This window comes from Heloderma suspectum, chromosome 1 (genome assembly GCF_057233095.1).
Source record: "Heloderma suspectum isolate Gila_16-S chromosome 1, 16-S_ref, whole genome shotgun sequence".
Taxonomy (NCBI): Eukaryota; Metazoa; Chordata; class Lepidosauria; order Squamata; family Helodermatidae; genus Heloderma; species Heloderma suspectum.
Genome location: NC_139458.1, coordinates 434,093,074 through 434,164,379, shown reverse-complemented (window position 1 = coordinate 434,164,379; position 71,306 = coordinate 434,093,074). Strand labels below are relative to the sequence as shown.

Below are 71,306 nucleotides of genomic sequence, written 5' to 3'. Positions count from 1 at the left end.
TCACATGGCAGTCCTGACACTCCTGCACCCCCACCCTCCGACGTGTCTATTTGCATTGGGAAAACTTTTTGGACCAGTGGACACATTTGGCATTTTGAGAGGGTGGTGTGAGTGCTATCACAAAATGGCCACCGTACGGAGGGGCTTGCCCCTTCACAAAGTGGCCGCCGTAGCAGGCATGCCCAGTCACAACACACCCATTTCCCAAAACCGAGCTGGTGAGGCTAAATGGAAAGTAATGTCCCCAAGAGCCTAAATACAAAGCAGAGCTGGGATCTGAGCTCCAAAATGCAAAAAACAATCTGAGCCCACCATTTTCTGCTCCAACACCCATTTCACAGATGGCAAATTGATGAGGCTCAGAGACAAATAACTTGTCCAAGGAAAAGAGTAAAAGGCAGAGATAGCATCTGAGCCTTGTCTCAAACCATTCCAATTTGTTTATATCCTGCTTAAAGTACAGCACTCAGAACCCGACACAGTACATGAGATCTGATAAGTGCTGAACAAAGTAGAACTAAGAACAAAGTAGAACTATTACTTCCCATGACTTGGAAACGATGGTTTTATTAATGAAGCCAAAAATTGCATCTGCCTTTTTTGCAGTTGCGTGACACTGCTGACTCGTGTTCCTCTTGTGATCGAATACAGTCCCAAGATCGTTTTCACATGTACTACTGCCAAGCCAGATATCCCACATCTTCCATCTGCCCATTTATTTATTTTCCCCTAAATGCAGAATTTTGTATTTGTCTCTGTTGAATTCCTTGTGGTTCATGTCAGCCTAGTTCTCTTTTACATCAAAATAGTTTTGAATATTATTCCTGAGGTCTTATCTAACCCTCTCAGTTCTGTATCATACACAAATTTGGTAAGGATATCCTCCACCACCTTATCTAAGGCATTGATAAAAATGTCAAGGAGTACCAGGACTGAGACAGAGCCCCACTTCAAACCTCCCTCCATTTTTCCCAAAGCCGGAGCTTAAGGAAGGGAGGGAAGCATCTTAGAATCATAGAATAGTAGGGTTGGAAGGGGCCTACAAGACCTTCAAGTCCAGCCCCCTGCTCAATGCAGGAATCCAAGTCAGAGCATCCCTGAAGGTGGCTGTCCAGCCTCATCTTGAATGCCACCAATGTGGGAGATCCCACCACCTCGCTAGGGAATGGGTTCCATTGTTGTATTGCTCTAACAGTCGGGACATTATTCCTGATGTTCAGTCGGAATCTGGCTTTCTGTAACTTGAGCTTATTCTTCTGTGTCCTGCACTCTGGGATGATTGAGAAGAGATCCAGGCCTTCCTCTCTGGGACAACCTTTCAAGGACTTGGAAGAGCGCTACCATATCTCCCCTCAGTCTTCTCAAGGCTAAACATGCCCAGTTCTTTCAGTCTGTCTTCATGGGGCTTTGTTTCCAGCCCCATGATCATCTTTGTTGCCCTCCTATGAACCCTCCCCAGTTTGTCTGCATCCTTCTTAAAGTGTGGCACCCAGAACCAGACACAGTACTCCAGATGAGGCCTAAGCAGTGCTGTGTAGAGGGGGACAGGATTTGGAAGCTCTACTTCTATTAATACAGCCCAAAATAGCATTTGCCTTTTTCGTGCAGTCACGGCTGAACTACTGGTGAGAATGCTATAGAACAGTGGGAGGAGGCCATGAACAATAGGCATTGCAAATATGGCAGGTGGAAATGCCCCTGAGCAAATCTGATGGGTCAGCATGATGGCTTGAAAGAGCAGGCAGTGAAACCCCACCAGCTTATGAGAACTTTGCTCACTCAACACCGAATTTATCTTGTTACCCCCTACACTAGACAGTCATATTGCTTCACTTGGCATGAATAGAAAGAACTTCTATAAGAGGAGAGGGCCTTCTTTCAAGACTGCCACCTTCAGGGGTGCGTTTGGTACAGACATGAGAGAAGGCCTTTTCGGTGGCCACTCCCTGGCTGTGGAACGCCCTCCCAAGGGAGGCTAGGGTTGCTCCCTCTTTGCTGTCCTTCTGCCGAAAGGCAAAGACCATTTTATTTAAGAACGCCTTGAGCCTGTAAGTGGGTCTGTTGGGATGGGCGCTGTTTTTAATATATATATTTTCTGAAACTGTTATGTTTCTATTCTATTTTCATGTATCATTTTATTGCTTTAATCCACTTTAATTGTTTCTGTAAGCCACCAAGTACCATTTTTTCATAGAAAGGCGGGGTGCAAATAAAATAAATAAATAAATAAATAAGAGTTTTGCACAGTGTTATAATCCCAGCGTGCAAATGTGTTCACGCACATTGCTAATCTTTGCAGGGGGAGATGCAAACTGAAAACTGTGACAAACTGCTGTGTGCAGCAGAAACATTGTGGTTTTTTGTTTGTTTGTTTTTAAGGAAGAAGGGCAGACTGCTTGTGCATCAGCTCAGTTCTGCAAACAAGATCAGATCATTCAGAAGCCTGAAATTCAGGGAGAAATCTGGATGGAAAGAATTTCATAGGCATCCTTTAAATCTTAAAGTTTAAGGGGTAGAGCATGCAACATGTGTGTTGCATGCTACAGGTCCCAGGTTTAATACTTGGCTCCTCCTGGCAGGAATGGGAAAAAAATTCCTGTCTAAAGCCCTGGAGAGCCACTACTAACCAGTATAGAGTCCCTGGCTTCGTATGTTGCCTGACATTCCTATGAGGTCACCGCATGAAGTGACTCAGCCAGCCTACATTTCCACTGTTATCTCTGACCTGAGATTGGAGATAACAGCAGGCATTCTTACAGGGGCCAGGTCCTGGCCTCCAAGCCCCACACCTTGGAGGAACCCATGGCTCTGCAGGCCAGACTGGGGTGCTTGGTGAATTGGATTAGGCCCATAGGCTGGAACTACTGCACCCCTGGTTAGATGATGCTGAGCAAGGTGGGCCAATGCTCTCATGAGGTATAAGGCAGCTTCCTGTGTTCCTATGCCGTGATAGCACAGTGGACACATAGAAGGTGACCCAAATCACCTTACGGTTCTTCGACCCAGTATTACTTCCTACACATTCTGTGTAGGAATTCTAGCAGAATGCTGACAAATTGTAAGGGATTCAGAGGAGAGCATTTAGCCAGGAGAAAATAAGACTGAAGAGGGTGTTGTCTTCATGTTTTTCTCAAAGCAGCAGAAGGAAGAAAATACAAGGAGATCCTTTTGTTTAGTTCCGTGGCTTCCAACCTGGGTTCCAGGGTAATCTTCAGGTTCCTCGGGGGCTTATCAGGGGTTCCATCAGTAATGCTGGACCCACTGACCTGGAGAGACACCTTGTCTGTGATCCAGTGGAGGCTGGTAGCTCTGATGTCAATGGGATGTTGAATCCGCTCCGGGTTTCAGTCAGAACCAATCAGAACTCTAAAGGCGCTCTCCAAGATGCAATTCTGACTTGTTCTGACTGAAACCCGGAGCAGATTCAACGCCCCACTGATATCAGAGCTGCCAGCCTTCACTGGTGTGATCACCTGGTGATGAGACCACCTGGGCTTGGCCCATGCTCTGCATGGACTGAGTATACCCCCGACAGGGGTAGGCAACCCAGTGCCTCCAGATGTTTAGGACTACAACTCCCATCAGCCTCAGACAGCATGGCAAATGATAAGGGATTATGGGAGTTGTAGGCTGAATCATCTGGAGGGCATCAGGTTGCCTACCGCTACCTAGAACATGCCTCAGAATCCTCCGCAAGGTTTCCTTGGCAGAGAAATTCCTAGGAAAAGTTTCCTGTAAGTGGAAAGCTTGAAAACCACCTGCTTAACCTAATTATTCTCCCTAAATATAATAGAAGTGCTTCTATTATAAGTAGGAGACCACTACTTCAGTGTCTCTACGCTGGCTTATGATCATCGTCATCATTATCGTCATTTCTGTACTGCCCAATAGTCAAAACTCTCTGGGCGAATCACAAAAATTGCAGACCACAAACACAAGATAATACAACACGGTACAAAAATGTTAACATACAAAATCTATCTATCTATCTATCTATCTATCTATCTATCTATCTATCTATCTATTGCATTTATATCCCGCCTTTTTTCCTCTTGCAAGGAACCCAAGGCAGCTTACATTCTCCTCCTCCTCCTCTCCATTTTATCCTCACAACAACAACCCTGTGAGGTAGATTAGGCTGAGAGCTTGTGACTGGCCCAAAGTCACCCAGTGAGCTTCCATGGCCGAGTGGGGACTAGAACCCGGATCTCCTGGCTCCCAGTCCAACACTCTCACCACTACACCACACTGTTAAAATGTATAACAGTTAATGGCTTACGGACATTACGGGAGTAATCCTATGTGGATTGATGGTTGCCTCCGAGACCAGGGGCAACTGCCTATCCACAGTGCAGGGCGGGAGGAGTGGTGAGGAGCAGATCTCCCCCTCACTCCCCCCAACCTGCTTGCAGGGCTAGACAGCCGATTTTGGCTGTCTAGCCGCAGGACCTCAGAGTCGTGGAAAGCGGTGGCCGGACGACATATAGGATGTGTCATACTGGCACTTCTGACCTCCCTGCCCTGGTCTGCCCCCAGGAATGCCCCATTTTCACCGCTCCGCGCTACTCTTACAAATGCGGGGCCGATCCACGCTGCCTACGAGGCGGCACGGGAGGGGGTGGTGGTCAGTTCTCTGGGAAACAACCTCAGAGCGCGGGCTCCAAGGTCAGTTCCCAGGAACTGACCAATCCTATGGCTATCTAGCCGCTGACTAGCAGCCATAGGATTGCACCCTTAGTGTCTGATTAGCTTCAGGGTTCTAGTCCCTGCTGTTAAACTCTCCAACATTACTGTGTCTGCTCTCTTGTCTCCCCTTGCTTCCCTTTTCCCTCAAACATTTGTTGTCAGGAGAAGATGGTATCCCCTTTTACGCCATCCTGAGCACCTTGAAGGAAGGAACAGTGGGATTTAAGGGTGCTAAATAAATAAATAAATAAGGCATTTTAGGGTGTTCAGTCTACATTGATTTATTTACTTAAATATTGATAAGCATGCAGGAGGTCACCTGGTCACAGTCTTCCCCAGCTAGGGTGATCATTTAACTAAAAAAAGAGGACACCCATTTGCGTGTGCCAGTGGACATGTGTAGATGAACATTTAGAGATAATTACTATATAATTTAAATAGAAATACAGTTCAACTCAGTCAGTCTACAGTCTAGGTGCTGCTAACTGTGGGTGGGCAGATCCAAGGCCTCTTCCCTGCTCTCCCTTGTTCTGATTCTTTATCTTTAAACCAGACTTGGACTGGGCAGCCCTTCAAACAGAGGACGGCTTCCTCTGAGACCCCTTCAAAGAGAGGACTCTCAACTGTAAAGTAGGACACATGGCTGCCCTATTCCCCACTAGGCTGAGATGTATTGTATTTCCCTTTGAATTATACAGCAACTCTGTCTACATTTAGCACATGTAAATGGTATGGAAATCGGCATCCTCTTTTGTCCCCTTGTTCAGTGATGCAGTCCTCTTTTTCTGCAATGCATTCATGGCCACCCTATTCTTTAGTCAAGCCAGGGAAACCCCGGTGACAGGATTCGACTCCCAGAGGCACTCCAGCCTAGGGATGTACAGACTATGTAAAACCTGCTCTGTCTGTGTTTTGTAGATTTTCAGGTGCCTTTTGTTCCGTCATCCCTTCACAGACGGATGCAAATATTTTTTTCGTTGTGCACAAAAATACACAAATAATTACGTAAGAGCTTTCATAAGAATTTACATAATTTACCTTAGTATGTAACATGTAGAGTATTGTCCCCCATTCCATTCAACTTTTGGATTCAAATTTAGAATTCCATCCTACGAACAAATCAAATTTCTAGGGATGTACGAAAGTCACTTACCTTTCCGCGGATTATGTTGATGGTGGGGGGAGAGGGGTTCCGTCCCTCCCCCCGGAATCCTCGATGGGGGGGGAGGCGATCTGTTCCTCCCCCCCGGAATCCTCCACGACCAGCTGTGCTCCGCAGCAGCTCTGCGGAGCAGCCGGCCAGGCCCAGGCCAGAGCCGTCCGCAGCCAGATTTCCAGCCGCGGAGGGCTCTGGGTAAAAAAAAAAAGTATGCAAATGGCGGCGGCTATGGCCGCCGCCATTTGCGTTCCTTATTTTTGGCTGTCTTAGTCTACGTAAATATTTACATAGACTATGATGGTGAAAATAAAGGGGAACGCAAATAGCGTAGCGGGCGCTATTTGCGTCCCTTTTTGATTCGCCATTTTAGCCTACGTAAATATTTACGTAGGCTAAAACGGTGAATCAAAAAGGGATGCAAATAGCTCCCGCTACGCTATTTGCGTTCCCCTTTATTTTCACCATCATAGTCTACATAAATATTTACGTAGACTATGACTGCCAAAAATAAGGAACACAAATGGCGGCGGCCATAGCCGCCGCCATTTGTGTACGCGTTGTTTTTTTTGTTTTTTTACCCAGCCATAATAGGCTATGTAAATCTTTACATAGCCTATCACGTCTTGTAAAAAAAAAAAAATGACAAGACTGCAAATGGCGGTGGCAGCAGCCGGTCGGAAGACCAGCCGCCGGAGCCGCCGCCACCACCGCCCAGAACATCCGCCCCAGGTAAGTCTCGTCCCGGGGGGATCTGCGGGGGTGTGGGGGTGTGGCAGGCCATTCCGCCACAGATTTCGGGGGACCGAATGCACTGGCATTCGGCCTCACCGAGATCCGTGGTGGAATTCTCTGACATCCATACAAATTTCTAAATCCTACGAACGAATCAAATTTCTAAATCAAATTTAGAATTCCATCCTACGAACAAATATGCGTAAATTTCAGGAAAGTAAATAAATCATCCGTAAGTCCACGGACTCCGCGCTGCCTGAGGGGGTCGTTGCACAGCAGATTCCGCAGATCAGATTCTTAGAAATCTGAGCTCATTTTAGTCCATCTCGAATTTCTCCAGCATCCCTACTCCAGGCAGCTTGAGATGAAGAGAAGAGAGTGCCCCATTCCCACGGGAGATCCAGAGTGCCTTCAGCTGGTATATCCCCTTAGCCAGGCATTCTCCAGAAGGCAGAGATGCACATGGCCTTGTCTTGCCTCTTGGAAAGCGACCCCCTAAAGGAGAGTGTCGCTTCTTGGAGACCCCAGTCGGTCACTGCTATGCCACCCGTGCCCGGATTAACTTCTGTGGGAAAAGGAAATGAGGCCTAGGGAACTTGGGGGGGGGGGAGGAAGCCGATTTGGCAGCTGCCTTCTGCTCCAGGGGAACCGCTGGAGCGATGGAGGTTCCTGCCTTGCTTCAGTGAAGCTGAAAGCACCGTGGCTGAGTGAGAGACCGCTCACTCCGTGGAGAGGGCCACTGAGCGTTCCTATAATCCTGCCTTACAGGAGGGCAGGTCTCCTAGGGGATGGAGAGCAAGTCAATGCGGGGATCAGCTGAAAGGAAAGCGACTTCCACGTTTCAGAGGAGCCTCTGCATTTCCTTTTTTTTAAATATCCTTTACCTAAGTTATTGCTTAGGGAGGCTTACCACACTTCTTATCAGCTCATCTTCATATTTGGTTTTTACAAGCTAATCGCAGTGGAGGCTGGTGGCCCCGATGTCAGTGGGGCGGTAAGTCCACTCCGGGTTTCAGTCAGAACCAGTCAGAACTCTGAAGGAGCTCTCCAAGGTGTGGAAGCTTGCTTAAGGGTGCAATCCTAGGCATGTTTAGAGAGACAAAGGTCCTACAACTCCCAGCATTCCTCAGACAGCCACGCTGAGCATGGCTCAGCATGCTGAGGAATGCTGGGAGTTATTGGACTTTTTTCTCTCTAAACATGCCTAGGATTGCACCCTTAAAGTTCTGACTGGTTCTGACTGAACCTGGAGTGGATTCACAGCCCCACTGACACCGGAACCACCAGCCTCCACTGGCTAATGGACACTGGCCTAGTTCTCCTCAGGACAGTTCAGCTACGTCTAGACCAGAGCACTTATTTATTACACTGATTTATTACATTTATGCACAATCCCTTAGTTCCCACACAACTGAAACAACCGCAGATCGCTTCCCTGTTTACCTCCACCTCCACTTCCCACCCCTTCATTCCCCATCTCCCCTGTGTTGAGTTTTAGACTGAGTTTTCGTCCTCTCTAAAGCAGGGATGGAGAACATGCGATGAAATGTTCTTGGACGGCAACATCCATCTTCCTTCACCATTGGCTATGCTGGCCAGGGCTGATGGGAGTTGCCAGCCAACAACACCTGGTGAGCCACATAAGAACCTAAGAAGAGCCCTACTGGATCAGACCAAGGGTCCATGTAGTCCAGCATTCTGTTCACACACTGGCCAACCAGCTGTCGACCAGGAACCCACAAGCAGGGCATGAGTGCAACAGCACCACCACCCCACTGCCCATGTTCCCCAGCAACTGGTGTACATAGGCTCACTGCCTCTGGTACTGGACGGAGCACATAGCCATCAAGACCAGTAGCTACTGATAGCCTTTTCCTCCAGGAATTTGTCCAACCCACTTTTAAAGCCACCCAAACTAGTGGCCATCACTACATCCTGTGGTAGTGAGTTCCATAGTTGAACTCTGCACTGTGTGAAGAAGTCCTTCCTTTTATCTGTCCTGAATCTGCCACTGATCAGCTTCATGGGATGACCCCGTTGGGTTCTAGTATTTTGACAGAGGGAGAAAAACGTCTCCCTATCCACCTTCTCCACAACATGCATAATGTTGTAGATCTCTATCATGTCTCCCCTTCCCCCTCCCTTTTTCCAAGCTTAACAATCCCAGCTGTTGTAACCTTCTTTCGTAGGGGAGATGCTCCAGCCCCTTGATCGTTTTAGTTGCCCTTTTCTGAGGCTTTTATTGTGTGCTCGTGCTTCCTCATTCATGGTAGCTTGTGGGTCCTTTACACAACATCATCATCATACAGGGCTTCTCCCATGCTTTGCAACCATTATCACTTTTTTTTTTCCCTAAGGGAGAAAGTCTTGTGTTTTTTCTAAATGCCGTTATAGACACCTAGTGTAATTGTGCAATTCCGCTATTCTACAGCACCACCTAGTGGTTGTGTACTGGAACATATAGAACAGAAAAGAAAAAATAAATTCATAAAAAAAACCACGTGTAAAGGAGTCGATCTTAATCCCACAAAGAATCTGGAAGCAGACGCCTCAGTAAACGTGCGAATTAAAAGCCTCATATAGAAAAACCCTAAGAGTTTTAAGCTAAAATACACTGGTCTTTTGTTTTTTTAACCCCACCCTCTTTGCTTTCGACCCCGCCCACTCCTGGGATGCAACCCCTGAGAGCTTATCCAAAGTGAAATTCAGCCCACAGGCTAAAAGAAGGTCTGGAGTGCCCTAGCATGCGCATGCTGTTTTAAATGTCTTAATTCCATGTTTAATATTTTTCCCTCCCAAAATTGGGTGGCAGCGGCAGCTTAGGGCGGAATCCTATGGGTTCTGCCCTGACAAGATGGAAGCCTTCGAAAGTGGAGGCTTCTGAGTATCCAGTGCTCTACCAGGCTGAAGCCAGCAGGGCGGGAGGAGTGGCAGAGGTGATCTTTGCCTCCCTGACCTCTGATGGTTCTGTTTTTCACTAGATGGCACTTTGGAGGGGGAGGGAAGGAGGCTGGAGCAGTCCCCAGATAGCTCGTATCCCAACCTCTCCAGTCTCCTCCCCTCCCCGCCCATCAGAACACCCCCTTTCCCCCTTCTCCAAGGTCAATTTTCCGACCTTGGAGGCCAGCCAGTATGGTTCTGTCCACGACAGCTGCAAGGGGTCGGGGTCACAGGATGGATCTCTGACTCCCCTTCCAAGGTCAGAGCGCCGTCTCAGGAATCCCCACTGACCAATGGCCCCTCAGATAATGTCTAGGGGCCATTTGTAATTGGATGGCCAAATAAGGAGGGAGGGAGAAATCCTTCCAGAATCTGGCATTCAAATTGGGGGAGACTGTTTCAAACTCACGTAGAGCTGCTAAGTGGCATGGATTTGGGGGTGTGAATGGTACAAGTCTTTTCCAACTTCTCTCAGGTAACCTGTACCTGAGGCTGAAGAACCAATCAAGTTTAGGCTCTGTCAGGCCTCGCCCTGGGAACCATCAGCTAGTGACGGCAGAACCTGGGGCAGGAGGAGAGATCTTGAGCAAAGCGATGAGGGGGAGGGATTGCGTAATCCTTTCTCTGCCCGCCGCTGCTCTGCTCCAAATCACCCCTCCAAGCCAATTCTCCCTCCACCACACCCCTAGCTGTGTCCCGCATGCATGTTTGCAATGGGAAGAACCCCTCTCAAACTCCTAGGTCGTGTTCGTGCAGCCCCCACAGTGCAGCTCCCACCACCCCCTGCAATTTGCCCCTCCCCCTCAAATTTGAAAAAAAAATTGCAAACAAAAAAACGGGGGGGAGATATCCAGAGCTGCTACACAGAAGTGAAAGGTAACTTTGACCCTTACGGATGCCATTTTGTTTTTATTTTTTTACTTCCCCCACACACTTATTTTCAGCATCGGGGGGGGGGGGAATCTAAGGATGCAAAAATGGACATCCCAAAGTAGCTCATCCCTGGTCTAAAATGACATAGTTTCGCCACTGGCGAAAAGCAACACACACACCCCGGCATTTTCCATGTTCGGAAAAGCAACAGCAAAGCAACGATTGGATCTTGGAATTGTTCTTGGAACTGTTGGAATTGGATCTTGGAATTGTTGTCGATCGCAAGCTGAAGATGAGCCAACAATGTGACGTGGCTGCAAAAAAGGAAAATGCCATTTTGGGCTGCATTCATAGAAGCATAGCTTCCAAATCCCGGGAAGTACTAGTTCCCCTCTACTCAGCACTGGTTAGGCCTCATCTGGAGTACTGTGTCCAGTTCTGGGCACCACACTTTAAGAAGGATGCAGACAAACTGGAGAGCAGGAGGGCAACAAAGATGATCAGGGGACTGGAGACAAAGCCCTATGAAGAGAGACTGAAAGAACTGGACACGTTTAGCCTTGAGAAGAGAAGACTGAGGGGAGATAGGATAGCGCTCTTCAAGTCCTTGAAAGGGTGTCCCAGGGAGGAAGGCCAGGATCTCTTCTCCATCATCCCAGAGTGCAGGACACGGAAGAATGGGCTCAAGTTACAGGAAGCCAGATTCCGGCTCAACATCAGGAAAAACTTCCTGACTGTTAGAGCAATACGACAATGGAACCCATGACCTAGGGAGGTGGCGGGCTCTCCCACACTGGAGGCATTCAAGACGAGGCTGGGTAGCCATCTGTCAGGGATGCTCTGACTTGGATTCCTGCACTGAGCAGGGGGTTGGACTCGATGGCCTTGTAGGCCCCTTCCAACCCTACTATTCTATGATCCTATGATTTTATGACTGTTTTGCAGGCAGGTGTCCACTTTTCGGCAGCCCTCTGGAGCGCTCACGAAGCTTCAGGAAGGTCCAGATTCAGTTCTGGTGCTTTAGAAGGAATCTTGCTTTGCCTTGGACAGCCACAGAATCGCTCAGGATTTGGTTGAATTTGAAGCGTGACCCTGGGGAAGTACCCCCTCCATCGCTGCCGTTTCTCCCAAGAAAAAGCACATGCCAGGCTTGCATCGCATGCAAAGGTGGGCTGTTCATAGGAAGCGTCAGACCGCTGGTCCATCTAGCCCAGGATTGTCGACACTGACTGGCAGCAGCGACTCTGCAGGGTTTCAGGCAGGATTCTTTCCTAGCCCTACCTGGAGATGCTGAGGATTGAACCCAGGACCTTCTGCATGCAAATTTCATGCTCTCATATGCTGACCTATGCCGCTGCTCCGCACTCACCATCCTCCGCCCTAACTTTGCCTGCCTCACTTTGGCCGCCACTAGGGCTGGCTAGCTTGACTTTGTGCAATGCTGCAACAGGCAAAAAAGCAAATGTCCGTACCCATCTCCCTCCCAGCTGGTGAACTGGGGTGGAACGACTCTCCCAGGACAGAACAGCTAGAGCTGGGCTGATTGGTGCGTATTCCTTCATGCACACGCCCTGCACTGTGTTAGGAAACGTAATATAAGTATAAGGCCGGCTCTTCCCTTCAAACATCTTCCTACCTTAGCAGCTTCAAGGCCTCTCACACACCCCTGGCAACTCTCAGCCATGAGGCTTTCGGTAGTTCTTTTCCCTCTGTTCTTTTTGCTCTCCATCGCTTTGCCAGGTAGGGAAAACTTTGCAGGGCTGGGGAAGTTCTCTTATTGCCTTGGTCGGTAACTAGGCCAGCTGGATGGCTTTAAAGCCAGGGAGTAGACAAATACCTGGAGGAGAAGGCTGTCAATGGCTACTAGTCCTGATGGCTGGTCCAGTATCAGAGGCAGTGTGCTTCTGTACACGAGTTGTATATAAGTACAGGAAGTGTGCCTAAGTACACCAGTTCCTGGGGAACATGGGTGGGAGGGTGCTTTTGCGGTCATGCCCTGCTTGTGGGTTCCTGGTCGACAGCTGGTTGGCCACTGTGTGAACAGAATGCTGGACTAGATGGACCCTTGGTCTGATCCTGCAGGACTCTGCTTATGTTCTGATGTTCTCAGGAGGGAGGGAGGGAGGGAGGGAGGACACTGGTGAATTGCCAAAAAAGAGGGCATGTTTCACCAAAAAAGGGGACAAAAGAGGACACTGATTTGTATGAAATGTGCATACGCTATGACAAATTTGGAGACAAATTTAGAAATAACTATAATTTAAATAGAAATATAGTACATTTCACCCTAGTGTGGAAGACTGGGACCAGTTGATGTGTGTGCTTTGCTCAGTCTCCTCTCCAAGTGCTGCTAGATGGGCAACTTGAAGGCCCAGCTCTTCCTCCTGGTGGTTCTTTATCTTTAAACTGGTCTTGGACTGGACAGCCCTTCAGACAGGGACACCTTCAAAATAGAGGACACTCCTTTGGCAGCCCTTCAAACAGAGGACTGTCCTGCGTAAAAGAGAACACGTGGCCACCCTCTCTCAGGTGCTGCCAAGGCTTGAAGCAGGACCCCTGTGGAGAAGGGCCTGGCTCCGTGTCCTGCTGGGGCTGCTGATCCACAGAGGGAAAGACAAGCCAACCCATAATCCTCCTGGCCTCGGTAGGTCTGGTGACCCCAGAGGGCCAATCAGACGCCACCAACTGATACAAAGCTGGCAGATCCACTGCCCTCCCTCAGTCTGTGCAGACGTGTTGTTGGACCCAACTAGATGTGAGGCCTCGGCTAGGGTGGCCACTCAGGCACTGCCAAAAAAAAGAGAACAGGCATCACCAAAAAGAGGACAAAAGAGGACACAGATTTGCATCACATTTGCATGTGCTAATTTATGATGCAAATTGGAAATAATGACTATAATATAGATAGCAATACAAAACATCTCACCATAGTGAGGAAGAACGTGGCCAGGTGAACACTTGTGTGCGTTTGCAGTCAGCTGTTGTCCAGATGGTAACTGTTGATGGACAAGTGCAGATCCCCTCCCTGCTCTCCCTTCTTGTGGTTCTTGACCTTTAAACTTGAAAGGTTGTCACAGGGAGGAAGGCCAGGATCTCTTCTCAGTCATCCCAGAGTGCAGGACACGGAGGAATGTGCTGAAGTTACAGGAAGCCAGATTCCAGCTGAACATCAGGAAAAACTTCCTGACTGTTAGAGCAAGACGACAATGGAGCCCATGACCTAGGGAGGTGGTGGGCTCTCTCACACTGGAGGCATTCAAGACGAGGCTGGGCAGCCATCTGCCAGGGATGCTTTGACTTGGATTCCTGCAATGAGCAGGGGGTTGGACACGATGGTCTTATAGACCCTTTCCAACACTACTAGTCTGCAATTCTATGATTCTATGAAACCGGACTTGGATGGGACAGCCTTTCAAATAGAGAGCTTTGGCTATTGGGCGGTATAGAAATGAAATTAAATGAATGAATGAATGAATAAATAAATAAAGGACTGTCCTCTGTAAAGTAGGACACATAACCACCCTAGACTCAGTCAGATTCCAGGACCTAAGGAGAGCTGTCTGTTGATCTAAACAGGCCAGAAGCAGGCCAGGCCAGGCAGAGATCAAGTCCAGCGCAGCAACAAACGATAGGAAGCAAGCTATTACCTTGTGAGCTGCCATCAGTATGAAGATGATTAATTCCTCAAGGGCACAATCCTATGGAGATAGGTGGCCGCCTCCGAACTTGGAGGCGACAGCGTATCCAATGCAGAGCAGAAGAAGCACAGAGGGGATCGTCCCCTCCATGCTTCTCCTGCCCTGCATTTGTGGCTAGACAGCCGATTTCGGGAAGGTGGAGCAGGAGAGGAGGCTGCCGGACAACACATAGGATGCATCGTACCAGCATTTCCACCTTCCCCGCCCTGGAACACACCCCGGAATGCCCCGTTTTGCCCGCTCCTCACTCCTCTTCCGAGCATGGATCATGGGGCTGTTCCGCGCTGCCTGCGAGGCAGTGCAGAACGGGGGGAAGGTCGGTTCTCTGAGAAGCGATCTTGGAGTGCGGGCTCTGAGGTCGGTTCCCGGAAAACCACATATCCTATGGCCGTCTAACCACTGACTAGAGGCCATAGGATTGCTCCCTCCATGTCTCTTTTGCATTTTGCTCTTCCCATATTGCTAATAGAGCGAACGCGGTATTTTAACAGTGTCATTCCACAAACTCAGGTGGCATTAGCATAGCTCTGCGGAATCTTTCCACTGTGCAAGCGCTCGCGCATTAGTGGAGCACATGGCCCGCTCCTGAAAGTTGTGCAAGCTCTGGCATAACCCCTTACACAAGCAGCTGCACAAGCGGAACTTTTGGATTCTCTCCTTGTTCATGGTTCGGAACCTTGTTTCAGCTAGTGCAACAGTTGGATACTGCCCATATAGTTTGGTGTGTAATGTTTGCCATTTCTGAAAATAGCATATTCCAAAACTGTACCTAAAAGGGTTTTTTTCACTTAATATGTTAAAGATTTTATATTGTGTTTTCATTATGTTGTATTTTGGCTGTTCATTTTAGTGAAGTGCCCAGAGAGCATTGGCTAATGGATGGTATAGAAATGAAATAAATGAAATTTAAAAATGCAGAACTGTTAACATCAAAGTCCTGCTACAGGAAGCTGTGGCAAATAGCCATGGAAGGGAAAATGACATATCGACTTAAATTAGCTAAAGGCAAAGGTACAATATCTGATTTTTTAATACAATATGGCATGATTTTATTTCATATACAAAGCAGGGACATACAGCGATATCTATCAAAGCCTTTCCTCAGATTATGGAAAAGAGACTAATGACGCAATCCTATGCATGTTTAGACAGAAAAAAAAAAAAGCCTTATAGCTCCCAGCATTCTCCAACTAGCCCAGTTGTTTGGGAAATGCTGGGAGTTGTACGAGATTTTTCTGTCTAAACGTGGATAGGTTTGCGCCCTAAATTGTTGTTGCTGTTGTTCAGTCGTTCAGTCATGTCTGACTCTTCGTGACCCCATGGACCATAGCACGCCAGGCCTTCCTGTCCTGCGCTCTCTCCCAGAGCGTGCTCAAGTTCATTGCGCCCTAAATATAATTTGCTATTATGAAGAACCACAAAGAAAATCCCCAAGCAGCCAATGAATCCTACTCATATTTTTGCATGTGATGTAAAAGAAAATGAAAAAAAGTTAAATGCACTAGTCTGTCAATGACTAGACTTAAATTGGCGGTATCTTCTTTCCACCTTTTTGTGTTTGTAAAATTTATTGATTTATTTTAGGGATGTACGAAAGTCACTTACCTTTTAATGAAATTGATTCGCGGTGTGGGGAGGTGCTCCGTCCCTCCCCCCAAAATTCTGGCCGGGGGGGGAGACGCTCCATCCCTCCCCCCCGAATCCTGGCCGGCCGGGTCCACAAATGGCGGCGGCCATAGCCGCTGCTGTTTGCGTCCCTGCAGTCAGCTGTGATAGGCTACGTAAATGTTTACGTAGCCTATCACGGCTGATTTAAAAGACAAAAATGGGCACCGCCATTTGCGTTCCTTATTTTGACATGTCTTAGTCTACGTAAACATTTACGTAGACTAAGACGGCGAAAATAAGGAATGCAAATGGCGGGGCCCATGGGCGCCGCCATTTGCGTACGCGCATGTGTTTTTTTTTTCTTTTAAATCAGCCGTGATAGGCTACGTAAATATTTATGTAGCCTATCACGGTATTTTTTAAAAATCTAGCTGTGATAGGCTACGTAAATCTTTACGTAGCCTATCACGTTTTTTTGTTTTTTGTTTTTTTTTACTGGAAATGGTGGCAGCGGTAGCCGGTCAGAAGACCAGCCGTTGCAGCCGCCGCCGCTGAACCGCCGCTGGAGCTGCCGCCCCCAGGAAGATTCGCCCAAGGTAAGTCCCGTCCCGGGGGGGGCAGACCGTTTCGCCACCGATTTCGGGGGGCCGAATGCGCTGGCATTCAGCCTCCCCGAGACTCGTGGCGAAATTCTCTGACATCCCTAATTTATTTTAAAAGGTGAAAGCAAGAGCGTTGGTTGCTTCCTCCACAGATGACACACAGTTCAGACTGAAGTGGTCGCTCAACGGCTGGGTTTTTATAGGGCTTGCTGGGCTGGGATTGGCCCTTGGGGTCAGGTGATGGAAGGCAGGCTGGTACTGCAGCCGCAGGGGCACCCTTGAAGCACCAGGCATCCAGCGAACCCAGAATGGCACATTGTCACTTCACCACTGTGGTAAAGGCACATTGGCTTCCCCAGCAACTTCCCTCAGCACACAGCACATCTGAAGCTGATTCCAAAATGCTTTTTTTCCTGTCCAGTTCGCAGAGGGCAATTGGACACACAGACCTGCATCCTGCATGAGGGTTATTGCAAAGCCCAGTGTAATGAGACCAGGCCCCTGCTGGAACGGGACCTCGGGACCTGCACGAATGGGAAGCAGAGGTGCTGCCGACCGCAGGAGCTGGTAAGCAAAATGGTGGCACTTCCTGTTCCGAGGGAGGCCTCAGTGGGAGCATGGTGCAGGGTGCTATTGCCAACTCTTGAAGAGTCAAACGGAGGAGCAGCAGGGAAATGAAGGTGGGATGACAGGGACAAAGCCAAGACAGTGGCTCAAACGTTGCATCAACGCACGTAACATATGGACGGTCTTTTAAGTAATGGGACATTTTCCTTTTCAGTTTGGAAAAATTAGGCATGTTTTCGGGGTCATAGATGAAAAGCTAGATATCGGCTTGCTCAGAGGCTTAGCAAGGGCACAATGCCTGGCAGAATGGCACCTGTGCAGCTTCCTATTGGTTTTGTCTGCAGCCTGGCTCAGGAAAGCATATTAAGACTCTGAGGGACAAACTAGATGAGACAATGGTCATGCAATTATCAATGGCTTTTAAAAAGTAAATTGTGGGCACAGGAGCACCACTGATACAGGTCAGAGTTCTGACATGGGAGTTCGAAGGCTTTCCCCCGAGGTGGGCAGTTTCCAAGGGTGGGGGGCTACGTGCCACACCCCTGCACACACGGCTGAAATTTGGCAGTGCAGGAGCAGGGGGGGAAAGGCCCGTTTTCAAAGGAAAAATTGGCACTTCGCCTCTGAAATTTGGTGGCGAGGTGGCGTGGGGGATGGAAAGGGCTATTTTTCTTTAAAATACCCCCTCTTGTGCAGCCGGACCGTTGAATTTCAGTAGCAAACCACCAATTTTTCTTTTAAAAATGGGACATTTTTGCCACTGGCAGTGCAGCGGAGGGGGACACTGGGGGGGCACAAAAATTACTAGGGGAACAGCATGCAGCTTGTGGGCTATGTGCCAGCCCTGCTTTAACCCTTTGCCTCCTGCTGTGGTCCTGATTTGGATTGCCCCCTGCCCCCATGCTGTCTATTTGCATGGGGGTTTGGGAGCTCAGGTTTGCTCAAACATAGGGATCCAATTTGGGACCACAATGGAAGGACAATGTTTAAAGCCAAACTACCCCAACGCCAGGGTCCCAATCCCAGAACAAGGCCCTTTGCTTTTTAAACGCCATTACCGCAATTGCTAACAGTATAAATGATGTTGCTTTCAGTTTGGCCCCAAAACTGCACTCCTGGATCCACTTTCCTGGGCGTGAGCCCCATGTAACCCAACGGGAGTTGTTTCTGAGTAGACATGTATAGGTTTGCATGAGTAGACATGGATAGGTGGTGAAAAGTTCTGGCAAGTTCTGCATCACTGTAAGGTGATGCATGTTGGGGCAAAAAATCCCAACTTCAAGTATAACCTGATGGGATCTGAGCTAGCAGTGACCAACCAAGAAAGAGATCTTGACAGCTCCAAGAAAATGTCAACCCAGTGTGTGGCTGCTGTAAAAAAGGCAAACTCCATGTTAGGCAAAATTAGAAAAGGAATTGAGAATAAAACTGCCAATATCATACTGGCCCTATACAAATCTATGGTGAGACCACACTTGGAATACTGTGTCCAGTTCTGGTCACCACACCTAAAAAAAGATATTGTAGAGTGGGAAAAAGTGCAGAAAAGGGCAACTGAAATGATCAAGGGGCTGGAGCAAGTCCCCTAGGAGGGAAGGTTACAATAGCTGGGATTGTTTAGCCTGGAAAAAAGGAGGGTCAGGGGAGACACAATAGAGGTCTACAAAATGATGTCTGGTGTGGAGAAAGTGGATAGGGAGACTTTTTTCCCCCACTCTCATAATACTAGAAGCCAAAGAGATCATCCATGAAGCTGACTGGTGGGAGATTCAGGACAGATAAAAGGAAGGGCTTCTTCACACAGCGCAGAGTTCAACTGTGGAATTCGCTCCCACAGGATGTAGTGATGGCCACCAATTTGGATGGCTTTAAAAGGGGGTTGGACAAATTTATGGAGGAGAAGGCTATCAATTGGTGACCATCACTACACCTTATAGAAGTGAATCCCATAGTTTAAAATACTAATCACTGATAAACTGCATACCCTGCTTTGTGCTACATATCATAGCTGGCTGTAGGAGAACCTTTTCGCCTTCATGCTCTGACTGCAAATGTAATTTCTTAGCTACTCAGGCACCAGGAAAACCCAGACCAACACTAGCTGTGAGGATTGCTTCCCTTTCCTTTGGCATGTTCTTCCTGTGTGACATTCAGGTAAGAGGGGAAGGGCTGTAACTCAGTGGCCCTGTTCAGACGCACATTGGGGAAGGATGGTTAGGCTAACCATGGTGTGTGGGAGTTTCCGCTAACCACTGCGAGTGCTACTGCCATACATGTAGGTAACCATGTTCTGCAATGTGGTTAGACTAACCATGCTCTAACCACCCTCCCTCCTGCAGGAACCCGCAGTCCTCCGGATGGGCAGCCATGCATCCCAGCTCCCTTTGTGCTGCCGGCCATTTTGGTGCTCAGTGGCTACTCCTTCTTTGGCCGCTGTTGCCGTTGAGCTCTGTGGCAGCTGTCAATTAACCACTGAGGCTGTTCAGACATCACGCTAAGCCTTGGTACAGCCCACTAACCATCTTGCAGCAAGTGGCTAGTGAACGTGGTTAGTCCGTGGTTAATAAACCACCATGGCTGGAACGGATGCCGGTTCAGACGCCAAGCTAAGCCAGCATGGTTGGCTCAAAAGTCCTAACCATCATGGTTTAGCGTGGTGTCTGAACAGGGCCATTGGTGGAGCCCCTGCTTTGCATGCAAAAGGTCTCAAGTTCAGTTCCCGGCATCTCCAGGTAGGGCTGGGAAAGAATCCCATCTGAAACTCCGGAGAAGTGCTGTCAGTTGGTGTAGACAATACTGATTCGGAATAAGACACAGTGGAGGCTGGTGGCTCCAAAGTCAGTGGGGCAATAGCTCCACTCCGGGTTTCAGCGAGAACTCTTAAGGAGCTATCCAGAATCCAAAGGGCACTTCCACACCTTGGATAGCTCCTTTAGAGCTCTGACTGGTTCCGACCCAAACCTGGAGTGGGTTTATGGCCCCACTGCCGTTACTGCCTTAGGTGGCTCCCAAAGGAGGGGCCCAGCCTGGTGCAGTCTGGTGGAATTGGACAGGCCAGGGCTGGAGTCAGCACCTAAATGTTTTTTGTTGGGGCAGCTCCTAAACTCACTCTGGTTGAAAACTCACCCTGGTTACCTGTCAAAAGTTGTCTTGCTGGTAGCAACCTTACTGTACCAGCATGACATGGTGGCAGGCCGGTTTCAGAGGCACAGGCTGTATGTCCACCCTTCCCTTGCCCTTTCCAACTTGGGTGGCCATCTTGTTTCTCTGGCCCGCTTCTAAATCGCAGCTTGGCACGCAGACATTTTGCAGGTGCAGGGTGTGGTTTTTTCCCCCTGCGGTGGAGATGAGAAGAGATGGGAAATCGTTGTGCCTGGTTAGCTTCTGTGCTAACAGCTGGGCTGAAAAGCACCAAAGCAGGGCAGAAAGGGAAAGGCGGCAAGCCCATCTTTCCGACCTGCGCGGAGAAAGCGGTGGGCCTTCCGGCCCAGAGTTACCTGCCAGCATGCAACCTTGGGGACACATGCACTCGGATCTCCCCTCAGGCCAGCCAGGCCCGGCACCTGCTCGTGGTACCCTAGGGAAGCTAGTCAGCTGATTTGCTGACATCTGCCCCGGCCCCGCGCATAGGACAGCCTGGGCTTGTATGCCTCCATGTTCATTTCCCACGAGGCCCCAGAGTGGCACTTTGCAGGGCATTGCAGGAAATCAGAATGGCATCTCCCAACCACCCTTGGAGTTCTGCTGCCACCGCCACTGCCCTGTAAGCCCGACAGGGGGGCATCAGTGTAAGAGGAGGGCCACCAGAGAGCAGCATCCCTTCAAACCTGGAGGCGGCCCCGATACCAGCATAAAGATAATTCCATTCCCTTGCGTTGGTGCTCTCGGCTGCTGGGGAACCATCATGGTATGTCCTGTGACGTTTGAGCCGAGATCCTCTCCTTATCCTTTAGGGCAGCTCTGGAGTAAGTCTCAGCAGAGGAAGAGGCAGTGTGGTTCAGCAGTTATGGTGTAGAACTAGGACCTGGGAGACGCGGGTTCTAGTTCCTACATGGCCATGAAGCTCACTGGGTGACCGTGGGCCAATCGCCATCTCCCAGCCTAACCTACCTCACAGGGTTGTTGTGAGGACAAAGGCTCACAAAGGTTGGGAAGAACCAGCCGAATCTTCTTGGAGGAAGGATGAGACATAAGGCCTTTTCCATAGTGGCCCCACACCTCTGGAATAAGTTGCCATGGGGCCCCGCCAGGCCCCATCGTTGCAGGCTTTGAAGAAGGCCCTGAAGACTTACTATTTTACGCTTGCCTTCCCCTCATTAAGTTTTATCAGACTGGGTTGTAGCTCCCATTGTCTGTTGTAAGGTTTGTTTTACGCTCATCTTTGCTGTAGTTTTTTTTTAGGAAAAAAAAAAAAGGCTCTTCGGCTTAGAAACGGGGATGAGCACCGCACCCTAGAGTCGGACACGATTGGTTGGGGACACCTTTACCTTTACCTTTTTTTTTGCTGAGGGGCCACGGTGGCTTAGTGGTTAAGAAGACGCTGAACTGCAGACTGGAAGGTCGGCAGGTCAGCAGTTCGAGACCCGAGTGCCGCCTGACGGAGTGAGCTCCCGTCTTCAGTCCCAGCTCCTGCCAACCTAGCAGTTTGAAAGCAAGAAATTGCAAGTAGATAAATAGGTACCGCCTCAGCAGGAAAGGTAACAGCATTCCGTGCACCTCGGTGTTCAGTCATGCCGGCCACATGACCACGGAAGCGTCTTCGGACAGCGCTGGCTCTTCGGCTTAGAAACGGGGATGAGCACCGCACCCTAGAGTCGGACACGACTGGTTGGGGACACCTTTACCTTTACCTTTTTTTTTGCTGTAGTTTTTTTTTTAGAGTGTTTGCTGCTGTTGTTGTTTTAATGTGTTTTTACTACCCTGTTTTTATTATGTGTTTTATTGTTGTACACTGCCTTGGGAGGTCGCCTTCCCTGAAAGGTGGCCAAGAAATATTTTAAATAAATAAAATAAAATAATAAATTACATCAATGTAAGAAACAAATACATTTTGCAGAAGTGCAAGAGACCGGACCACAGTTACAGAAGTGGCTGTAGGGACTGCCAGAGGGATTCGGGGGTGGGGGGTAGCAGTGGGGCGAGGTGCTGCGTCCCCCTCCTTAATTGCCCCCATCATAGTCTCCTGATTTTGGAAGAGTTGCTCCTTTGTGGTTGATAGGAAGGGGGTCAGAGAGGGTTTATTTCCCTTACTAATACCCATGTTGGATTACTAACCTGATGCATACTTCTTTGCATACAGTAGCAGATTCCATGAACACAACAATGTTGTCAGGATTTCTGCACATTCCGCTGTGTAACAGCTGCTGAATTCTGGGATCAGGTGGGGATTCCAGGAGGTAGAATAAGTTTAGTGTGGAGCGGGAACCATATCCTCCAACATAAAAATATCCCCCATATCCCTCCAACATAGAAAGAAGCACTGCTTTATGTCCCTTTTTAAAAAAATAAATAAATCCATATTTCCCAGAAGGAAGGGGGGAATTCTGTACATGCATTTGCCCCTAGGTGCCAGGTTGCTGTGTTTTTAAAGTTAAAAAGTAGCAACCTAGAGTCGTTTGGTAACCCTTCCATACTAGTTCCATTGTAGAACATTTGTTAAATAAACTAATTGTATAGAGAATGTTGACATTTGGACATGTTTCCAGACAAGGTAGGTGCAAAACTGACTTGGCTCAACAACACTACAAGCGAGAAGAATCTTGAAATTGTTTATTTTTTATCATTTATTTATTTATTTATTTATTTCACTTCTATACCGCCCAATAGCCGAAGCTCTCTGGGCAGTTCACAAAAATTAAAACCAAACAGCACACAATAAAACAATTTAAAATATATAGAACATTAAAACCACAATATAACAATTGTTGTTGTTGTTCAGTCGTTCAGTCGTGTCCGACTCTTCGTACAATATAACAATACAACCACAATAAAACCTAGCAGCAGTGCAGGAGTTTAAAATACAGATTTAAAACAGCAAAGCTAAAAGTTTAGAAAGCTAAAATGCTAAAATGCCTGGGAAAATAAAAAGGTCTTCACCTGGCGCCTAAAGGAATACAATGTAGGTGCCAGGCGAACCTCACCAGGGAGCTCATTCCAGAGCCGGGGTGCCACAGCAGAAAAAGCCCTCCTCCTAGTAGCCACCTGCCTCACTTCCTTTGGCAGGGGCTCCCGGAGAAGGGCCACTGACGATGATCTTAAGGTCCGGGCAGGCACATATGGGAGGAGGCGATCCTTCAGGTAACATGGCCCCAAGCTGTTAAGGGCTTTAAATGTTAATACCAGCACTTTGAATCGGGCCCGGAAATGGACTGGCAGCCAGTGCAGCTGAAAAAAGTACTGGCGTAATATGAGCTCGCAGGCCAGTCCTTGTTAACAATCTTGCTGCCCTATTTTGGACCGGCTGAAGTTTCCGGACCGTTTTTAAAGGCAGCCCCACGTATAACACATTGCAGTAATCCAGACGAGAAGTTCTCAGAGCATGGAGAACTGTAGCTAGGCTCTCTCTGTCCAGATAAGTGTGCAGTTGGTACACCAGCCTAAGCTGATAAAAAGTGCTCCGTGCCACTGAGTTCACCTGTGCCTCAAGTGACAGTTCTGGATCCAAGAGCACCCCCAAACTACGAACGTGATCCTTTGGGGGAGTGCAACCCCCTCCAGACAGGTCAGAATTAAGATTGCCGGGAGAATACGCAGATGATACCACCCTAATGACAGAAAGCGAAGAGGATCTAAAGAGCCTCTTGTTGAGGGTGAAAGTGGAGAGTGCAAAAGCTGGTTTGAAACTCAACATTAAAAAAATGAAGATCATGGCATCTGGCCCCATCACTTCCTGGCATGTAGAAGGGGAAGAAATGGAAACAGTGACAGATTTTATTTTCTTGGGCTCCAAGATCACTGCAGACGGTGACTGCAGCCATGAAATTAAAAGATGCTTGCTCCTTGGGATGAAAGCTATGGCAAACCTAGACAGCATAGTCAGAAGCAGAGACATCACCTTGCCAACAAAGTTCCATATAATCAAAGCTATGGTTTTCCCAGTAGTAACGTATGGCTGTGAGAGGTGGACTATAAGGAAGGCTGAGCGCCGAAGAATTGATGCCTTTGAACTGTGGTGCTGGAGAAGACTCTTACGAGTCCCCTGGACTGCAAGGAGGTCAGATCAGTCCATCCTAAAGGAAATCAACCCTGAGTGCTCATTGGAAGGACAGATGCTGAAGCTCAAATATTTTGGCCACCTAATGCGAAGAGAAAACTCTCTGGAAAAGACCCTGATGCTGGGAAAGACTGAAGGCAAAAGGAGAAGGGGACGGCAGAGGATGAGATGGCTAGACAGCATCACTGATGCAATGAATATGGACTTGAGCATGTTCCGGGAGAGAGCGCAGGACAGGAAGGCCTGATGTGCTATGGTCCATGGGGTCACGAAGAGTCGGATACGACTGAACAACTGAACAACAACAACAACCCCCTCCAGAACAGGTTGAATATCCCCTAGCTGGGCAGACGAACCACCCACTAACAGTACCTCCATCTTGTCTGGATTGAGTTTCAGTTTATTGGCCCTCATCCAGTCCATTACCGTGCCCAGGCCCTGATTCAGAACAGCCACTGCCTCACCTTCGTTTGATGAGAGAGGTAGAGCTGGGTGTCATCCGCATATTGATGGCACCTCAGCCCACACCTATGGATAACCTCCTCCAGCGGTTCCATGTAGATGTTAAACAGCATGGGGGAGCCCTGTGGAACCCCATGGCACAATTGCCATGGCACAGAGCAATAATCCCCCAGCACCACCTTCTGGAATTGGCCATCCAAGTAGGAGCAGAACCACTGCAGTGTAGTGCCTCCAACTCCCGACCCAGACAAGCTATCCAGAAGGGTACCATGGTCGATCGTCTCGAAGGCCGCTGAGAGGTCCAGGAGAATCAACAGGGTCACACTTCCCCTGTCCCTCTCCTGGCAGAGGTCATCCCACAGGGCGACCAAGGCAGTTTCCGTTCCAAAACCAGGCCTGAAGCCCGATTGAAATGGATCTAGATAATCTGTTTCATTCAACAGTGCCTGGAGCTGTTGTTGTAGATCACAAGCTGAAGATGAGCCAACAATGTGATGTGGCTGCAAAAAGGGCAAATGCTCTTTTGGGCTGCATTAATAGAAGCATAGCTTCCAAATCCCAGGAAGTACTAGTTCCCCTCTACTCAGCACTGGTTAGGCCTCATCTGGAGTACTGTGTCCAGTTCTGGGCACCACACTTTAAGAAGGATGCAGACAAACTGGAGAGCGTTCAGAGGAGGGCAACGAAGATGATCAGGGGACTGGAAACCAAGCCCTATGAAGAGAGACTGAAAGAACTGGGCATGTTTAGCCTTGAGAAGAGAAGACTGAGGGGAGAGATGATAGCGCTCTTCAAGTCCTTGAAAGGTTGTCACAGGGAGGAAGGCCAGGATCTCTTCTTGATCATCCCAGAGTGCAGGACACGGAATAATGGGCTCAAGTTGCAGGAAGCCAGATCCCGGCTGAATATCAGGACAAACGTCCCAACTGTTAGAACAATACGACAATGGAACCAATGGCCTAGGGAGGTGGTGGGCTGTCCCACACTGGAGGCATTCAAGATGAGGCTGGACAGCCATCTGTCAGGGATGCTCTGACTTGGATTCCTGCCTTGAGCAGGGGGTTGGACTCGATCATCTTGTAGGCCCCTTCCAACCCTACTATTCTATGATTCTATGTCTTGGGTCACCATGGCTATTCTGCGCCATTCATTATGGACCCAAGACATGGTCTGAAGGCAGATGAGGCAGCCACCTTGCTGAAGCTAAGCAGGTTTGGGCCTGGTCAGTGCTTAGAGGGGAGACCACCTGGGAACTGCATGTAGCCACCTTGAGTTTCACAGTGGAAGAAATGTGGGATAGAAATGTAATAAATAAATGTAGCTATCATTTTCCAAGGTGGAGGACACACAAAATGTGGATATGTGTTACCTCCTAAAAGAGCATATGCAGAAAGCTCGTTCTGGAGGGAAATTTATGCTTTTAAAGTCAGTCAAAATATATGGTCTTCTAGCTAAAGAAGGCCAAAAGGCCAATTAACATTTTATATTTCTTTCATCACAATGGAAGTCAGAAACAGCAGTCAAACAACATATATTTCTAATGGATACATGCAAATATCAGTCACATCTGGAGTGTGCTGGGATATTACTCATCACAATCAATCAATCAATCAAAGCACAATCCTGGGCATACCTTCTCAGAAGTAAGTCCTACTGAGTTCAGTGAGACTTGCTCCCTCCCAGATAAATGTGTGTAGGATTGCAGCCTCAATTAACTTGTGCTTGGTTGTTGTTGTTGTTGTTGTTGTTGTTCAGTCGTTAAGTCATGTCTGACTGTTCGTGACCCCATGGGCCATAGCACACCAGGCCCTCCTGTCCTCCGCTCTCTCCCGGAGTGTGCTTAAGTTCATATTCATTGCATCGCTGATGCTATCTAGCCATCTCATCCTCTGCTGCCCCCTTCTCCTTTTGCCCTCAGTCTTTCCCAGCATCAGGGTCTTTTCCAGAGGGTTTTCTCTTCGCATTAGGTGGCCAAAATATTGGAGCTTCAGCTTCAGTATCTGTCCTTCCAATGAGCACTCAGGGTTGATTTCCTTTAGGATGGACTGATTTGACCTCCTTGCAGTCCAGGGGACTCGTAAGAGTCTTCTCTAGCACCACAGTTCGAAAGCATCAATTCTTCGGCGCTCAGTCTTCCTTATAGTCCAGCTCTCACAGCCATACATTACTACTGGGAAAACCATAGCTTTGATTAGACGGACCTTTGTCAGCAAGGTGATGTCTCTGCTTCTGACTATGCTGTCTAGGATTGCCATAGCTTTCCTCCCAAGGAGCAAGCGTCTTTTAATTTCATGGCTATAGTCACCATCTGCAGTGATCTTGGAGCCCAAGAAAATAAGATCTGTCACTGCTTCCATTTCTTCCCCTTCTATATGCCAGAAAGTGATGGTGCCAGATGCCATGATCTTCATTTTTTTAATGTTGAGTTTCAAACCAGCTTTTGCACTCTCCACTTTCACCCTCAACAAGAGGCTCTTGAGATCCTCTTCGCTTTCTGCCATTAGGGTGGTATCGTCTGCGAATCTGAGGTTGTTGATAATTCTCCCGGCAATCTTAATTCCGACCTGTGATTCATCCAACCCGGCATTTCTCATGATATACTCTGCATAGAAGTTAAATAAGCAGGGTGACAATATGCAGCCTTGTCGTACTCCTTTCCCAATTTTGAACCAGTCGGTTGTTCCATGTCTGGTTCTTACTGTTGCTTCTTGACCCTCATACAGGTTTCTCAGGAGACAGGTAAGGTAGTCTGGTACTCCCATCTCTTTAAGAATTTGCCAGAGTTTGTTGTGATCCACACAATCGTTCCATGGGGTTTCTTGGCAAGAATACTGGAGTGGGTTGCCATTTCCTTCTCCAGTGGACCACATTTTGTCAGAACTCTCCGCCATGACCTGTCCGTCTTGGGTGGCCCTGCATGGCATAGCTTATGGCTTCACTGAGTTACGCAAGCCCCTTTGCCACAACAAGGCAGTGATCCATGAAGGGGTGCTTGGTAGAGTAACCCAGATTTTCACCTTTTTATTTATATAATTTTATTTACTTAAATTATTTTTAGACTGCCTTACTTGCAAAATGTTTAGCCAATCATTGTGAACCTCTTGTATTTTTTGCATGTTACTGTACAAATGCAAGTCCTATAAGTTATTTGGGTCCTGGACTATACCTTGTGATACCAGTGCAATATTGGTGAGTGGGATGGAATGGATTTGTATGTGTGGTCTGACCAACTGTGGAACAGCAAACTGCTTCCCTCTAGTGTCCAGATCCAAAAAAAATGACAATAGCCTATTATTTGCTTCCAATTTCCCCCCTTTGCTTTCCATTTAAAACCTTTCAGGATTGGGACATACAAAAATGCCTGATGGTTCCACATGGATCTATGGCTGGATTGGAGTCCACCCGGAGAAGTGCCTTCAGAGCGGTGGCCCCCTTCCTATGGAACTTCCTGCCTCTGGAGGTCAGGCAAACAGCCACAATGTGTTGCTTCTGGTGCCTCCTGAAAACATCTGTATTTCTGGAAGCCGTCGCTAACTGACCAGCCATGGTTTATAGGAATTCTGCTTCTTTTTTTTAAAAAAAATAGTAACCATTTTTAACATGGTGTTTTATTCTTTTATCTTATTTTGTATCTTTTATTGTTCACCACTCCAGAATCTGTCTAGATGTGGAGCGGTATACAAATAAATTAATAAAACGAAGGACACAGAATGGCCACTGATATACTTTGGTTCCTTCTCAATGGCCGTGTGAATGCATTGAATTTCAGAACGGCCATGAGCACGCATTCAGCTCAGTGTGGTTGGTTACTTACATGGTGGAGCTTGGAGACCATCAGTGGTGGCTGGTGCTCACTGGGGCTGGTGGGGTAGAGGGCAGGGCAGCTAAAGGTAGGTGGAGCCAAGGGACATGCAAGTGAACTGCAAGATCATGAGTGCAAAGCAGAGTGTCTCTGAAACATACAACACAAAATCACGCTTTTCAACACACATTTGTCCGCTCCAGGGCAGGAACCCATTGCACGGAAAGAGCAAACTGAGGCTAGTTAACTTAAAGATCATGAATGCAAAGCAAAGGGGGGGAAGGGGGAGTGTCTCTGACCCATACAACACTGCAAAAGATTCCTGTGAAGCCACATTTCCCTGTTCCAGAGCAGGAACCCATTCCACAGAAAGGGCAAACTGTGAAAAATTAACTGCAAAGTTGTGACTGCAAAGCACAGGGGTTTTTTTGTGGGGGGGGGAACATGCCCCTGGCGCATACAACAACACAGAGGCACTCCTTTGAACCCACTTTTGTCTGATCCGATACCAACTCATTACACGGAAAAGGGAAACTGAGGTAAGTTAACTTATGATCATGCATACAAAGCAGAGGGTTAAGGAGGTGTCTCTGACTCATACAATAAAAGATGAGCACTCCAGAGCAGAACCCACACTGCATAGAAAAGGCAAACTGAGGCCAGTTAACTGTGAGTGACGATCCACATATGACTAAACAAAACAGTATTGCCCTTCAGAATAGCCATTGGAATGCATTCGGATAGGTTGGATTCTGCACCCCGAGGAAAGCTCAAAATAAAACCCCAATGAGTTCATCATTCCCATACACACCCAGACCACCTATGCTTAGAACAACCTCATGACAGGCAGAAATTCAACAGGTGTGGCTTTCACAGTCATTGCAACTCCATGCCAGGGAAAGCAGTACCTGATGAATCTCTGAATGGCATGCAACTGTTAAAGTCACAGGTGCCATAGCAGGAAGAAGAAGAAAATAAAAAGGAGGGGTCTCTGATGATTCCCCGCTCATCCATGCCATGATAAACTCTTGCCCAGAACTATTTAAATATCGTGAGGGTGCTGATGGTTGGGGGCAACTACTTCAAACTCTGCCCCATCGACAATTTACAGTGCAGTCTTCATGTCACCTCAGAAAAAAAGCCCCGTTGAGTTCAATGGGACTTACTCTCAGGAAAGTGTGCATAGGATTGCAGCCACAGTTTCTTGCCTGAACGTTCAGTTCACCTAGGAGTATGAAAGACTGCTAACCTCTCTTGCTGTTTTTAAAACAATGTATTAGTTCAGCATTTTTATTCCACCCAGCCGCAAAGGACCATCAGGAGGCATACTAGATTCTTTCCATCTCCCCTGGCTGCTGCTGCTTTTACTAGCTGGGCTGGGCTCCTTCTCTCCCCCACTGCAGACTGCAGAGGCGCTCCGTTCCAACTGCCCTGCGAGGAGAAGAAGTAGTAATAGACAGCAAGTGACAGCCACATCCACACGCTGATACTTTTACTTGCATCGCCCGCAACCAGCGATTTCCAACTAGCCTGCAGAAGACTGAAGTCTCACTCTGTATGAAAAAGACCTCCCAGCTCTGTGACACCCATTTGGAAGAAGGTCGGGTCACCGAGTCATTTCTCGGAGGGCAGCTGCAGCCGGTTTTTGACCTGTGAGCATCCTGTTTCCATCACAACTGGTCATTATAAAAACCACATAAGAACTGATGCCTGAGGGTTTTTTTGTTTTCCTTTTCCCTCCCAATCCCCATTTCTTTGTGTGTTATGAAAGCCTAAGGACAGGGACTGTCCTGTTTTTATTAATCTGTAAGCCCCTCTGGGAGCCTTTCTGGCTGAAGAGTGTGGGTTAAAATGTTTTAAATAAAATCTTAATACATATTTTCTACACACACACACACACACACACACACACACACCATTTATACTCACAACAACCCTGTGGGGTAGGCTAGGCTGAGAAATAGGCTGACTGCAGTTTTTATGTATATATGATTTGATTGATGGGTGTTATTTATTTATTTATTTATTTATTTATTTAATACTCCACCTTTCCACCAGAAAATTACATTCAAGGAGGTTAACAACTATAAAAGGCAACATTTAAAGTAAAAACATAATTATAACTATCATAGAACAAATGTCTTAAAAACACAATTAAAAGACACATCAATAAAATAATAAATACAGCACCCAACTCAACAGACCAGCTTACCTTCCAAAGTCCTGCTTGAATGAATAAGGGGGTTTTGGCTACTGTTTTAAAAAGAAAATTGTATTCTACTTTGCATTTTGCTGCTAACCACCTACAGCATCATTTGGTGCAAACGGTGGGATTCAAGTTTAACAAATAAGGGTGCAATACTAGGCATGTTTAGAGAGAAAAAGGTCTTACAACTCCCAGCATTCCCCAGTCAGCCATGTTTATTTTTATCTATTTATTTGTGATAAATAGCAGTAGATACAATAGCGGTACATACAATAAAATCCCTAAAGAGAAAAAGTCAGAACAGCAGGGTTAACCTTTGTCCAGCCTCTCTCATTCTCAGCCTTATACGTCATGGGCAGGGGCTGGAGCTCAGTGGTAGAGCCTCTGTTTTGCATGCAGAAGGTCTCAGGTTTGATCCCTGGCATTTCCAGGTAGGGCTGGGAAAGAATCCTGCCTGAAACCCTGGAGTTTCACTGCTGCTGCCAGTCAGTGTCAACAATGCTGAGCTTGATGGACTTGGGTATTAAGGCAGCTTCCTATTTTCCTGTCAAAATCATCTCTTTATTCAAAACTATGAGGACTGGAATCTTGCTTTATTTTTAGGGGAAGCTCAGCAGTACTGCACTTGCTTGGCATGTGGAAGATCCCAGGTTCGATCCCCAGCAGCATCTCCAGGAAGGGCTGGGAAAACTCCTGCCGGAAACCCTGGAGAGCCGCTGCTGCCAGTCAGTGTCAACAATGCTGGGCTAGACGGACCAAGGGCCTGGCCAAGCTTCCTATGTTCCTATGGCACACAAGCATGAAGATGACAATCCCCAGGATCCCCTGAGGGAGACAGTACAGTTAGGAACCTGTTTTGAAAAGTGATGTGGCTTTAGTTGCCCCCCATCCCCAGCCTACTTCCCTTTCTGCCTGCCTGGTCAGCCTTCCCCACCCTGGTGTCCTCCAGATGTATTGGACAGCAACTCCCTCACTTCCCAGCGAGTATGGTCAATAGCCCTGCTGGCTGGGAATTGTGGGAGTTGTAGTTCAACACATCTGGGAGACACCAGACTGGGGAAAGGTGATCATGGTGTTTCCAGAATGTAGTGCTTTGCGGGGAGGGGTGTGTCAAGGGAAGGCACTCTGCATATGCACAGGTGCCCTTTCTCTCTTCACATTCTACATTGCTCCATTTTAAATTTTGATTAATTCTATTCTAAATTAACATTATTATTCTCTTTTTAAAAAACTGCCCCCATCGCAATGGCTATGGAGTAGTAGTAGTAGTAGTAATGTAATCATTTCATTTCATTTCATTTATTAGATTTCTATACCACCCAATAGCCGAAGCTCTCTGGGTGGTTTACAAAGATTAAAACCTTAAAAATACAAAATTTGTATTTATAGTACAAAAACCGTTTGCATACGAACAGACAGTACACACACATCTCTCTATCTCACAGAATCATACAATCATAGGACAGTAGGGTTGGAAGGGGCCTACAAGACCATCGAGTCCAACCCCTGGTCAGTGCAGGAATCCACGTCAGAGCATCCAGGACAGGTGGCTGTCCACCTCTATAAGCAATAATGATGCAACACTCTCTAGATTTAAAATACACCATAATGTCATGCTAATAAAAATGCTATCATAAATAAAAGGAAATATTGTGCATGCATGTGAACTTCCTATACCTTCTTGTTGTTGTTCAGTCGTTAAGTCGTGTCCAACTCTTCGTGACCCCATGGACCATAGCACGCCAGGCCTTCCTGTCCTCCGCTCTCTATCTATATCTATTTCTATGTATCTATAGCATCTATTCCCCTTCATGGAACACTGCCTTGTTGTGGTGAAGGGGCTTGCATAACTCAGTGAAGCCATAAGCTATGCCGTGCAGGGCCACCCAAGACAGACAGGTCACGGTGGAGAGTTCTGACAAAATGTGGTCCACTGGAGAAGGAAATGGCAACCTACTCCAGTATTCTTGCCAAGAAAACCCCATGGAACGTATCACAAGGCTAAAAGAGATGATGCCGGAAGATGAGCCCCTCAGGTCGGAAGGTGTCCAATATACTACCGGGGAAGAGCAGAGAGAATTTCCAAGTAGCGCCAGAAAGAGTGAAGCGGCTGGGCCAAAGCCGAAAGGACACTCAGCTGTGGATGTGTCTGGTGGTGAAAAGAAAGTCCGATGCTGTAAAGAACAATATTGTTTAGGAACCTGGAATGTCAGATCATTGAATCAAGGTAAGCTGGAGGTGGTCAAACATGAGATGGCAAGATTGAACATTGACAACTTGGGAATCAGCAAACTAAAATGGACAAGCATGGGCGAATTTAATTCAGGTGACCATTATATCTACTACTGTGGGCAAGAATCCCTTAGAAGAAATGGAGTAGCACTCATAGTCAACAAAAGAGTGGGAAAAGCAGTACTGGGGTACAACCTCAAAAACGATAGAATGATCTCAGTACGAATCCAAGGCAAACCATTCAGCATCACAGTAATTCAAGTCTATGCCCCAACCACTGATGCTGAAGAAGCTGAGGTTGATTGGTTCTATGAAGACCTACAACACCTTCTAGAACTAACACCAAAAAAAGATGTCCCCTTCATCATAGGGGATTGGAATGCTAAAGTAGGAAGTCAAGAAATCACCAGGATAACAGGCAAGCATGGCCTTGGTGCACAAAATGAAGCAGGACAAAGGCTAATAGAGTTTTGCCAAGAGAACACGCTGATCATAGCAAACACTCTTTTCCAACAGCACAAGAGGCGACTCTACACATGGACATCACCAGATGGTCAATATCGAAATCAGATTGATTATGTCCTTTGCAGCTAAAGATGGAGAAGCTTTATACAGTCAGTCAAAACAAGACCTGGAGCTGACTGTGGCTCAGATCATGAGCTGCTTCTTGCAAAATTTCGGCTTAAATTGAAGAATGTAGGGAAAACTACTAAACCATTCAGGTATCACCTAAATCATATCCCTTATGAATATACAGTGGAGGTGAGGAATAGATTTAAGGGATTAGACCTGATAGACAGAGTGCCTGAGGAACTATGGATGGAGGTCCGTAACATTGTTCAGGAGGCAGCAACTCAATCCACCCCAAAGAAAGAGAAATGCAAGAAAGCGAAGTGGCTGTCTGACAAGGCTTTACAAGTAGCTGAGGAAAGAAGGGAAGCGAAAAGCAAAGGAGAAAGGGGAAGATATATCCAACTGAATGCAGAGTTCCGGAGAATAACAAGGAGAGACAAGAAGGCCTTCTTAAATGAACAATTCAAAGAAATCGAAGAAAACAATAGAATGGGAAAGACTAGAGATCTCGTCAAGAAAGTCGGAGATATCAAGGGAACGTTTTGTGCAAAGACGGGCATGATAAAGGACAAAGACGGCAGGACCTAACAGAAGCAGATGAGATTAAGAAGAGGTGGCAAGAATACACAGAAGAACTATACAGGAAACATCTGAATGTCCCTGAGAGCCATGATAGTGCGGTCACTGAACTTGAGCCGGACATCCTCGAGAGTGAAGTCAAGTGGGCCTTAGGAAGCATTACTAACAACAAAGCTAGCGGAGATGACAGTATTCCAGCTGAGCTATTTAAGATCCTAAAAGATTATGCTGTTAAAGTGCTGCACTCAATATGCCAACAAATTTGGAACACTCAACAGTGGCCACAAGACTGGAAAAGGTCAGTTTACATTCCAATTCCAAAGAAGGGCAATGCCAAAGAGTGTTCAAACTACCGTACAATTGTGCTTATTTCACATTCCAGCAAGGTGATGCTCAAAATCCTACAAGCTAGGCTTCAGCAGTATGCGAACCGAGAACTACCGGAAGTACAAGCTGGATTTCGAAGAGGCAGAGGAACTAGAGATCAAATCGCCAACATTTCCTGGATCATGGAGAAAACACGAGAATTCCAGAAAAACGTCTTATTTCTGCTTCATTGACTACGCTAAAGCCTTTGATTGTGTGGATCACAACAAACTGTGGCAAATTCTTAAAGTGATGGGAGTACCAGACCACCTTACCTGTCTCCTGAGAAACCTGTACGAGGGCCAAGAAGCAACAGTAAGAACCAGACATGGAACAACCGACTGGTTCCAAATTGGGAAAGGAGTATGACAAGGCTGCATATTGTCACCCTGCTTATTTAACTTCTATGCAGAGTACATCATGAGAAACGCCGGGTTGGATGAATCACAGGTCGGAATTAAGATTGCCGGGAGAATTATCAACAACCTCTGATATGCAGACGATACCACCGTAATGGCAGAAAGCGAATAGGATCTAAAGAGCCTCTTGTTGAGGGTGAGAGTGGAGAGTTCAAAAGCTGGTTTGAAACTCAACATTACAAAAACTCAGATCATGGCATCTGGCCCCATCACTTCCTGGCATATAGAAGGGGAAGAAATGGAAGCAGTGGCAGATTTTACTTTCTTGGGCTCCAAGATCACCGCAGACGGTGACTTTAGCCATGAAATTAAAAGATGCTTGCTCCTTGGGAGGAAAGCTATGGCAAACCTAGATGGCATAGTAAGAAGCAGAGACATCACCTTGCCGACAAAGGTCCGTCTAATCAAAGCTATGGTTTTCCCAGTAGTAATGTATGGCTGTGAGAGCTGGACTATAAGGAAGGCTGAGCGCCGAAGAATTGATGCTTTCGAACTGTGGTGCTGGAGAAGACTCTTATGAGTCCCCTGGACTGCAAGGAGGTCAAATCAGTCCATCCTAAAGGAAATCAACCCTGAGTGCTCATTGGAAGGACAGATAATGAAGCTGAAGCTCCAATATTTTGGCCACCTAATGCGAAGAGAAAACTCCCTGGAAAAGACCCTGATGCTGGGAAAGACTGAAGGCAAAAGGAGAAGGGGACGGCAGAGGATGAGATGGCTGGATAGCATCACCGATGCAATGAATCTGGACTTGAGCACGCTCCGGGAGAGAGCGCAGGACAGGAGGGCCTGGCGGGCTACGGTCCGTGGGGTCGCGGAGAGTCGGACGCGACTGAACGACCGAACAACAACAACAAATAGCATCTACTGGAGGCACCGGGAGGATTTAACACCGGAACTCTCGTAATAGCCTCTAGTAGCTGGAGGGACGCCTTCCCAAGGGCAATTTTCTTGCGTATTTCCGGTAAGGTCAAAACGGCCGGCTCAACCGCCGGGTGCCTCTTCCCCTCGCTCCCGCCCTCCTTCCTTTCCATTTCCGCCCTCATCGGCCGAAGGAGCTGACGAAGGCGGGTTGGGCGCCGGGGACGGTCACGTGGGCGAGGCGGGCCTGGACTGGGCAGCGCTTGCCCCGCCCCTCGGCCGTAGTGGCGCCTGTGTGTGTTTCTCCTCCTTGCCCTCCACATCCGGGGCCTTGGCCGGGAGCTCTTCCTGTCGGCTGCCGCCGCTGGAGCCTCCGTTGGGGGATAGAGAGGGGGGAGGAGTGGGGGCGCTGAAGCCCCGGGGTCCCCCAGGGTGGCAGAAAGGGCCTGGAGGAAGGGCGGGGGGGTTTACCTCTCTCAGCCCCCTTCTTTCAATAGGGCTGAGGCTTAACCCCTTCGCTGCCAGGCTATGGAGACTGCCCCCCCATCTCTGCCCCCTCCCCACATGCGCTATGGGGCCTGACACCCCCCTCTGACAGCTGGGGGTTGAGCCCCTCCCTCTGCGCCAAAGGTGGGTATTCATCTCCAGCCCTTCTGAGGTTGCCACCCACCCCACATTCCTGCCCCCCCCCCGTAATTCTGTGCACATGGGGGGTGGGGTGGGGGGTCTGTTAACCCCCCTCCCCCAGATAATAGCGGTGGCCTTGTAATCCTGTTAAGAGCAGGTGGGGCTATTGCGCCTTTCTTGGGGGCAGGGCTCTAAGCTGTTATCCCCACCCCAGCATCTCTGGATGCACTGTTCTCGGCCAGTTTCTTCTCTGTCCTGCTAGTAATCCAGGACTGGGTTCCTTCGTATTCTGCCCAGTCTCTTCTCTTCCCTTCCCTACAGACTCCCAGCTGCCCCGCTGCTGGTTTGTGGGATCAGGCAGCCTGGCCACAGTGGCTGCTGTGGGTTTCGTCCTGGTACAGAGAATGGAAAACGGGAAGGGCCTTTGAATTCTTTCCAAAATCATCAGACCCTCTGTAGGGTTTGACTTCTGCTCCATTTTCTTTGGCACATCCACATCTGACCCCTCCTGCATCTGGAGAGGGCTGCAATTGTGACATCCAAGAACCACCGCTTCAGTGGGGTCTTGGATTGTGACATCTTTCCTCTCCCACCTCCAACTTCCCTCCCCTAAGGTCCTAGCTTTACCCTGCCCTAAACCTCTTCCATACCTGTAAGTTATCCTGCCCACTCTTGAAACTCCATTGATGTTAATGTTTTTACTCCTCCCTTTTAAGCTAGAAATGTTTCATGGTTGCTCTGTCTTCTCTTCTCCTCCCAACCAGTAAGAACTTGGATTTTGCAGCAATGAACTCTGCCGGATGGTTAACTCTCAGCTAATACCGTAATTTTGGGGGTTGTGGCCTCCTGTGGAAGCTACCAAGAATTTGGTTTGCATCTTGTGGCGGGTTAGAATTGGCACCAGCTCGCCTGCAGGGACGTTGTGCTGGATCTAGGGGTACCATGGAGTTTGCTGAGCTTATCAAGACACCACGGGCCGACAACGTGGTCCTTCACCGCCCCTTCTATCCAACGGTGGAGGGGACGCTGTGCTTAACAGGGCATCACCTCATCTTCTCCTCACGACGGCAGGACAACGTTGAGGAACTGTGGCTTTTGCATTCCAACATCGATTCCATTGAAAAACGGTGAGGATGTTTTAATCCCTTTAAGGGGCGGGGGGAATTAAGATACACTTCAGTAAACATGTACTTCTCCTCCAAGGCCATGGAATGTTTTGCTATCAAAATAGCACTGGAGGAAGAACATTAAATAAATAAATGATTGATTTATTATTAATCCACCCAATAACCAGTGTTCTCTGGGCAGATTACAATCAGTAAAAAGACTAAAATGCCATATTATCAGTTAAAAATATAAAATAAAATACAAATATAAAATAAAATACAAATATTTAAAAGAATACAATACAACAAACAGCACAGGAATCGCTAAAGCAGCCATAAAAATGTAGAACTCAGTCTCTACAGTGCCTGGGAGAAAAGAAAGGTCTTTGCCCAGTGCCAGAAAGATAACAACGTAGGTGCCAGGCAAACGGCTTTGGGGAGGACATTCCATAAGTGGGGTGCCGCAACTGAGAAGTCCCTTTTTCTTGTAGCCAGCTGCCTAGCTTCCTTTGGTGGGGGACCCAAAGGAGGGCCTCCGAAGATGACCTAAGGTTCCGAGCAGGTACATACAGAAGGAGATGTTCCTTTAGATTCTCTGGTCCCAAGCCATTAAAGGTCAACACCAACACTTTGAATTGGTCTCGGAAATGGACTGGAAGTATTCAAAGCATTTCATGTATCTTATCTTCATCATCCTTTTCAACCATCCTGCAAAGCAAGCCAGTATAATTATCCCTCATGTTACAGGGGAGAAGGGAGGCTTGGGCTGGCTGAAAGCTGCTCAATGAATTCACAGATGTACACAGATTTGAACCTGAGGAATTACAGATTTCCTCAGATAGACAGCAGTTACAGTCCAAGGTACCTGTGTCTCTTTAAAATGAATGGTACGTAGCTCTGTTCTGAGTGTTGGCCAAGGATGTTTCGCAGAATAGCTTGTGTGCTAGTAAAATGTCCCTTAATTCAGTGGCTGGATTTTTGCTCCCTTGCGCTCAGTATCGGATTTCCATTGCAGCAGCCAGGAAGAATATTTCAATTTCAAATTGGCCAATTTTCTTCTCCTTTTGCTTTATCCTGCACTTTGTGTTGCTCTTTAAAATCACATGAAGCAACTTGGTGAGGTCGTTTGAGGGCTGGAGTGAGATTTCATCACTATGCTGATAATACTGAGCTCTATTTCTCTTTGTCAGGTGAGGCTGTACAGTTGCTGAATGGTTGTCTGGTTGTAAGTGGGTGGATGAGGGCTAAGAAATGGAAACTGAGCCCTGACAAAGCTGTGGGTAGGTGGTTCTTGAGTCCAAGAAATCAGTGTTCAACCAGTTCTGGATGGGGTTGCACTCCCCCCTGAAAGAACAGGTGCACCATTTGGTAGAACCCTTTGATCCAGCATTGTCACTGGATGACAATGGAGGCCCAGGTAGTCCTTTTACCAGTTTCAGATGGTTAGCCCACTCTGACCATTTGTGGACAGCTGGAGCTTAGCTGCAGTGATCCATGTTCTAGTATCTTCCCGTTTGGATTCCAGTAATGTGTTATAAATGGGGCTGCCCTTGAAAATGACTTGGAAGCTTCAATTAGTTTTGAATTCAATGGCTAGTATTCTGACTGTGGAGCCGTATCATTCTGGTTCTTAAAGTATTACACTCGGCGTCTATTTGCTTCTGCACCCAATTCAAGGTGCTTATGCTTACCTTTAAAGCCCTAACCACCTTGAGACCAAAATACCTGAAGGAGTGCCTCTTCCCATACCATCCTGCCCATGCCTTAATATCTTCAGAGGGAGTCTTTCTCTGAGCACTGTTAGTTGGTGAGTTACATTCTGTTCAAAGAAGAGGGCCTTTTCTGTGATGGCCTGCCAGCAAGCCTCCCTAGGGAAGTTTGATAAGCCTGTGACACTACGAACTTTTCAGCGCTGGGTCAAAAAATTTCTTTGTGCCGAAGTGTTTTAGGTTTTTATTATCTCAGTTCTGCTTGGTAGTTTTCATGATCTTATTGCCTCACTTTTTTTGTTGTAGTTGTATGAAGGCTTGTTGTCTTGTGCAGCATCGTTTTTATTTTATCGTACTTTTATTACTGTACGCTGCCTGGAAGGGTGAAATACATTATTGTGTTTTTGTACAGATTAATATTTTTATTATATGCTGTTTTTATTTTATCATGTCAACCACCCAAAGTACTTCTGTTATTGGGGGACTAAAAATATAATTAGGGCGAGTTAGACCTTTTAAAAATAAGCAATAAATGAGTAAATAAGAAATGATGCTGTCCCAGTTCCATCAGGTCAGCCTTCCCCAATCTGATGCTCTCCAGGTGTGTTGGACTTACAACTCCCATCCCCAGCGGGCATTGTGATCATGTGGGGTGGGGATCACATTTGGTTGAGAAAGGCCGTGTTAGGTAATGGTGCAGAAGCAATACTCTTTCCTGCTAGTTAGAATAAGGCGTGGGTGGATCCTACTTTGGGAAAGGCATTAAAATCAATAAATTGCAGGTCCTTCCTCAGCTTTTGATTCTGTGACTTCCACTGTCATTTCCAATCCCAAGCAAGCAAGGGGGATGGCAATTAACTCGCAAGGGTTCCAAGCTTTTCTTCTTATAGGCTGAGGGAGAGAGAGAGAGAGAGATGGCATTATGGTCTGTGGAGCCTTCAGTTAGTTCTTGCATCCTACTTCTCTCTCACACACACACACGCGCACGCGTTTCTTTCTTCTGCACTAAAGAACAGCAAGCGGTTTGGAACAGTGTTGAAATGGGACAATTAACCTGTTTCAGCCCCCCCCACTGTGCTATTTTGCAACTTCCTTGGATATGAATAAATGGGGAACTGGCACAGCAGTGCTTCTCCTTGTAAGGGCATCGACAGTTTGCTCTCTAAAATCTTGCCAGTGCAGCTTTTACTGTTCGCAGACGTAGTGAAAAGCGGTTACTATCAAGTTGGCAGGTCACTTCCATGGGGTCAGGTGGCTTTGCTGAAGAATAATTTTGAAGTGTGTATATGCGCATTTCCTTAGAAAAGGAGGAGAGAGAAAAAACACACTTTATTTCTATTCCTAGTTAGTTTCATTTCCCAAAGGCTTGGGTTGGGTAAGAGTTGTCCATAAAACAAAAGTTGTTGTTGTTGTTGTTGTTCAGTCGTTCAGTCGTGTTCGACTCTTCGTGACCCCATGGACCATAGCACGCCAGGCCTTCCTGTCCTGCGCTCTCTCCCGGAGCGTGCTCAAGTTCATATTCATTGCATCCGTGATGCCATCTAGCCATCTCATCCTCTGCCGTCCCCTTCTCCTTTTGCCTTCAGTCTTTCCCAGCATCAGGGTCTTTTCCAGGGAGTTTTCTCTTCGCATTAGGTGGCCAAAATATTGGAGCTTCAGCTTCATTATCTGTCCTTCCAATGAGCACTCAGGGTTGATTTCCTTTAGGATGGACTGATTTGACCTCCTTGCAGTCCAGGGCACTCGTAAGAGTCTTCTCCAGCACCACAGTTCGAAAGCATCAATTCTTCGGCGCTCAGCCTTCCTTATAGTCCAGCTCTCACAGCCATACATTACTACTGGGAAAACCATAGCTTTGATTAGACGGACCTTTGTCGGCAAGGTGATGTCTCTGCTTCTTACTATGCTGTCTAGGTTGACCATAGCTTTCCTCGCAAGGAGCAAGCGTCTTTTAATTTCATGGCTACAGTCACCGTCTGCGGTGATCTTGGAACCCAAGAAAGTAAAATCTGTCACTGCTTCCATTTCTTCCCCTTCCATATGCCAGGAAGTGATGGGGCCAGATGCCATGATCTTCGTTTTTTTAATGTTGAGTTTCAAACCAGCTTTTGCACTCTCTTCTTTCACCCTCAACAAGAGGCTCTTTAGATCCTCTTCGCTTTCTGCCATTAGGGTGGTATCGTCTGCATATCGGAGGTTGTTGATAATTCTCCCGGCAATCTTAATTCCGACCTCTGATTCATCCAACCCGGCATTTCTCATGATGTACTCTGCATATAAGTTAAATAAGCAGGGTGACAATATGCAGCCTTGTCGTACTCCTTTCCCAATTTTGAACCAGTCGGTTGTTCCATGTCTGGTTCTTACTGTTGCTTCTTGACCCTCGTACAGGTTTCTCAGGAGACAGGTAAGGTGGTCTGGTACTCCCATCACTTTAAGAATTTGCCACAGTTTGTTGTGATCCACACAATCAAAGGCTTTAGCGTAGTCAATGAAGCAGAAATAGACGTTTTTCTGGAATTCTCTTGCTTTCTCCATGATGCAGCGAATGTTGGCGATTTGATCTCTAGTTCCTCTGCCTCTTCGAAACCCAGCTTGTACTTCCGGTAATTCTCGGTTCGCATACTGCTGAAGCCTAGCTTGTAGGATTTTGAGCATCACCTTGCTGGCATGTGAAATGAGCGCAATTGTGCGGTAGTTTGAACACTCTTTGGCGTTGCCCTTCTTTGGAATTGGAATGTAAACTGACCTTTTCCAGTCTTGTGGCCACTGTTGAGTGTTCCAGATTTGTTGGCATATTGAATGCAGCACTTTAACAGCATCATCTTTTAGGATTTTAAATAGCTCGGCTGGAATACTGTCATCTCCGCTAGCTTTGTTGTTACTAATGCTTCCTAAGGCCCACTTGACTTCACTCTCTAGGATGTCCGGCTCAAGTTCAATGACCGCACTATCATGGCTATCAGGGACATTCAGCTCTTTCCTGTATAGTTCTTCTGTGTATTCTTGCCACCTCTTCTTAATCTCATCTGCTTCTGTTAGGTCCCTGCCTTCTTTGTCCTTTATCATGCCCGTCTTTGCACAAAACGTTCCCTTGAGATCTCCAATTTTCTTGAAGAGATCTCTAGTCTTTCCCATTCTGTTGTTTTCCTCGATTTCTTTGCATTGTTCATTTAAGAAGGCCTTCTTGTCTCTCCTTGCTATTCTCTGGAACTCTGCATTCAGTTGGGTATATCTTCCCCTTTCTCCCTTGCTTTTCGCTTCCCTTCTTTCGTGAGCTACTTGTAAAGCCTCATCAGACAGCCACTTTGCTTTCTTGCATTTCTTTTTCTTTGGGATGGATTTCGTTGCTGCCTCCTGAACAATGTTACGGACCTCCGTCCATAGTTCCTCAGGCACTCTGTCTATCAGGTCTAATCCCTGAAATCTATTCCTCACCTCCACTGTATATTCATCAGGGATATGATTAAAAACAACAACAGTTCAATGGTATATGCCCTACATCTGCTTAATCCTAGCTGTTTCATGGCAGACCTTGGAGGAAAATGTTTTTTTTTTTAATGTGCTCTACTGGAAAGTATTTGGGGAAGCAAGTGCCAAGCCCCTTAGAGTGTACTTTGCTGTTCAAACTTAGTGTGCAGATGGTGGGCTGAAGAAAGTGCTTCCTGGTGATCATAAGATGAGATGGTAATCTCTAAGGCAGTCTTTCCCAACCTGGTGGGGAAGGTGGGGAAGTCCAGGTGTGTTGGACTACAACTTCCACAATCCCCAGCCAACATGGCCATGGCAAACCTTGGTCTCTCTAGTCCATAGTGGCTTTCCTATTCTGGCAGAGTTATGCGGTCCAAGGAGCCGATATATATACCGCTGCGAAGTGAGCATTTGATGCCTGTTCAATAAACGCTGGCAACAGATCCATTTGGTGTGGCGGGTGGGGGGACCATCATACTGTGATTATTTTCCCTCTAACAGGGACCTCGGAGGGGTGGATGTGTGTTCTATCCAGGAAATGTGTGTGCGCGCATTCAGCATTGTGGCAAAGTTTTAAGAATCCTTTCACTGGAGCTACGAAGATTGCATCGGCCTGACACTGCATAATGTAATCCCCAAATCCCTGGCTGACCTCATCCACTCTTGCTGATTTGGTGCATCTGTGCCAGTGACTTAGCACTCCCTTGCCATGGAAACCCTGATCTTTTATGTCTGGTCCTGCATGTCTGACTTCCCCTAATCCTTGTTGGTTGCTTGATCGAACTTAACATGATCACAGCTGTGATCTGCTTTGCTCTTTCTAAGCCCACTTTGCTTTCTCTGTTTCTAATGCTTCATACCTGTGAGGGGATCAGAGGCCTCCTCATTCCAGTTAACCGTATGAACAAGGGTTCTTCTCTTGCATGCTTCCCCTGGATTACTGCAGAATTCAGCATCCGTACAATCTCTCTTCCCTCTTCCTATCTCCCACCCCAGTCCCAAATTATAATGCCAAGCTCCTAGTCCTCATGGTTTTGGAGAAAAACTTAAAAGCATATGAGCTGCATCTTGTGAAGGTGAAGGAATGAAGCCAGGCTGAACACAGCTTGCCCCAGTCTCCCCACCACCACCATGATAATGTGGCCCTCCCTCCTTCATGGCCTTCAGTCCCCCACCCCCCAAATATATATGGTCATTGGCTGCCACTAAACAAAGTTTCTCTTGCTTCTGCTCTTCTAAAGAGCAAACGTTTTAAAAAAAAAATCCAGATTTTGCAAAGCTCAGGTGAGTACATGTTAAAGCATGCAGATCAAAAGCATGTACACAGAAGGGGTGTCTGTGCGCCTTTTCAGACATTTCCTGCCCCACCTTGGAATTGCTTTAGAGGATTAAATCTTGAGTGTGCCTCCAGGGAGAATTGAATGAGTAAAGGGCAAGATCCTTCAGTTGGTTGAAATGCAAGGTCTCTTCTAACTTGAGCTGTTATCCAGACCTAATCTCCCAGGTCAGAGGTGATCTTTTGTTCAAGGAATGGCGGGGTCTTCCCTTCAGTCATTTGTTTTTTCCATGCAGAACAGGAGTGTGCAAGGCTAAAGCCAGCCCCTGTTCCCGCCCAGGCAGCTTAACTCACATCCAACCCACACTTCCATGTAAAGCAGTCTTCATCTTTATTGAAAACACAACTTAAACAGCAAGCCTTAATAAATGCAGAGGATCGAAACTGCAGAAAGAGGGTGAGTGGCAGCTGTAACAGATGAAATAAAAGAAATGGGGTGGATGACGTGAAAAGACAGTGCAATTCAGGATGAGAACCAGCACAGCAGGGGGCTTATTCCTATTGAAGAATAAGCGGGACGAAAAGTTCTGCCTAGGAAAAACAACCACTCAGTGCATGACAGCAGATAATAAGGCTGGATCAGTTACTGACGGACCTATACAGGGAAAATTACAGCAGTTCTAAATGCAAAGACTAGGGAGCAGCATGGCAAATAACACAGCGCCCAGTTGGGGCAGGACAAGCTGGGCTCTGTCCTCACAGTTTGGGCTTGGCACACGGTGGGTACAGCTGAGAGGCGTCCCCCTCTTGACTGCAGAAATTGCAGTGGGACAAAAGTGGCCCTGAGGACTTGAACGGCTCTGTCAGATGTTTGGTTCCTCAGAGCCTGGGTGAGGCAGTGGCTGATCTCCACAGTTAGCAAGGAGCTCACTTTTCTGTGAGGCTTGGGGCAGAGCTTTATGTTACAAGGCAGGCTTGAAGTTGCCAGTCCCATCTTTGTGTCTCCTTAGGCTGACTAGGGATGAGTTTTGGTCCAACACATCTGGAGGCCACCGGGTTGGGGAAGAATACATAATGCTAATGCAGGGGAGGGGAGCCTTTGTTGGGGAGAATCAGTGAACCAGGTGACAGTGCTTGACCCCGAGGTGGGCAGAAGGTAGGTCTTCAGATGTTTTGGACTTCAGCTCCCAGAAACCCCTGCCAGCATGGCCAGTGGTCAGCAATGCTGGGAGTCAAAAGTCCAAGACATCTGGAGATCTACTTCCTGCCCACCCTGGCTCAACCCTTCTCCCATCCACTGGTCCTTCATTGCAAATGCCTCTCCTCTGCCCATCTCCTTCCAGTTAGGATCTCAGGGAGAAGACAGTGGGGGATTGGGGGCAAGTTGGCAAGTGTGGGGAAGAGTTGGGCACCCCCTTTCCCACCTGCCAGTTTTCCTTTGCAAGTTGGATCCACGCTATATTTATATTACTTCAACAAAATGCAGGTTTGGAAATCTGCCACTTGCCAAGATAATATGCAATTCTGCCCTTGGTATTTTTCAACCAGCAGCTCCTTCCTGTTAAATGAAGGGTGTGTCAATGGCTAAATTGTGATAGATTTTCACCTCTTGCTTGTTGCATGCTGCCGAAAGCCATCGGGGCAGCGTAAATGGCTGCATCCAAAGGCTCCCACAGCCTCTTTGCGTCATCCTCTTAAATGTTCCTGCCATTGTATCGCTGCAGCTTTCTCGGCTCTTTGGGCACCATCATCATCAAATGCAAAGACCTGCGGATTATTCAGCTTGACATACATGGCATGGAGGAGTCTCTGAACATCGCCAGCTCCATTGAGGTAAGGTGCTCTGTAGGAGCTGGAAGGACCCAGCAAGAATCTGTCCCTGTTTTACCTAGACCCTTGTTGGAAGCTGCAGCAGGGCTCACATCCCAGGGGTATTGCGATACTGATAGGATGGGCAGGGCCAGGCAGGGCAGGGCTGGGCAGCATGTTGAAAGAGGCGTTTGAAAACTGAGAATCAAGAAATGAAACCGCAAAGGTATGTTTATGTGAAATAAATATCTACCTACCTAAAATTTAATATATTGGAAGCGTTGGCAGCTATTCTCTTGTATTTATTATTTAAATCAGGGATATTGACCCTCTTTCAGCCCAAGGGCTGAATTCTGTTTTAGAGAACCTCTCCAGGACTGCATTCCAGGGGTTGGTGGGTTTTAAAATATAAAAACCTGCATATTTTAGCTTAAAGCCCTTGTTGCCAGTAACTAAGGCTTAGGAGAAGCCTTAGCTTTTCAGCCTTTGAGGATGGGGAGAAAACTGTCCCAAAGCTGCGAAACCACCAGACAATCAGTGTTTGGGGGAGAGAGGGTGCGGCCGGGGAAGGCTCTCGGGAGAAGCCTGAAGGGCCAGATTTGCTCCCTGGACCTGAGGTTCTGCACCCCTGATTTAAATGTAGAGCTAATCTTGCGCCATATTCATATTCCCCTTCCCCAGCAGTGGCTTTCTATCCAGTAGGCTGAAACCTCACTCGTACCTGCTGCTTAGCCATTGGCTGAGCTGCTGTGACTCGATGGAACATCACAAAACCCTCCAACCTGCTCGGTGGAAAGCTGTCAGCAGCGGAATGTTGTGGAACGGTGTACCTTTAGTGAAGCAGGGTCAGTTCAGCTGGCAGAAGCAACTTGGCCGGGGCCCAGCCATTGCAGAGGAAGGGAAGACTTGTTAGCTTTTGTGACATCGTGCATCTGCTTTTATCAGCATTCCTCAGATTAAGGGCGGGCTGCTCTGAGGTGCCTCTGCTTCTTCCAGGCACCTGCGGCTCATGGAGACTGCACCATGCCGGCTGCTACATTTCCATATGATACTGAGCATGCCCCCGCTGTGTGCATCTGCAGCGTCAGAAAGGAACGCAGCAGCCAGAAATGGGAGGCAGACTGACACCTTTAGCAGCAGAGGCTGTGGAAGCAAGGCCAAGAGGAGGCTAAGGAGAGGATAAGCTTTGAGCTGAGTTTTTGGATGAAGGGACTTTCAGCAAATTGTGACACTGCGTGTATGCATTTTTCACCTCCTGCAGGCGCTGTCTACCTTGGATTCCATCACCCTGATGTATCCATTCTTTTATCGGCCCATGTTTGAAGTCATTGAAGACGGCTGGCACTCTTTCTTGCCCGAGCGCGAATTCGAGCTGCTCAGCTCTGTTGTAAGTCCCAAATGCATTTCCCTGTTCTTTGTGCTCAGCTGGAGGCCTCGCTCTGAGTTCCTTTCCTACATCAAGTGAGAATTCAGCAGGGAGGGGGTGTCTCTGTGGGAGTGCCGCCATTTGAGGACTGGCTCCCTGGGGAGGACCATTAGCCGTCTTGTTCATGGATGTTGGGTGCAGAGTGAAAGGGTCTGTCCCCAAGGCACTTTAAATTGATGTACAACTGCTTTAGCTGTGGCCTTTTAAAGGGGGATGGTGGTTCTTCTATTATTTTAGGTTTTATGGTCACTTTGAACTGTCTTTATTTAAAGTATTTTTCCCCTGCTCCTCAGCCAAAGGGCTCCTAGAGCAGCTTACATACAACGAGTAAAGAAGACCAGTGCCTGCCCTCAGGCTTGTGACCAAAGAAGACAAGGAAAAAGGAATGCGGAGGGAAGAGGGGGAAAAAAACCTTTCAGCAGCGGTGGTGGAATGGCCCAGCTTCCCCCCTCATCTCCCTCAGCACAGCCTGTTGGGATGGCTGCTGGTGGAGACAGTTGAAGGAGGAGGAGCTTTCAGGGAGGTGGTCTTTTGGGGGCGGTACTTTGCTGGTTATGCTTCTGGCACAAAAATGATTTAATGAACTCTGACTAAGTTTGATTTTTGGAGAGGGCCCGGGAACGCACATAGCCAGTTGACCTCTGCGATGGAGAACTGACGGCATCAGGTGCACCAGTCCATGTGCTGTCAGGGTCCAACAGTGTTCTTATAGTTAAACTATGGAATTCACTACCACAAGATGTAGTGATGGCCACCAATTTGGATGGCTTTAAAAGGGGGTTAGAGAAATTCCTGGAGGAGAAGGCTATCCATGGCTACTAGTCCTGATGGCTATGTGCTACCTCCAGAGCCAGAGGCAGTGAGCCTACATACACCAGTTGCTGGGGAACATGGGCGGGAGGGTGCTGTTGCAGTCATGTCCTGCTTGTGGGTTTCCCGTGGGCAGCTGGTTGGCCACTCTGTGAGCAGAACGCTGGACTAGATGGACCTTGGTCTGATCCAGCAAGACTCTTCTGATTCCTGATGTTCTTATGTGCTTAACTTACCAGGGGAAAGGCAGCAAGTTCTCAGAGGGCAGCAAGCGAACAATCTCGAGGAGCCGACGGGTGGCCCAGTGCAACCTTGATCTCCAGATGGTTTGGATTACAACTCCCAGCATTCCCAACCATTGCCCATGGTGGCTGGGGCTGATGGGGGTTGAAGTTCAAAAAACTGGTGGGCACCAGGCTGGGGAAGGCTGAGCTAGTGGACTTCCCTCAGGGATGAGCTGCTGAGACTTGAAGTTGCCTAGTAGATTGTGGAGCAGGCGGTGGCATGTGGTTGGCTGCCCGGGATCACTGGATTTCTGCTCCTGAAACTTGATGGCTTCAAATGGCAATGGTTTACTTTTTCTGATTTTCCCAGGAAGTGACCCCATTAGTCCATCATTATCATCCTTGGCTTATTATTCTTTCCTAGACAAATGAATGGCGGTTGAGCTACATGAACAAAGATTTCTCCGTCTGTCCCTCCTACCCGCCCATCGTCACTGTCCCCAAATCGATTGACGACGAATCTCTCTGGAAAGTTGCCGCATTTCGCCACGGCGGGCGCTTCCCAGTTCTCAGCTATTATCACAAGAAAAATGGGATGGTGAGTTGGGGCTCTGGAGGAGGAGGTGTGTGCTTTCTTAGGGCTAAGCCAGAGATAACAAAACAGATGTGTTTTGCATTCCAAAGCTTAAGGGCTGTGACTGAAAAGGCCAAGCTTGCATCCCATCAGCCACAGGATGGGGGCATCAGATGATCTGAGTTCATGAGCAGGTTCATATTAGGGCGGGCAGGGGGGGGGCCTTGAGAACCCACTTGAGAATTTGGGGAATATGTTAACTGAATGCTGCCTTGTAAATAAATGTCAGTGGGGGTGGGAATCGGCCCTTCCCACCCTTGCTTCTGCCCACATTTAGAAGGACCACTGGTTCGTTAATGTTAAGAGGGAGACGGAGAGAACCCCACCAATTCAGCCTCCATGACGTAGCTGTGCCTTAAGCATGGATTTGGAAGCTGAGTAGGCATTTCCTGTGATAGCATGGAAAGGCTCCAAGTCCCCTGGAACAGATCTGCCTGGAAAGTTCTGTGGGTATAATTCTGCCGGCAGAGCATTACGTTAGACAAATGGTGGTAGTCGGTCGTGAGAATACAAGCTTGGCTTTTACAGCCAGTGTTCTGATCTTGAGGGGTCTCTTTGAGGCTCTCTAGCAGCTGTATTCAAACAAGAAATACATTGTGACTCTCCTAATCAAGTTGTATTGTGGTCTCTCTGTGCTGAGGAAAGGCCCACCCTGAAAACTGCGGGTGGAGATGAGGTTCAAACTTCAAATGTAGAATTGCATCCTGGACTTCATGGTATTGCTGTGGCCTGGTTCACACGCAGCACTAACCCATGGTATGGGTTGTTGAATTCTGGGTTGTTGTGCAAACACAGCTGCACTATGGAACTATGGGTTGTTAACTACAAACAACCCATGAAGAGAACCCATGATTAGTTAAGTTGTGAACTGTGGGTTGTTAGTTGTTAACAAACTATGGTTTATTAGCGTGGCTGGGTTTACACTGTACAACAACCCACGATTCAGCTACAAACCATGGTACAAAAAAACCATGTTCAACCCGTACTCTGGCTTGTTGTGTTTTGTGAATCAGTTTGGGTTGTGAACTCTGGGTTGTTTATACCATAGGTTGTAGTTACAGGCAAACAGCCCAGTATTAGACTGTCACAAAGGCATTTGGGATACAGGGAGGGAGGGAGGGAGCGAGCGAAGCAGGAGGGAAACCAACAACCCAGGGATTGAGAAAACAAACTATGGTTTGTTTGATTGTCTGCCAGACAAACCCTGGGTAGGGCAACAAGCCATGGGTAAAATAAACCGTGGATTAATGTTAAGTGTGAACTAGGTCTTTGTGTGTGACATTTCTCCCCCGCCCCCCCCTTTGAAAACGGTGCAAAGGTTGAGCTGTTGTTCTAACTTGAAACCCAGAATTGTACCCTCAGTATGCGCACAGCTTTCATTCCGCTTTCTCACTGTTCAAGGAAGATCTTTTGTTTTCCATCTAACGAATACTGAGCAGGCGGGTTGGCGGGTTGAATGAAAGGCCTCACTTTGCTAGGCTGATAATTCCAAATGCTGATTGTTGCCTATGCTGCATGGTGAGCTTGATGTACTTGTTTGGCCAATGGACGTGATCTCTCAGCTGTAGAAGACCCCATCCAGGCGCAGCCGCTCACTAGGCTTTGCCGGCCTTTCTAGGTGATGATGCGCAGTAGCCAGCCCCTCACAGGCACAAATGGGCGGCGTTGCAAAGAGGACGAGAAGCTCATCAATGCCACCCTGAGGGCAGGGAAGCGGGGCTACATCATTGACACGCGCTCCCTGAACGTCGCCCAGCAAGCCCGGGCCAAAGGTGGAGGCTTTGAGCAGGAGGCGCATTATCCCCAGTGGCGACGGATTCACAAGTCCATTGAGAGGTGAGTCAAGCAGCGAGATCCAGCCTGCCCTCAAGGGCCTTGCGGCAATTCCAGGGCTGTTTCCATGGTTTAGGGCAGCCTTCCCTGATCACCAGAATTTTCGGACTTCAATCCATCAGCCCCAGCCAGCATGGCCAATGGGCAGGGATGCTGGGAGTTGTAGTCCCCAACTTCTAGAGCATACCAGGTTGGGGGAGAGCTGGCCTAGGATTAGAAGTTGGGATGGTTGGAGACTGACGGAGCAAAAGCGTAGAAGAGTGAGCAAGTTGGATGTAACGTTGCATAGGAAGAAATGGAGCTGCTTTATATGGAGCCAGATGCTCTTTGTGGCCCTCTGCCTCGGCACTGTCGACTCTGGTGGGTCGTGGGCTGAGAAGGGTTTTCCCCATCACCTGCTACCTGATCTTTCTAACCGGAGATGAGAGCATCAGAAGTGCCCTGCTGGATCAGACCAAGGGTCCATCTAGTCCAGCATTGTGTTCATACAGTGGCCAACCAGATGCCCCAGTGAGAAGCCCACAAGCAGGACACGAGCACAACAGCACCCTCCCATCCATGTTCCCCAGCAACTGGTGTACATAGGCTTACTGCCTCTGACACTGGAAGTAGCAGTAGCCATTGGGACTAGTAGGCACTGATAAACCTTCTCCTCCAGGAATTTGTGCAATCCCCTTGTAAAGCCGTCTATGTGGAGGATTGAACCTAAGGCCTTCTTTCATATAACACAGATGCTCTTAGGCCGCTGGCTGATTTGCAGCAGTTTGGCAAGGGTTTCTGACTCCTGTTGGTTCTGTGATATTAATAACGGGACCTTGTGGTTCTAGGAAATCAAAACAAGGGGACCGTGGGGGGTTGACAGGTGGTGGGGGCAGGAGTCCTGTGCTGCCCACCACCCACTAATTCTCTCTTTGCAAGGAGAGAACAAGTGGTTGGCGGGCGTCTCCTGCCTCCGCCGCCTGTCGACCCCTCATGGTCTCCTTGCAAGGAAGGAGATGGTGAGGGGTTGAGAGGCAGTGGGGCAGGAATCCCATTGCTGCCTGCCAACCGCTCATTCTCCTTGAAAGGAGGAGAGAACGAGGGCTTGGCGAGCAGCAATGGGGACTCCAGCGGCTGCCATTTTGCGCAAAATGGCGGCTTGGGGTTTTACCGAAAAGTGATGTTACATAAATGGTTGCCGTAAAGGAGCCATTTACGCGATATTACTTTCCCTTAAAACCCTGAACCACCATTTTGCACAACATGGCAGTTCACTGAGGATAGGTGGCAAGCGGGGGCAGTGGCTTGGCGAGCGCCTGGCAAAACTGGGCGCAGGTGAATCCGTCCTTCCCCACGCTCAGGGCAGCTGATCCTAAAGGCTGCCTGTACCTGCTGCGAAGCAATCAAAAAACCCTTTTGGACCTGGGGGTTACCTTTTAACTGCAACCTACTAGCATCCCAAATGGGGAGGGCACTTTTAAATGAAACAGTGCATTTATCCCTTCTTTAAAAGAAAAAAAATGTAGCCCCAACGCCACCAGTACACAAACTGTCGTAGTGCAATTGGTATGACTTTAGGGTGGTGGAATATGCCAGAGCTGACCCTGGTGCACCAGATTTAACTTAGGGCTGAGCAGGTTTCTCTAGTTCTCTCCCATTGTTCTTCTGATCTCCCTTGGCTGAGGCTTCCCTCGCCTTCCAGCATAAATTTAGGACTTTGGAATGTTCATCCTGGGTTATGCGCACATGGTCTTGCATGCTAATAATTTTTTTCTGGAGAAAACAACTGTTAAAAACGATTGTACTCATCCTGTTAAAAAAAATTATTGTGGGCAAGTAAAAGTACACTCCTGCAGGAAGGAGGAGAAAAAAGCCAAACAATCTTGTGTCTTCCACGTTTGAGAAAAAGAAGAAATTTTTTTTTAAGAAATATTCAAAGTCCGAAGCAGAGTTAGACTATATTCTTTAATTCGTGACACACACCTAGGATCGTGAGTGGTATTTGTTTAAAAAAAATTTTTTTAATCCTTTCCACTTTTTGGAAACATATCTCCGGAAGAACCATGGATTCCCCTATTAATAGGTTCTGCTCTTGTAGACATATTTGGTAAAGCAGAAAAACCAATCCAGGGAGAATTTTTCCCTGGGGGATCCTATAAGTATCTCTTCTTTACACCCTGTCCATTACCATGCCTGCAAAACAGCTTGCTGCCCAGTGTCAGGCTGCTGTAGCTGGTAGTAAATTTCTGGGTTAACCAAGGATGCTTCCCTAAATGAAAATGGCTCACTCCTGCCCTGCTTCCTTGTCCCTTTCTCAGTTGTCCCCCTTGCCTTGTGGGCATCCAATCTAGAAAGTTTAAGTGTCTTAACTCATCAGTTAACTCATCTGGATGTAGAGGATAGAAGATGGCTTTGGACCTTAGAGGCAAAAGATTAAATCTTTGCTCAGCCATGAAACTTGCAGGAAGGCCTTATGCTAAGGCTTCTGCAAATGCGAATTTGGCCCTCGGGCTGAAAGAGGTTCTGGCCCCTACCCTACTGTAGCTAACCCTAAGCACACATAACACACAACTGCATAGTCTAACCTGATTTGCAGAACATCCCTGCATGGGCCATGATCATAACCCTGCCAGCTTCTCCCCCCCCCCCCCCCCAGAGCCTGTGCTTCTTCCCTTCCTGTTGCCACGTGGAGAGCAAGCGAAAGAGGACCCACAGCAACTGCCAGGACACACGTCTGACCCACTGCATCGCCTTGTGGGTATTACACATGTGTGTTCAGTGTGCAGCGTGAAAAGGGAACATGGTGCCCAGGGCTAAGGCTCTAGCAGTGTCAGGGAAGGCCTGTGGCCCCGTGGTGGAGCACCTGCTTTGCATGGAGACGTCGCAGGTTCAGTCCCCGGCAGCATCTCCAGGTAGGGCTGGAAAAACCCCTGCCTGAAACCTTGGAGAGCCATTGCTGCCAGTCAGTATCAACTGTACTGGGGTAGATGGACCAAGGGCCTGGCTCAGTATAAGGCTGCTGCCTATGTTCGTGGGTAGTATCTGTGAGCACCAAAGCAGCAGGTATGTGACTGCCCCTCAGGAGAGGTCAGGGCACAGACTGGGCCCCTTTCCATTTTACCCAGTTCTGGTGAGGTAGTTAAAAGCCAGCTCTACTTGGGCACCTTGCACGTTATGCTGTGACATTTTAAGCTGCAGCATCAACAGTTCTGTAGTCCTGTGCCAGCTTGTTCTTATCTCTTGTTGTGCCAGCAAGGGCGGAAAGCAGTGCAAACGTACTCTCCCCCCTCCCATCTCTTTTTAATTCAATGCACAGAAAAGATAACGTTGCACGAAGGTAGCAGAGAAATGACAAAAACCAGGCGGCAGCAATCACAATGTACTTGAAAGCACAAAGCCTCTTCAGAGGGAAGGGTTGCTTTAGTCTGTTTTTGTCCCACTTTATTCCAGCCTTGTAGTTCAGAGGGAGCAGGTCCTGAACCAAATCCAGTTTGCTATAGTCAAGAAAGCTAGAGATCAGTGGGGTCTTTTCAGGTCTCCATCCCATGCACATCCTTCGCTCTCCCAGTTCTCCTTACACCTTTCTCCTGCTTCACGCCAAGTAGCTTAAGGGGGGGGGGGATGGGAGGAGGAGAAAAAGAAGCTTCAGTTCAATTCCTGGGTCTGCAGCACCCCAGAATCTCTCCCCCCCCCAGCTCTGTACATCAGCTTCTTCACTCATTTCCTGTTCTCCCAATGTTTTTCCCACTCCCCCATTTTCAGACATTGGGGGAGGGGGGTGGCTAAAGTCATACATTTTTGCAGAATTGATCAGCCCCTGCTGTGGCCTTGGTCCTCAAGAGGCTGCCCGGGAGCTGCAGCGAGCCTCCTGGGCCATAGTCTCTCCGCTGTATTAATGCTGACCTGCCTCTCTCCTCTTGCGGTCACTGCTGCCCAAGCAAATGTTGCAAACGTCCCTTCATCTGAATTTCTGTGCCACAGGCAGGCAAAGTGATCTACGACAATCAAAAGCAAACAAACCCCATACCGATTTAAACATTTAAACCCAGGTGCAAAAAATCTTTTTCAGTCCAAGCGCCAAATTCCATTTCAGAGAAGCTGTATTCCGGTGGTGGGCGGGGCCAGAGGCAAAATGTGGGCAGGAGCAAAATACTAAAAATACCAGCATATTTTGGCATAAACCTCTTACTGTCATTAACTCAGCCTTAGGAGAGACATTTCGACCATTTACAGTAGGAAAAAAACGCATAAAAGCCGGGAAACCACAAAATGACCAGTGGTTGGGGGAAGAGGGTGGGGCTGTCATTTGGACAGAACTTTAGAGCGCTCGATTTGGCCCCCAGGCCTGAGGTTCTGCACCCCCAATGTAAAGGAATAATTAAAAAGAACCAGTAATTTAAAAAAGAACAAATAACCAAACAAAAAGGGGCAACAGCTAAAGTCAGTCAAAGAGCAAAGTGCTTAACTAAATAAGCCTGTTTTAATTTCTCACCAAACTACCACTAATAAGGATGCCTCCCATATCTTCTTCTCTAGAATGGGTCATTGAGGAATGAGGAGCCACCACAGTAAAGGCCTTTCCCCTGTAACCGCCTGCTTTGCCTCAGAAGGCAAGAGAACTCGGAGAAGAATTTCAGACCAGCAAACCCACCCAGCCCAAGAAAATATATGGAACTTGCTGGGGACACTTCCAGCAGCCACAGGCAATTTGTACTCATCAGAACATAAGAGCCCTGCTGGATCAGACCCAGGATCCATCCAGTCCAGCATTCTGTTCACACATGGCCAACCAGCTGTCTACCAGGAACCCACAAGCAGGACAGGAGTGCAACAGCACCTCCCACCCATGTTCCCCAGCAACTGGTATACAAAGGCTCACTGCCTCTGGTACTGGAGGTTGCACATAGCCATCAAGGCTAGTAGCCATTGATAGCCTTTTCCTCCAGGAATTTCTCCACCCCCCTTTTAAAGCCATCCAAATTAGTGGCCATCACTACATTCCGTGGTAGCGAATTCCATAGTTTGTGCTGTGTGAAGAAGTCCTTCCTTTTATCTGTCCTGAATCTCCCACCAACCAGCTTCATGGGATGACCCCGGGTTCTAGCATTTTGAGAGAGAGAGAAAAATGTCTCTCTGTCCACATTCTCCACACCAGGCATAATTCTGTACACTTCTATCGTGTCTCCCCTTACCCTCTTTTTTCCAAGCTAAACAATCCCAGCTGTTGTAACCTTCCCTCATATGAGAGGTGCTCCAGCCCCCTGATCATTTTAGTTGCTCTTTTCTGCACCTTTTCCAGCTCTACAATATCTTTTTTTAGGTGTGGTGACCAGAAATGTACACAGTATTCCAAATGCAGTTGCACCATAGAATTGTATAGGGCCAGTATGATATTGGCAGTGTTATTCTCAGTTCCTTTTCTAATCATGCCTAAGATGGAGTTTGCCTTTTTTAGTCCTCTCTTGGACCTTTCAGAATCTTGGCCCATATATATTCCCAGATTCCAAAGCTAAGATTCATTGGTATTTATTGACTACCATCCGTTCCTGCTCATTAACCGATGAGACTCGCGTGAGTGACAAAAGGCAGTTCCATCCCAACAATAAGGCTATCAGTGCAAATCATGGGCTCAAGTTGTTTTTGCTTCACACCCCACGGCAGGTACAATATTCTCCAGGAGAGCCTCATCAAGCTGGTGGAGGCCTGCAACGACCAGTCGCATAATATGGACCGCTGGCTGAGCAAGCTGGAGGCATCCAACTGGCTGACCCACATCAAGGAGATTCTGACCACAGCCTGCTTGGCTGCGCAATGCATCGACAGGTGCGCTCCCTTGCCCGTCTTTTGCGGTGGTCTGGAGCAAGGGTGTTTCACAGCGCGCCCTTCCAAAGGAGGTGCCCAGATGGCTTTGGTCGTTAGGTTTAGGAATGAGTAAGTGCCTAAGCCCTGCAGGATCAGACCAATGGGCCGTCTAGTTCACCATCATATGGACAGCCAGAAGCCTCTCAAAAACTCACAAGCAGCCCCTAAGCCCGCTTCTGTTCCAAGTAACTGATATTCAGTGACATCCTGCCTCTAAACAGGAAAACTCTATTTCCTTATCGTGCCTAGAAGCCATTGATAGGCCAAGACTTCTTCTCCATGAATTGGTCTGATCCCCTTTCAAACTGTCGAAGTCAGGGGTGAGGAACCTCTTTCAGCCCATGGGCCAAATTCCGTTTCAGAGAAGCTCGGGCGGGGGGGGGAGGCAAGTTCCAGTAGTGGATGGGGCCAAATGCAAAAGGAGAGGGGCCAGAATACCAAAAATACCAGCGTTTTTCAGCTTGAAGCTGCCAGTAACTCAGCCTTAAGAGAGGCATTTTGAACTTTTAAAATGTGGGATGTTAACTAACTAACTAACTAACTAAAATGTTAGTTTTTTAAAAAAAACTTTTAAAATTTACCAGTGGTATGAACAATAAAACCAGCTTTTAACCTAACATGGATACAACCTTCATTGTGCTGAAGGTTTGACTTGATTTTTCAACTGCACATTTGAGTGGTCGGAGAAAACGCCTTTTGTTTGGATTAACGATCCACAAGGCTTTGTAGGAGAATGCATTAAAATATCTTTGAACTGTTCTTGGCTTTTTCCTAGGGAGGGAGCATCTGTCTTGGTCCATGGGACAGAAGGTACCGATTCGACGCTACAGGTGACCTCTCTGGCTCAGATTATTCTGGATCCCAGGTGCAGGACCATACGTGGCTTTGAAGCTCTGGTCGAGAGGGAGTGGCTGCAGGTTAGAGCTGCTGTTCTTTCACTGGCAGAGACTTGTGCAGCCTCTGCACCTGGGTATTGATGGAGGGGCCAGAGCACCTGCTTTGCCTGCAGTAGGTCCCAGGTTCAATTCCCAGCTTCTCTAGGTAAGGTGAGGGAAGATTCCAGCCTGAAACCCTTGAGAGACACTGCCAGCCAGTGTCGACAATACTAAGCCAGATGGACCAATGGACTGACTCAGTATAGGGCAGCTTCCTACGATCCTATTCTTTGGGCATCTCCCAGCTGCTGATCCACAAAGAGATTAGCACTGCAAGGAATCCCTCCTGGTCAATCCACATTCACTGATACCTTCCCTGTTTTGAAATTGACATGTCTCTTGCTGGTTGCCATCACAAAACGTCTTGGTTTGCGACTAAATAGATCCTTTGTAAGGAGCATTACTGAAAAGCTTAAATCACGCAGCCCACATGCAGTGCAGACAGGTATCTGCTTAGAGACAGATTTCTTTTTGTCTCTCTTTGTGTACCTTTAAGGCTACTAACAAAGTAAGATTACTCACTTGTCAGCTAAGGCTGAAATTGATGTACATTTACTTGGGAGGCACTACAATTGAATACAGTTGGGCTTAATGTTCAAGTTAAATATGGATAGGGTTGGGCTGTGTGTGTCCAACATTTCCCTTATGCAAGGGCTGGTGGCCGCTGGGCAAAAAAGTGATGTTCTCGAATAGGGGTGGGTGACTTGGCCCCCGAACCTTTTCTGTGCCTCTCCCGACTTCTGCTGCCATTTCTGCTGAAATTCAGCAGCTCAAACAGGGTGGGGGCGGGGGGAGAAAGCTTCCTTTTAAAAACAAAACCTCAGTTTGCCACTGAAATTTGGTGGTGTGGTGTAGAGATGTGAAGGCCCAGAAAAATTCAGGGGAAAAAACAGTTTTTTTCCTAGGACTGTTTTTGTTTTTTTCTGAAAAGTTGAACAGCTTTAGATTATGAAATATTTTCTTTTAGAATCTAAGACAAAGCATTTATATATTGTTAGCCAGCCTTTACTCCCCCTGCCAAATGATTTCTAAAAACGATGTAATAAGAACACTTTTATAGAAAGATTAGAGATGTAGAATGTCTGGAAATAATGAAACCATGGGGGAAAATGTTTTTAATCCTCTCTGTAAGATTCCCAGCATGGTTAGTTCTTTCATTCCTTATTAAAAGTATTGATCTAAAGTATATTTTACTGATAGACATTTATGCTCAGTTTCCCAACATGTGAGTAGAGTCATAATTGTGCATTCTTGATAGCTTGGGTTTTGTTCAATAGAGTCCTGTGTTTCTGATGCTGTAGCAGTCATTTAAGGTAGTTCTGATCTATTCAGACAATTACAAATCTACTGAGTTTACTTTTAAAAGTTTTTAAATATAATGATAATTCAATGAGCAAACTAAGTTATACATAAAATAACTGTAGGAACAGAACAGCAGCCTTCTCCAACCTGGTGCACTCTGGATGTTTTGGACTACAGTGCCCAGCATTCCTGACCATTGGCCATGCTGCCAGAGGCTGATGGGAGCTGAAGTCCAAAATATCTGGAGGGTACCAGGTTGGGAAAGGCTGTCTTAAAGCAATGAAGTGACTGTGGATCTGTAAAGAGCGCTAACAAAATAAGTATTGCCTATTTTTCAAGTTTTCTAAAATGTCCAAGTTTTCTGGGGGAAAAAACATTTTTTTCCATGGCCTCAAAATTTGTGGAAATTTTACATCTCTACTGTGGTGGCAAAAAGTGATTTTAAAGCAAAATAGCCCTTTTTTCCCACTGCTGGCGCCAAATTTTGGCAGCGTGTTTAGCAATGCATGGCAGGGGTGCAGCCCTTGGTGGAGTCTGAGGGCGGGGGGCAGTGTGGCCCCCTGACTCCTGCTCTAGGAGATGAAAAGTAAATGTCCGTGGCATTGACTTAATTTGAGAAAGCTCTAATCATTTTGAGAATTGGATACGTTGCAGATAGGGAGTAGTTGGGAGATCTTACAGTATTTTATGCCCCCATCTGAGCTCCAGGGATGATCCTGGTAAGATATGGAATGGCATCTCCCGGATCTTCGTGCCTGTGATGACTTGCTAGTTCCCAGATGTTGGGAGAAGCCTACAGGAATAAATATTTGGATTCCAAACAAAAGGGTATTAGGGCACAATCCTATGGGGATAGTCGTCCGCCTCCAAACTCGGAGGCGGACGACTATCCAATGCAGGGTGGGCGGAGCGCAGAGGAGATCTTCTCCTCCGCACTCCGGCCACCCTGCATTTGCAGCTGGACGGCCAATTTCAGCTGTCTAACCAGGGAGCCTCAGAGCCGGCGGGGAGGCCGGCTGGCACATAGGAAGCATCGTAAGAGCATATCCACGGTCCCCTCCGAGCGCTGGCTCTGAGCTTGGTCCCCAGAAACCAAAAATCCTGTGGCCGTCTAGATGCTGTCTAGCGGCCATAGGATTGCGCCCTTAGGCAAGTTTCTGGTGGAGAAGTCTGTCAGTGGCTTTTAGTCAAGTTAGCCAAATGGAAGCTCCAAGGTCCTGAGGCCATTTGAATACCATTTCCTCGGAAGCAGTAGCAAGCAAGAGAGTTATTGCCTTCCTCCTACGTGCTTCTGAGCTTCCCAGAGGTGTCTGTTAGATGTTGGAGTAGTCGGGCGTTTGTTCTGATCGAACAGGGCTGCTCTTAACGTTTGCACTTTACATCCATGGCACAGTTAATCCCTAAAACAGTTTTGGTTACTGCTGCTCTAGACTCCTAAATCCCACCCTTTAGAAACAAAAGCCAAGAGCAGGAGTAGCCTTTGGTCCGAATGCCGCCATTGTCTCCTTTCCGCCTGCTTGGCAGGTTGGTGCTTGGCTCTATCCCTTCGGTGCGTTCGCTCACTGCTGTGACGTGATGTGGCATGACTTGCAAAGCAGTCACTGGCTGGAAACCGCGGCGGTTTCCCTGTGCAATGGCCTCCTTTCCGAGGCAACTGCCAACTCGCTACGGTTGGCTTGAAGCCTCATTGCAGCTTGTAACATAACATTAAGAGACCTATGCGAGACACAGTCATGCGTGAGTCTGGGCTTCTTTTTAATCTGTCAAACATCGGAGGTTTTTTTTTTTTACAGGAAAGCAGGGGGGAAAATGTAACTAACAAGTGTGCAAAGTGCTCCAGAAAAGTGGAAGGGCAAAGAGTGTGTGGCTTACAGCTGTAAGCCTCTGTAGAGTAAATGACAAGCACTAACTAGGGCTGTAGCTCAGTGGTAAAACACCTGCCTTGCATGCAGAAGGTCTCAGGTTCAATCCCCAGCATCTCCAGGTAGAGCTGGAAAAACTCTTGCCTGAAACCCTGGAGAGCCGCTACTGCCAGTCAGTGTCAACAGTAACGAGCTAGTTGGACCAAGGGTCTGATGCATTATAAGGCAGTTTCCTTGTTCCTAAGAGCTGTGCTGGATCAGACCAAAGGTCTGTCTAGTCCAGTATCCTTTTTCTGACTCTGGTCTGCTGTAGCAACTGAAGCTGTCTCAGGGGAAACCCACAGGTCAGGCACAGAACCAACAAGAGTCCTTCCCTGTTCGCCCCAGCAGTTCATATTCTGAGGTACACTGCTTCTAAACTTGGAGGTTCCATTTAGCGGTCACTCCCAATAGGCATTGATAGAGCTATCCTCCTACCAACCCCATCTGATTCTTGGAAATAAAGATGGTGCTGGATGCCAGCACTTCACTTTGCAGCATGCCAACATCTCAGGTTTTAACAAAACTTTAAAAATAAATAAAAATGCATCAGGGGGGCAGGGAGCTGGCAGGCGTCAGTAGAGGTACATTGATGCCCACAAGCACCACTTTGGGGACCCCAGATCTAGCCTAATGAAGAGTTCTGGGGAATCTGAAAGCTTGCACACTATTTTGTGACTTTGTGGTTTGCCTAATGAAGGTATTTCCCTAATACGGATTTTTGGAATAAATATAACAGCGTTGTGAATTATCTGTAACAATAACCTCTCAGACCTTGCAACCGCAGCACAGGCTACTCAAGCAGTCTGTGCACAATCACCATATTTGACAACTAAAATGGAGAGGAGGAGGATTATGTATGCCGCCTTGGGTTCCTTAAGGAGGAAGAAACGTGGGATATAAATGAGATAAATACACGCATGCATGCATGCATGAATATTTGACAACTGCACAAGGAGGACAGACAAAATGGTTGCATCAAGCACGTTGTTGCTGTGATTCTCTGTCATTGTGTCGACCACAGAGATGACACTTGTGCCTTCCCCTGCCAGTTCTGCACCTGCCTCTCTTAATGTCCCTGGCAAGTTAGCTATGTTTCATGACTCATCCCAGGGCCTGATCAACTCCAGACCCAGGTCTACTGGGAAGAGACGTCTTTGGGGATGTTCTCTCCATCGTGAGTTGTTCAGCTTCTAAACAATATAGGCATTTAAGCAGGCACTATCAGTTACATTCGATAAGAATCACCATAGGATCACATGTTCTTCACGTACACTTCCAAACATCTGGTCACAGGCATTCACACCACCTTTAGTTTCGTTAGAATAATGAATCATCTCAGGCTTGGAATTCTTGTCGGAGGTTGCTTCATTGTTATGCATTGAAAGAAGAAGACTCACTGCCCTTCCTTTCTTTGACGCATCACGAGTTTTAAAAACAGCAACATGCTGCTGTTGACCCTTCTAGAGGGCAATTTCTGGTTGGCTGGTTTCAATCTGCCAGTTGGAGTATGGCTTTTCTTAGCCAATCCCCTGGTTAGTGGCATGGTAGTGAAAAAATTTACCAGTGGTTACAGGCAGGGCCAGAAATATTGGAGCAAGGATAACTGTTTTGGCAGTTGGCCTCTGTACGCCACCACATTGAAGTTGAAAGGAAACACACCCAGATGGGAGCGAAGTCAGGACTTTCAGCTGTAATTCAAGGGGTGTGACAAAAGTGGGGCACTAACCATTCAGGAAGGACAGCCAGTGGCATACACCCCCCACCCCAATCATTGGTGGCTCATAAGTAATGGAACGAATGGCTGGCAAGCAGCTGCATGGCCAGGTGTGGCCTGTTTCCTGGGTACCCCATGACCAATCCAGCAGATGAAAGGCCTGGAGGTGGTTCTGAGTGTTATATTTGAATTTGGTAGCTGTTCACTGGAACTCCAACATGAGGTCCAAAGAGGTGTCCATGTGAGTGAAGGAGGCCATCATTAGGCTGAGGAAACAAAATAAACCCATCAGAAAGATAGCAAAAACAGTGGGAGTGGCCAGTACAACAGTTTGGAACATCCTGAAAAAGAAGGAATTAACTGGCAAGCTCAGCAACAGCAAAAGGCCTGGAAGACTACGGAAGACAACTAAAGTGGATGACCGTGGAATTCTGCTCATGGTGAAGAGGAACTATTTCACAACATCTAGCCAGGTCAAGAACACTCTTGTGGAGGTAGGCATGTCATTGTCAACATCTACAGTCAAGAGATGGCTTTATGAAGGTAAATACAGAGGCTTCACAACAAGGTGCAAACCACTGGTAATGCTCAAGAACAGACAGGCCAGATTAGCCTTTGCCAACAAACACCTAAAAAAGCCTGCCCAGTTCTGGAATAAGATTCTTTGGACTGATGAAACCAAGATTAACTTGTACCAGAATGATGGGAAGTGAAAAGTATGGAGAAGGAAAGGAACAGCTCATGATCCAAAGCATACCACATCATCTGTCAAACATGGTGGAGGCAGTGTTATGGCATGGGCATGTATGGCTGCCGATGGAGCCGGGTCACTGGTGTTTATGGATGACCTGACTGCTGATAAAAGCAGCAGGATGAATTCTCAAGTGTATAGGGCTATACTTTCTGCTCAGATTCAGCCGATTGCTGCCAAACTGATAAGACGCCGCATTATATTGCAGATGGATAATGACCCAAAACATACAGCAAAAGCTACCCAAGAGTTTCTCAAGGCAAAGAAGTGGATGTTCTTCAATGGCCAAGTCAGTCACCTGATCTCAGCCCAATAGAGCGTGCTTTTCACTTACAGAAGACAAGACTGAAGGCAGAAGGACCCACAAACAAGCAGCAGCTGAAGGCAGCTGCAGTAAAGACCTAGCAAAGCATCTCGAGGGAGGAAACTCAGCATTTGGTCATGTCCATGGGTTCCAGACTTCAGGCAGTCATTGACTGCCAAGGATTTTCATCCAGGTATTAAAGGCGATCCTTAAGTTTGAAATGATGTTGGTTTGTTCCATTACTTATGAGCCACCAATGATGGGGGGGGGTGTATGCCACTGGCTGTCCTTCCTGAATGGTTAGTGCCCCACTTTTGTCACACCCCTTGAATTACAGCTGAAAGTCCTGACTTCGCTCCTATCTGCGTGTGTTTCTTTCCTTTCACCTTCAATGTGGTGGTGTACAGAGGCCAACTGCCAAAACAGTTATCCTTGTTCCAGTATTTCTGGCCCTGACCGTATATTCCATCTCAAATCCTGTAAATGTGATGTTAGCCTCTCTACCATTGGCCTAGTTCACATAATCAGACAACCCATGGTTTGTTGATCACGGGTTGTCTGTGAGCACGCAGGAGCAAACGAGCATGCTGGCTCTCAATAACTTGTCCACTTCCGCTTTGCTAAATAATCCAGGAATACCCCCATTCCTAAGTTGTTCTCCATGATGTGTGAACCCAGAACCCTGGTTCTTGAGGGAGGATGATTGGGTTAAAACTCTGGGTCATTTCTCCCTCAACAACCAAGAGTTCTGTGTTCACACACCATGGAGAACAACCCAGAAACCAGCATGCTTGGTTGCTCGCTCCTGTGTGCACATGTGTGCCAAAACAGCCCATGGCTAGGTTACTGTGGGTTGTTTGATTGTCCAAGGCAGGTCACTCTCTGGCTTAGGTTTTCAGCTGCTGGCGCTGGTTGGTTCGAAAAATGCTGAGGGCAGCCCTCAACATACTTCGCAAAGCCCTTTCTGTGAACGGAAAAACGTGATAGCGTAAATGTCCTTGACTTGAGTGTTATCATTAAGTCTGGCTCCCTGCTGACACAAGGTTGCTTGCAAACATTTGCAGATGGGGTCACAGTGACCCCAAAAGCAGGATCAGAGGTATTGCATAAAATGAAAGCACAAATTGGTGGGTTGTAAGGAAGGTTCTAACTGTAAAAAGGATATTTTAAAAATTCAGGTTTGTAAAGGGGTTTTGTAAACCTGTGTGATACGACTGTTGCCTAATACCATTTTGCAGTAATCTAAAAGTGAGTAATTTCTCTATAATGAAAGTAGAGAAAATTATTGTATTTTTAACCTCCACGCTCCTTTCTCACAAGAAATGGAAAGGTCAGGTTCTCTGCTATTCAGCTGGAGACAAGAAGGATAACTAAATTCTCATGGGGTCACTTTGATCTTTAGAACCTTATGTGCGTGTTTAGTTTTCTCAGCCTTTTGAATAGGGGTATAAATTGATCCCAAAATCTGTAAGAATAAAAAAAGTAATTTTAAAATTAGATTTAGGAGATGTGGCTTCACCCCGCATCACAGTTGGGGAATACCTGGAGCATGACACACATGTTCTATGGTTTTTTCTCCCCCAGTGGTGTCAGGACACGTTTGACCTCACTTGTTGACAGAAAGTTAAATCTGTCCTCTAAACAAGGACGTTAAGCCCTTTCCATGCTTTGCAATTTTTGCTCTGCTTCTAAATGCTGAACTATCACACAACCGCCTAGTCTCCATATCCTACTGCAAGCTTCTCCAACCTGGTGACCTCCAGATGTGCTGGACTGCAACACCCATCATTCCCAGCCATCTGGAGGGCACCGGGTTGTGGAAGGCTGTCATAAGAGCCATGCTAGATCAGACTAAGGCTCCACCTAGTTCACACAATGGCCAACCAGCCCCCTGGGGAAAACCCACAAGCAGGACATGAGCACAACAGCCCCCTCCCACCCACGTTCCCCAGCAACTGGTGTACATAGGCATACTGCCTCTGGTACTGGAGGTAGCATATAGCCATCAGGACTAGAAGCCGTGAATAGCCTTCTCCAGGAATTTGTGCAATCCCCTTTTAAATCCATCCAAATTGGTGGCCATCACTCCATCTTGTGTCCTACTGTAACCCAGCCTAAGGACATGTAACTGAAATAAATGCATCTTCTGTCTCCATGTACCCCGTGTCCATTTCTATCCCTCCTCTATTTTTCCTCCGGAGTTGAATTTTATCTTGTAAGCTCCACGGGACAGGGATCTGCCCTGTTCCACTTGACAGAGTGCCATGCACGTTGCTGCTGCTGTTATACATGCAGTTTCCTCTGTACAACCCAGCAGAAGCCTTTGCGTGATTCATGTAGGGTATGGAATTCCCATTTCCTTTGACCAAAATATTTTGAGTTGCCACGTTAAAGATTTTTCTTTCTTCTCTTTCCTGGGCGCACCCTTACTCTGTCTAACGCAGGGGTGTTAAACCTCTTTCACCCTGAGGGCTGAATTCAGTTCTGGAGAAGCACCTGGGGGAGTCACATTCCAGTGATGGGGGGAGCTGAAGGCAATGGGTGCAAAGCTGTTACTACCAGTAACTAAACCTTAGGAGAAGCATCTCAACCTTTTAGAATGGGGGAAAGGGCCATGCAAATCCTGGGAAACCCATCAAATGATCAGCAGTTGGAGGAAAGGGGATGTGGCGAGGGGAAGGGGTGTGGCCGTCTGGTGAACCCCCGGGGGACTGGGTTTGGCCCGTGGGCCTGACGTTCTGCACCCGTGGTCTAATGAAAGGTTCCTTGCCTTGCACCTACAGGCTGGTCACCCATTTCAGCAGCGCTGTGCCCAGTTGGCCTATTCAAATGGCAAGCAGAAGTGGGAGGCCCCCGTCTTCCTGCTCTTTTTGGACTGCGTCTGGCAGATCCTGCGCCAGTTCCCATGCTCCTTTGAGTTCAACTATCACTTCCTCATCACGCTCTTCGAACATTGCTACGCCTCCCAGTTCGGCACTTTCCTGGGCAACAATGAAAACGAAAGGTAGGGCGGACATTTTGCACTGGGCTTCTAGGAGACCGTGAGCAAGGGATTTCGGAATCTCGGTGGCCATGGTTGCCCTGCGCATCACTGAGGACGATATTAATGCAGAAACTATAGGCTTTGTTGGGAGTCTTGACTCTCTACTCTTTGAAATCAAAGCTGGCACGAGCGGCGCATGAAGCTGCCTTGCGCCGAATAAGACCAGTGGTCCGTCGAGTCCAGTATTGTCTGCTTCAGCCTTCACCAACCTGGTGCCCTCCAGATGTGTTGGACTACAACTCCCATAGCTGGCTGTGAGATCATAGGAGGTATAGTCCAGCACATCTGGAGGGCACCAGGTTGGGGAAGGCTGGTCTCCTTTGACTGGCAACAGCTGCCTGGGGTCTCTGGCAAGAGACTTTTTCCGCACCCGCTACCTGAATTCCTTTTAACGAGAAGCATGGGGTCGAATCTGGGACTTCCGGCATGCAAAGCAGGTGCCCTACCGTTGAGCTGGAGGGAGCCAGTCCCACAGTGGCGGCTACTTTTTTTCCCCTGGCAAGTGGTGCCAAAGTATTAAAGGTGTCATTGGGAAGGTTGCCCCATGCAGCCCACACACCTGCAGCTGTGGAGGTCCACTAGGGCAGCATTGAATGGCACCTTCCTGAGAATAATCCATTTGAGGAGCCTTGGCTCAGACTACGTCTCGGCCTACCTCTACAGGGATGCAGTGGTGGTAACCCAGCCCTGCAATAAAAGCCATGGTGTTGCAGATACAGAGTCTGAGATGCAATTTCAGGTTCATCTTGGATTAAACCAGGGTTCAGGTGGCTTGGAGAAATCTCTGCCTGAAGCCCTGGAGTTCTAGGCTCTGGACTAGCTGGGCTAAAGGACTGACTTAGTATAAAGCAGATCTGTATGTCCAGTAACCTTCCCCTTCTCGCGGGCTTCGGTGAAGGGAGAAAGGGGTTGCCCAGACTCCCTGTAGTGTAGGCAGGAACACACAATTACTTTGCTAGACCACCAGCAGCCCTTTACACCCACCTCAGCCTGAGCCAGGGGACTGTCAAACCTTTCAGGACACACTTGGGGCACAGAAGTAAGAGTTCAAGCCAATACCTTCTCAAGCCCAATACCCAATTTCAGGCCCCGAAGCTTGACACATTACATGGTAGCAATAACCCAGTAAAGGATGCTGAATTTAGTGCTGATGTTTACCTGGAAGGAGGTAAACCGCTTTAGAGGTAGATATGAAGTTTATTTGGGAAAGGGGATAAAAAGACATACAAAGATAAAAGAAGACCTTTGGAACAATACCCCAGGCAAAATAATGCAATATCTAGGCCTGTCCTTTACATTACCTAAGCAAGGGTCCCCCAACAGGACGCAGGGCCCAGTGCAGGATCCAAGAACTCACAAGCTCAGGGGCAAGCTGGCACAGATAGATGGAGGCAAGTGAACAGCTCCCAGCCTCCCCTTTTTATTGATGGTCCCCTGAAAATTCCGGGAAGATATCCTGCAACCAGTCATAGGCCAACTCTTAGCAGTGCTCCTAAACCCTCAAAGGGAGGGGGGACTTTCCCCCAGGAGTGCAGCTGAGATCTTTCCGCCCATTTAACTGAATCTAGGCCTGGCCTTGAAGCCTGGAGCTGCCAGGGCAATCTCAAGATAACAGACTCCCCGGGTGGTTGCATCGCTATGTGCTGTTGGCCAAATGGAGAGAGCGCTCAGAAATAAAACAAAACTTACAGCAGGATCTCACAGTCAGGGTACAAAGAAAAATGGAATTCTTGACCACCTCCAAACTAGCCTTTAGGCTTGCTCTCTAGAACTTTGGGTACTTAACCAGCAGTGTGTCTCCCTGTGCTTCCTGAACTCTGTGCACATGCTCCAGGACTATATCTCAGAGGTGGCCTTGAACCACCTCTTTGCTTTGCGAAGTGGGCTGCTAGTCCACATACATTCCTGTTTCCTGCCACAAGGGGGAACCTGTATATCATGCTGCTGGATAACTGAAAGCATCTCTTTTTGTTTACCTGGAGCATCAAGGAGTCACATTTCCTCAATGCCAGCTTTCTTTTACCGCTGTCGGACTTTCTTCTTTTACTATCAAAAGTAAAAAGTGTTTTTGTGACACTTGCAAAACTTGCCCTCTGTTGTCCCATACAAGAAGTGTTTTGCATTTTCCGTATACAGGAGCACACGCCCTTCTCTTTCCCCAGAATTATGTTTAATAGCCAGGGGCTAATTTGATGTCACCGTGATTCTCTCATCCCTCCCTTAACCACCGGCATCCCTTGCAAGTCCGAGAACGCTGGGCTGAGGCAGAACCTGTTCTCACTTTGCACAGGGCTTTAGCCAAAGGCAGAAGCAGCATGAGTGTGTCCCTTGCTGTTTCTTCAAAGACCGGCGCAGAGCGAAAGCTCCTGCTCCATCCAGGTAGTCTGTCCATTTTCAGCCAAATCTAGAAAGAGATCTTTGGAGATAAGCAGAAGAGGAGATGCCTCTGTGCTTTACAGATCCCCAAGACCCATTTGGTGAATGGGAGCAGAGGATTCTGCTGGGTTTTGTTTTTTTTTAATCCCAAGTGCTTGTCATTGCTGCTGATCCCTCTGCCAGGTGTAAGCTCAAGCTGCCCCAGAAGACAATGTCCCTGTGGTCCTGGGTGAATCGGCCAGAAGAGCTCAGTAGGTTCAAGAACCCCCTCTTTGAGGCCAACAGCCTGGTCATCTGGCCTTCCGTTGCACCGCAGAGTCTGCAGCTCTGGGAAGGTAAGTTGGCACCAAGCAGGTCTGTGGCTTTGGGGTATTCTCTGATCTGAAGCTGTTCTCAGATGGTGGCACTGGCTACCAGCGCTTTCTGCCAGCTGCCGTCTTTCCTGAGGAAGACGAACCTGGCCGCAGTCATGCATACCTTAACAATCATCCAGATATGGCTACTGTCACATGTCCTCCACGGGGCTGCCTATGAAAGGGGTTGGGAAACTTCCATTGATTCAAAATCCCACTGCCAGAATCTTAACTGGAGCTAGCTGGATGGAGCATCTCTCTCTGATAGTGTTCCACCGTAACCGGTTACCTGTTTCCTTCTATCCCGCTTCAGGGTGCTGTTTGTTAAAGCCCTGAACAGCCTAGGACCAGGACGCTTAACTCAGCCTTCCCCATCCTGGCGCCCTCCAGAAGTGTTGGACTACAACTCCCATCACTCCCAGCCATGGCATGCTGGCTGGGAATGATGGGAGTTGTGGGCCAAGACATCTGGAGGGCGCCAGGTTGGAGGAGGCCACCTAAGGACTTCCTCCTCCACGTACCTTCCCATACGCTTTGATCAACATTGGAGGTCCTGCTCTGTTTTTTCCTGCCATCTGGGGTTTGGCAGGTGGGCATGAGAGACCAATCCTTCTTGGGCCTGGCGTGTTTCAGTAATTGTCTTAGTCAGTCTCTGTTAGCCATCTGGGATTTCTTCATGAAAGAAAGGTGGGGTATACATTAAAAAAATAACCCAGTGTTCTGATAATGGATTGCTAGATCTGCTGTAGACACACACACAAAAGATGTGCAGAGATTTTTGAAGTCTGTATGTGTTTCAGGCCCATGTAGAAACACATTTAGGTAGACATGCCCATTCTCGTGCATGATTCTGGAAGTTGTAGTCCAAAACATCTGGAGGGCACCAAGTTGCAGAAAGCTGTCTTAGGCGATGGGGAGGGGGGTCATGTTTTTGAAATCTATTTGTTTGCTGCACCAGGAGTCTTCCTCCGCTGGAACCGGTCCTCCAAATTTCTCGACGAATCCTACGAAGAAATGATCAACATCATAAAGTACAACAAAGAACTCCAAGTGAAAGTCAACTTGCTGAGGCGGCAGCTGGCGGAGCTGGAGACAGAGGACAGCACGCATGACGATGGGATGCCAGATTGCCCCTGAGGCTCTGCAGGGCTCCCAGGCCAGGTTGTTGCTTCTCCGTTGGGCGAGACGTCTCGACACACTAAGCATTAAACCCACAAGACTTGCATGCGCTCAAGCTCTTTTTTTTTGGTGCAATCGAGTTGAACTTGTTTTGTTTTTTGCTTCACAGTTCCTCACTTGGCATTATTGTCATTCCCCTCCGTTTTGGATGGTGGTGTTTCTTTTTGGTTTTGTTTACAGGAGCAAACTCTTAATTTAATTTCGCTGATCGTCTTCTCCCAGCAGTGTTCTCATTCCATAATAAATTGTGTGTATGGTTCCAGTGTCAGCTCTGCCTCTCAACCACTCCTGAACCCTCATCTACGCGATTTATGATAGGGGGTGCTTTGGCTTTGACTTGACTGAAATTCTACACTGGACTTGACGAATGTTTTGAATGTTTGTGTGGCCTGCAAAAGGCTATCTTCGGGGGAAATATATATACTCCCCCCCCTTCTTCCCCCAAATGCACCTCTTTGTTCCTGAGTTAGGCAGCATATTTTTGCTTGCTTTGGGCCCTCATTCCCAAACCAAAACAGCATCTTCCTGTGCTCCTCATTCAGCAGTGCAGCATACATCTAGCAAGGGGGATTGTGTCCCTCAAAAGGGCAGATATTTCCACCATTCTCCATACTAGACTATACAATCAGTGCTGATCCCATCATGATCTCCATTTCACATGTCTGAATAGCATGTGGTACCACAGCCTTCTGGTGCCCTCCAGCTGCATTGGGCTAGAACTCCCAGCATCCCCCAGCCAACACATCTGGAGGGTGCCGGGTTCGAGAAGGCTTTGGTATAGCCTTTCAAGGACTGTACCACTTCACACTATCGATGGAGGGGTTGCATGTTGGAATGCTGCCCACAGTGTTGTTGGTGGTTGTTTTTTGTTTTGTTTTTAAAGCCTGCCTGTGGCAAGCTAGCATAACATGCCAGCTTCTCCATAATCATGCTATTTCTGCTGTGGAGGAAACATTCAAACGTGTGGTCCTCCTCCCTGCAGCCAGAAGAGGTACAGTGTCAGGACCATGCCATGTGCTTTTCCCCCTACACATTTGAATTGGCTCTTGGTTGTAGGGTCCCACGTAAGGAGGATCCAATCTCCTAAACTGGAGTGCCCTA

The 71,306-nt window shown here is 47.7% G+C and overlaps 1 protein-coding gene across 2 annotated transcripts; it reads left to right on the top strand.

Moving 5' to 3' along the window:
- Positions 1–35,905: 35,905 nt before the first annotated feature.
- MTMR9 (myotubularin related protein 9) lies at positions 35,906–70,490 on the top strand. Of its 2 annotated transcripts, XM_084829377.1 has the most exons (11): positions 35,906–36,208; positions 36,970–37,332; positions 45,492–45,600; positions 46,838–46,963; positions 48,461–48,634; positions 50,289–50,506; positions 56,144–56,305; positions 57,120–57,261; positions 66,038–66,258; positions 68,857–69,008; positions 69,985–70,490. In XM_084829377.1, the coding sequence occupies exons 2-11, from the start codon at positions 37,148–37,150 to the stop codon at positions 70,161–70,163; spliced, it is 1,668 nt and encodes a 555-aa protein (XP_084685503.1). In that variant the 5' UTR covers positions 35,906–36,208; positions 36,970–37,147; the 3' UTR covers positions 70,164–70,490. The 2 variants fall into 2 exon arrangements, with proteins under 2 accessions (XP_084685503.1, XP_084685504.1); XM_084829378.1 differs by lacking the exon at positions 56,144–56,305.
- Positions 70,491–71,306: the final 816 nt, after the last annotated feature.

Coding starts and splice junctions, on each gene's coding strand:
- MTMR9 (XM_084829377.1), top strand. CDS start 37,148: ATGGAGTTTGCTGAGCTTATCAAGACACCACGGGCCGACAACGTGGTC. Junction 46,964..48,460: donor TCGAGCTGCTCAGCTCTGTT/GTAAGTCCCAAA, acceptor ATTCTTTCCTAG/ACAAATGAATGGCGGTTGAG. Junction 66,259..68,856: donor GGCAACAATGAAAACGAAAG/GTAGGGCGGACA, acceptor TCCCTCTGCCAG/GTGTAAGCTCAAGCTGCCCC.